Below are 60,948 nucleotides of genomic sequence, written 5' to 3'. Positions count from 1 at the left end.
TTACCCGAACCAGAAACCACTTCCTTTTTACCTTCAGTGACTATGATCTGTTGCTCCTCTACCTGCGGCTTCTTAAGAATCACCACCTCCCGTTCAACATGGCAATCCTTTTCGTTATGACCCCACTTAGAGAAGACGTTGCAGCAAGGAGGAAGCCAAGGAAATTTAACCCCCACAGTTACTTCATTCCCATCCTTCCCTTTAAAACAAATCTTTTGTGGCAGAGGCTTCCCTAAGTCAACTTCAACCAGAACCCTTGCTACATCTAATCTGACACAACGCTCTGTAGTCGGGTGCAGCTTCACAAACTTCCCCGCTGTGTGAGATAGGAAAGTTAGACCCTTCTTAGAGTAGAGATAACCGGGGACATTTTCCAGATCAACCCATAGCGGCATGGCTGATAGATCTGGTGGGGCTTTAGCTTACTCCGACGTCCACTCATTTAGCACTAGAGGAACTTCTGAGATGTGCCAGAACTTCTTCTTAACAATACAACTTCGCACATGTGCATCCTCCACTCTAAACAAGACAGTTCTCCTTCCAATGAATTGGACATCGATTTTTGATACCTTCCCCGGGGATGCCCAAATCCTATTCACAGTAGAGTGAATAGATCCAATGTGAAGAGCATCATTCATGAAGTAGCCCACTACAAAGCACTTCCACAGAGGATCTACATCCACCATCAAATCCTCAGGAATAGAGACATCCGCAACCCCATCTCTAACCACAAACACCGGCTTTACTGCTTCATCCAAATCATCACAGACATCATTAGAGTAAGAGACCTTCCTCGCTGAACTCTCCCTTACTGATTCTATTCTTATCCCTTCATTCAATGTTGTACCTTCCGCTTGAGCCAAACAACCCCCCACAGCTACACTGGGAAACTCCTCACGAGCACCCAGTTCAATCACCTTCTCTCCAGATCCCTTCGAAAACCCTAATTCTTTGTCGCCACCCGACCCGTCGAAACCTCCGACAGCCCCCGTACCAACATCAATCGCTTCCCCCTCCTGAATCCTTCCTCTTGTTTCCCTCCGCCTGTGGTGGCGGCGGCCCCATCGCAAGAGCACGTATCTTCAGATCGCCTTTTGTCGCCTTTTGCCAAGTTTACGATTCGTGTTAGCTTTTTTCGAAAGCATTCTTTAGGTGATATTATATATTTATTCTACTAAAATAGAAGTCACAACCTCATTTCATGTGTAATTTTTTCAGTTGAACCATCTTTTAGAAAATTACTTAAATGAATTTTTGTATCAATGCTTGAATTATTTTAACTATTCTAAAAAATCAAATAGATATTCCCATTTTTTCTATGAATTACATCTGAATAAAATATTTTCATATCTTTTTATGTACAATATAAACATATACTTTTATTTTTCATTAAAGCAAACATTTTAAAATATTTAATTACATCTGTTTTTATTTAAAATATAAATTTATATTTCGTTTTTTACTTTAAAAAAACTTTTAAATATTTAATTAATTTCCTAATTATTAAAATATAAATCTATATTTCATTTTTTTACTAAAATAAACATTTTAAGAATCTAATTAACTTTATAGTTATATTAAACTCATGTACAATTTATATTAAATTTGTGATATTAATTTAACATAATATATTTCAATTAAATCTTTCATCTCTAACAGTTAAGATTTGTTAATTTAGAATTTTTCACCACGCTGTTGAAAAAATGATATCAAGATGAATGATCGGTCTACAAATGCTATTTTGAAAGTGCATTCAGTTTCTGTTGTTAAATATAGTTACCGGTTTAGTTTTATTTTTCAATAATATAAGTATATGAATGCTTTGTTTACAAAAATATAACCAAACTTATTTTTATATAGACCATATTCATATACTATTCATTAATTTAATTGTTATTGTTTCTTTTATCTTGTGTAATTTGAATGTGCAATAGATATTGTACCAATTTATGTCATTTGCATAAATAACAGATGATTGATTGAAAAAAAATATTTCATGTGTATATTTTTATTTTCAGTGTGGTTATTGTCAAATGTAGTTGTAGGTTTAAGTGTTAATTATATACCATGATGTATGATAGATGAAGAATTGTAAATACAAGTTTAACATTGAAAGATTCATTGTAAATAATCCAAGAGTTCTAGGCTAGAAAAGTCTAAATCACCAATAGACAACATAAGAAACCTCAAAAACATAGATAATAAAGAGAAAATTCAGGTTTAAAATGACAAAAACAAACACAATGCATTACAATTTCCATTCTAATAATTTAAATGAAGGAAATTTTATAATTACATTTAATATAGATTATTCAGTCATAGATTTAATTCATACAAATAATTCGATTAACATATATGTATGACCTAAACCTAAAATACAAGTATAATCGTAAGGAAATTAATATCTAAGTTAATATTAAATCGAACAGAATTTATCGTAAATATCACATAATGTAAAGTTTTTGTTAATGTTCATGTGTTTAATACGAGATATATCGCTAATAATTTGAAATAATAAATTAAATTACTGCATGTAAACAATAAAATTGTTTTGCTTGAAAATATTATATTAAACTATTAGTAATATGATAATGTAAAAAAAATATTTATGTATAAAATAAAAATAATCACCCGCACGGTTGTGTGAGACAAGATCTAGTTATTCTTAAATTCTGATTTTTATTTTGGTTTGGTTTTACAGGAAAGTGAATTGGTATTCATTTGTACCAAACAAACTTTTATATAAACCGATTGGGATTTTCAAATTTTGAAAGTAGAAATAGACAAAACCAAACTAATAATTTGAGAGGGTATAGAGTATTAAGTGAACTGAAAAGATGAAACATAGAGTAAGAAAATGGATTTTGAGAAAAATGAAGAAATATGAAAATAATGTTAAAGTGAAAGAAACTGAGTAAAATATTCAAAAAAAAAAAAAATTGAGTGTGAAAGGTAGAGAAAACGAATATTAATTAAAAGGTTAAATAATAAAACATAGTAATTTAGGGTGTATGCACAAACACCAAACCTGTAAGAAAGTATTTGCCAAAAGTCAGTTTGATTAATGTTACCTTGGCTAAAACTAGTGAAAGCCAAGTATGTGCTGACTGCTAAGTGGAATAATTGCAGTGTATATAACTTTATGTAAGTTAGTCTTTGTGAATAATTGATCCATAATGCGAATGTACAATCATTCAATTGATTGTCTCACGAGCGAGGGCGCTAAAATAAATGTGAATTCAGTAAATTTCAAATAATATTTTCTTCCCTTCTTATATATGTCTACTCGAAAACATGGTATGGTCGGACCATTCCTAACCCATATTATACATGTAAAATAAATACAAAAGAACGTACATGTCCGTGTTTGTGTGCCTTACATAATTGCGTGGACCAAAATAACAAATAATTATACCGATCTCGTGATTAATGAAAAACTTTACCCCTTTGCATATATGCAACCTTTATCTCTCTAATATAAAGTATACGATCAAATTGTACCCTATATATATGTATATTTATATCTAAAACATAAATGACACACACCAAAAAACCTAGATTCTCCCCAAACTTCATCCAACGGCACAAACCGCATAAATAAATAATAGCCCTATCAAAGTATAATAATAAATATTGAAACTGGATAGCTATGGTTTAGTCCTCGATGAATGCGAATCCCTGATATTTACTCCTTTTAGCATACACTCTTTCTATTTCTCTCTCTCTCAACTTGATATGTCTCTCTGCGTCTCTTTCTTTCTCTAAATCTTACTTTTACTTTACCTTTTTGTATACAACCATATGACAAAACAACAAACGAGGAAGAGATAGATAGAGGGAGCGATATTTCTAGTCACGATGCAGGAGACAATACTGGATTTTCTTGAAGAATGTGAATTCGTGGACACTTCACTAGCCGGAGATGATCTGTTTGCTATCTTAGAGAGTCTTGAAGGCGCCGGAGAGATATCTCCCACGGCTGCATCTACACCTAAAGATGGAACCACAAGTTCCAAAGAGTTAGTAAAGAATCAAAACTATGAAGCTTCATCTGCTAAAAAGAAGAGGAAAAGACTAGAAACTGGGAAAGAAGAAGAAGACGACGACGATGGAGAAGGAGAGGAAGAAGAAGAAGAAGATAATAAGCAAGATGGGCAACAAAAGATGTCTCATGTAAACGTGGAACGTAATAGGAGAAAGCAAATGAACGAGCATTTGACCGTTTTACGTTCTCTTATGCCTTGTTTCTACGTCAAGCGGGTATATATTCAATAAATCCAAATATTTTCTTAGTCAGTACTTTGCTATATGAGTTGCCATATATATAGCATAGCCTAACTACTATTATAAAATGTTTTGCCTTTCAGTGTTATTGGTATACCTAAAACATCAATTACAACAAATTCATCATATCTATGCAGATGCACCATATCGATGCATTCTTAATATTCATGATAATTATTTAGTCCCACTAGTCATCTCCTTTTATTTTATTTCTTTCATGTCGCAATGTGAGATAATGTTCATATTGACTTATTATACTCTTTTCCTTGTATCACAACAAAAGGGGGACCAAGCATCGATTATAGGTGGAGTTGTGGAATACATTAGCGAGCTACAGCAAGTTCTTCAATCTTTAGAAGCCAAGAAAGAACGTAAGACCTACGCGGAAGTCCTAAGCCCGAGACTAGTCCCAAGCCCTCGTCCTTCACCGCCTGTTCTAAGCCCGCGAAAACCGCCTATTAGCCCTCGTATCAGCCACCAACATCTCCTTCTCCATCCCATAAGCCCTCGAACCCCTCTGCCCACAAGCCCATACGGGGGCCATCCTCCGCAACTACCACTCATCCCACAACCTCCTCGTTCTTACAGCTTAGGGGACCCACCTCCATACTCCCCAGCTTCATCTTCTTCTTCTCCTTCAGTCAGTAGTAACCATGAGAGTAGTTTGATAAATGAGCTTGTTGCAAACTCAAAGTCAGCTTTGGCTGACGTGGAAGTGAAGTTCTCAGGAGCTAATGTGCTGCTCAAAACGGTGTCGCATAAGATCCCAGGACAGGTTATGAAGATAATCGCTGCTCTTGAGGATTTGTCTCTCGAGATTCTTCAGGTTAACATTAACACCGTCGAAGAAACCATGCTTTACTCTTTCACCATCAAGGTACGTACGAATAATCATCCTAACTAACTTTCACTGATTTTGTTGTTCTTTTTGTAATGACTCTAATATATGGTGCGGGTGAAATGGTAGGGTATTGTTATAAATAATAATTCATTCAGTCACATAAATTCATACGCAGTTTATAGAAATATAAGAAAATCAGTGTAAGATCTTACCTACATTGTGTTACACATAAATGCACACAAACATAGGGCCGGGTATGTCAGATTGCTTACAAGCATACAAAATCGCTAGACCATTCTTTGTTTTATACCGAGAAAGTAAGATTTTTTAGAGTATCCATACTTATTAAGAATTTAATAAATGTTTATAATTTAATTTATTTTTTACTTTATTATATACTTTTCAATAATTTTTCACCAATAAAATTTAATCAATTCAAATATTCTCAATTAATGTTCTTCAAAAGTATAAAAAAATAACTTAACAATATAGAAAATCTAGGCCTGGGCATTCGGGGCCCAATCGGGTTTTAGTTTAGACCAATCGGGTTTGTGTTTTTCGGATTTATCAAAATCAATTTCATTCGGGTTATATGAAAATTTGGTTTGGGACCGGTTCGGGTTCTATCGGTTCGGGTTGGGGTTAGTAAATCTTCAAAGAACCGGCACAACCCGATGTACTTTCGGATTCGGGTCCCAATCGGTTCTTCGGTTTAAATGTACCTGATTTATATCTACTTTGTAACCAAAAAGTAAGTAAAATTGATTCTTCGGTTTTAAAATACTTGATTTGTATCTATTTGTAACCAAAACATAAATAAAATCGATTCAAAAAAAAAGGAACATCAAATGTGATCATTCAAAATCAAGTAAAAGGTAAACATAGTTATTGATCGAAAGAAAACCAAATAGATGAAAGCATAAAACGAAAATCAAGTTCTCATGAAATGAAAAACATTATTCAACGAAAACAAAACCAAAATCTAAAAACTTCAACCGTCAACCGTCACCTTCAACCATCAATCTTCATATAAGAGATAATTATTTTAGATGTTTAATATATTTTGAATACATATTAGGAATTGAGATCATGTTTGGTACAAGTTCTTTTTGGAAATTTTGAATGTTTCGGGTTCTATCGGGTATCCATTTAGGTTCGGGTTCGGTTCGGATAATATCCATAACTCGAAATACCATTAAACAAGATCCATTCGGTATTTATGCCGGGTTCAGATCGGTTCGGATTCATTTTTATCGGATCGGGTTTGGTTCGGATTTTCGGGTTCGGTTTATTTGCCCATCCCTAAGAAAATCTATCTTTGTGGAACAAGAAAAATATCTAAAAAATCTTACTTTCGGGGGAGGGAGTATATTTTTACTTTCAATCTTAGTAATATTTTTTTTTTACTTTTATTTTCTAAAGTATAATTACACTTGTTCCCATAGTTTGTTAACAAAATCGTTCCTTATTACATTCTATGTTAACGTAAAATAATGTCATATTTCAAGCTGATATTACTGGTTTTGCTATTGGTTAGTTTATACATTAGGGAAGAGAGAATATATAGTTAAAATCGATTTTAGATAAATGTTATGATATTGAATGACAATGATCTATATGTATCTCACTGTTTTTCTTGTGATAGATTGGAATTGAGTGCCAACTAAGTGCAGAAGAATTGGCTCAACAAATTCAGCAAACATTCTGCTAATAAAAGAAGGATTAGATACATCTTCAAATAAACTCTAACGAGAGATCAGTACGTACTCACTTTCTCTCCTCACCATCCTTTTAATTATCTCCAAATCTTTCTACAAATATATGGATTCATTTTGAATAGTATTGTTATTTAAAGTTTGAACAAATAGTATTAAGTATAACCAATATAAATGAGGTTAAACAAGTTATCAGCTTAATATTTAACACCTTCATCACATGTTTATCTCTCTGTAAGCTTAGAGTTAGGTGACAGTACTCCTACCATGTAACTTTATGCTTTATTATATCGAGCATTGTAGCTGTAATTGCTTGTGAATGAACAACAGTGTATGAGTTTCTCGTGGATTTTCCTTGATGTTTTTCTTCTTCGTTAGTATCGGGTATTCCTAAACGAACCAAACGAATTTGACAGATTCAATGTAACTCAAAATTAGAGATCAACATAATATAATTTTGGAGCAAACACAAGTTATATCTTAACGTCTTAATTATTATGGATTATCGTTGCACGAACTTAAATGATGGAAATGCATACTATGCCGTACATATAAATGTCTGGTTTCACCTCAGGGGCCCCCAAAAATCTCTCTCAAGCGACAACCCTAGAAAACTTCGATTGCTCATCCTTGGTGGCTCCACCTCTTACAGAGCCGTCCCTGCTCCACCGTTCTCTACTCCTAGGCGAGAACCTTCAGTGTCTTCCCCCTGGAAACAGAACCGCCGATTCCACCTCCTACTAAAGATAAAGGTTACAAATGTGACCCGTCTCTTACCCTTCCACCTCTCTTAGGTTGTTGGGATAAGCCTCTGAAGATAGTCTCAGATGTCGGACTCAATAACCAACCGCTTATTCTTCCTCAAGAGAAACCAAACAAAGGAATCCTCCCTCCTGCTCTTAAGGAAAATGGAGAGCTCCGGTTCCCATGGGCTGCGAAGATGAATCCGCAATCTCCACCGTGCCACTTCCCCGACTTACCTAGAGGAGGATGGTACACCAATGATTGAAATTCCTAACCATGTACTCTTGAAGGGACTCGAAAACCAAAAGGAGTATGTGATTGGGAAGCTTTCCCGTTGCAAAACACCTCCGGAAGGTCTCGTTAATGCTGCTACTGCTACTTCAGCTGATGATTCAGTTGAAACCACCCCTGAAACCAATGTCACTAACACGATTGTGTCTTCAAGCTCGCAAGATACCATCCCTGTTCATGATTCTGTCGAGTTTGCTTCTGCCAACTCTGAAAACCCTTCTCACGCTACTAAGGCAGCTCAACATGTTGAAGCTGCTGATACACATACTTCTCTATCTGTTATTGCAGATGAATCCTCTCTTCCAAGTACTATGGGTGACCAAACTGAGTCTCATTCACCCGCCACTATCCCGAGCTGTATGGCACCTGTTACCACTGATCCATTTATCTTTGGAGCGGTTACTCTTCCTCCTTTGGATGATGACAATCACGATTTCTCAGAAACTCAAGAAGATGAAGACCAAGTGTCTGCATCGTCTCAGAGAACTTTGAGAGAAAGACCTGTCAAACAGTCCTAGAAGGGTCATTGGTTAAGAGTCGAGGAAACGTGGGCGAGGCCTTGGCTGAAATCGTGTAATCTCCAGCGCACCAACTTCTTAATTTCCATAATTAAGACTATCTTTATCTACTCGTATGTTTGTTTCAAATGTATGTTCTCTCAATTGTAAGCTTCGGTTTAACAATTGTAAACTCTGTTACTTTTCTATTTAATGCAACAAATTTAGTCAAAAAAGTATACAACCACGGTAGAAAAGAAATATATACACCCACAGTTTTTTTTAAAAATTATTAATCAGTGTAATAAAACTAAAGTTGATGAAAAAGAATTTATATTATAATAGTAGAGTTTTGATTTTTTCTAAAAGGTGTCCACTTAAGCACCTTTCACTTTTGTAGGTCTCACAAAATTAAAAAAAAAAATATTATTATTTGTATAGCAAGATTTATAAATGTTATAATCTAAAATAAAAAAGCCATCGAAGATCAACTGTACTATGTCCAATCTATATTATAATAGTAGAGTTTTGTTCTCTCTAAAGTATCAAGAAGGATAAGCATCAAGGTTGATCCATTATCCTTACCTCAATAGTTTGATTCCTGCAGGATAAAGAAAGGACCACAATTCAAGCGTTTCTCATGTATGTTACACGGATAATTTACCAAAGACAATTGAGTTCCAAGTGTGACATAAGCAGAAGCTGTAGCATGAGATGCTCATGTGTTCTTGCTACTCATTTTTGTCTTTCTCTCTTATTACAAGAAGTCTCTTATGCCTCTCCCGGTATCTATGTACTTTCAAGTGTATTAAGAGCTTCTTTGGGGACAAATTTGATAAATACATAGGATTATGATGTCTCAGAAAGTGGCTAAAATTTACATGTTAGACTGAAGATATGATAACTTACAACAATGTTTACTTTACTCCCGAATACTTTTAACACATTATGCTCTTGTTCGAAAAATCATTACACTTTGCACAGCAATGTTTGTTTGTTTGCAAGCTAAAAGTAATCTGTATCCCGGTGAGCTACTCTTATTTCGGAATGTTCATTTATCTCTCATCTTCAAGAGTAAATCCGGCTGGTCTTTCTCAGTATCCATATCCTGCAACAAGACAAAGTAAAAGAGATTCAGAGATGAACCACGAGTTCTGATGTTATTGTCCAAGCTTCCATCCAGTGGAATCAGAGTATTAGGAATAACCTGAATTGTTCATTGGGTTGCCAGTAGGAACTGGTGTTGGCTCCTTTCTCAACAACCACACAGTTAGACATAAAGAACGTTTTTGCAACCGAGTCCGCATGTCCCAAGCAACATCTCACAACCTGAAAAAGGCATAAACTCACTCATGTTCATGGAGATCTTTATCATTGCTAGCACCTGGAATGAACATAAACACGTTTAACCAAGAAACTTACTTAGATCAAGAGTTGTACATGAGTGGAGCTTTAACGTTACCTTCTCGCTGACAACGCTTCCGTTGACACCAGCATTCTTTGCTGTCAATTTCAGTGGGTAACTCAGTGCTCTTTTAACGATCTCTGCTCCAACCTAAATAATCAAGAATAGTTAAATTTTGAGTGAGAGAAAGCAAAGTTCACAAACCAGAGATTAAAGACGAAACTAGTGGATAAACACCGATGAAGAACAACGATTTTCCAAGAACCCTAACTCGCCATTGATAGAGTCAAGAGCTTTGGCGAAGAAGACAAGTAAATCCTAACTCCACTTGCTAATAGTCTTCATCTGCATTTATATATATGAGTGCACCGTCGTGTATAACATAACAGATTATCTTCTTGTAGTTTGATCTTTTTCTTTTTTTCCCTTTATTTTATCAGACTGGGGACTAAAACACGGTAGATCAATTGTAGTATCCCATTACACTGTTGTGACATCAATTGTAACAGGTGTGGTTGCAGGAATGTTTGCTTTGGGTGAGAAACTGCCCACTTCACCAACGAGGGAGAGACTGATTCATCATTCACCGGATGTGACAAGTCAAACACATAAACCAAACCATATCAAGGTCTAAATTAAATATTATATAAATGAAAAAAAAAACCAAGAAAAGTTCATAACTCATGAATTTGCAGCAACACAAGGGACCTTTCAATAATCTAGACATAAAACGTGAAACAAGGGTTGGGTCATAAAGAAACCCAAATACTGATCACATTATGCTCTAGTATCAACCATATAACTAATTTCAGTTAAAAAGAGATAACAATTTGTTTCTCAACAAAAATCTAGGGTTCTAAGAATCTAGAGAATTAATTGCATACCGAGTGTAAAGGAACGTTAGTTTTTGATGAAATTGATGATACCGAGTGTGAAGGAACCGTCTGACGAAATCTGTAGAGGAAGAACAAATCAATTTTGTTGATTTGTGTCTGAAAACAAAGAGGAGAAAGATGAAAAAGAGATTAGAGACAAAGGAAAGTGGAAGAACGCCGATGAAAAAGTAAGAATTCTCCAAAACTCTAAATTGCCATTGATGGGTTGAGAAGCTTTAGGTGGAGAAGACGATAAAACTGAAAAAATTAGGGTAAAGTTTAAGTTTTACCTCTCTCTGTTTTTTTCTGTTTTTTATAATTTTTATTTTCTAGTGTAAAAAAAATCAATTACGAAAATTAATATTTAATTCAGATTAATTAATTAGTTATTTAAAGGATATTATGGTATTAACAATAATCTAAATCCTATTTCCCTAAATAATCTTCTAAACGTCCTATTGAGACAAATCTAAATTTTTTTTGTTTTTTCCTTCTAAAATTTCCTATAATAAGCCAAATGTTCGAATACAGACACTCCTACAAACCTTAGACATCAAGACATCAAAATAACTACAAAACAGGATAAACCCCTGATCACAAACCAAAACCCACATAAACTCCTCCCTTCTCTCCGGTCATTGGGGGCAGAAACAGAGCATTACCACGGCAGACAGATTAGAGGAAGCGGCTTTCATTCACGAAGAATTCAAATAACCAAGAAGGAGATCCCGTCGCAACATACGACTGAACCAAACCCTTCTGATTAACGCTATCAGCGATGAAAGACGCCCCTCTGTTTGTCTCACTTCTAACTACCATTACCCGCTACTTTTCCATACAACTAGGCTCCTTATGAATTCCTCTCGTTGAAACAAGAAAGATGGCCAAGCTTGTGGTCTCAACACAGCTCCAAACAAAACTTCAAACACACCGGCGAAAATTAGTTTGTTGAAATGGAGACTATTCATACTTTCCGCAGCCCATATTGTCTGCAACTTAGCTTGATCCTTCGAAGCTATCTCTGCAAACGCTCTCCTACTATGGCAAATCACAACCCCTCGGTGATTACGAACGACCCACGCCACTCCTAACGATTTACTCCTTTTGTCCCAGTCGTAAGCTATATTGCACATGAGCCATTCTTCAGGGGGAGGTTTCCATCTTTGCTTCACAAGCTTCAAGTCCTTTGGTTGTTTTTGATGAATCTCTTTTTCCACAACCTGAGCTAGAAACCACTCGTCAGCCTCTTTTTTCGCCTTTTCAACTATTTCCTCAGCTAACCATTTTCTTCCTTCAAACAAGAACTTATTCCTACTTTTCCATAGGTTCAACACAACCCATGGCCAAGCTCTCCGTTTGTCTGCAGACCCAGACCTCAACTTCTTCACACCAAGAAGGAAGTTCAAATTTTCAAAAACAGAGGTTTCATTAAAACCTAAGCGAGGAGATGGGATTTCCGCTACAGCCCAGACTTGTCTCGCAATGTGACATGTGAAGAGCACATGGTTAATGTCTTCCTCAACGTCACCATACAGTTGGCATCTATCATCGACTTTCATCCCTCTCTTCAAGATTGAGAGCGCCACAGGAAGAGCGTCATTAAGAGTTTTCCACAGGAAGATCTTGATTTTGGGCACTGTCAGAACCTTCCAAACTTCTTCTTTCAATGGGTTTACAGAAGGTAACATATGAGCTTCAGGTTGTTTCTTTTTTGTTTTCACATCACAAGCCAACCAGTAAGCTGATTTAACAGTGAAGTTCCCACTTCTGTTGAATTTCCAAGAATAAAAGTCCCCCCTATTGATCACTGGTTGTCTCCTCAAGATAAGTTCAATATCTCCTAGAACAAAAATCTCCTGTAACGCTTGGGTGTTCCATCTTCGTGTATCTCGATCAATTAGCGACGCAGCCATCAGGTTTGCATCGAAACTGGTATTCCGTATCCAAGGTGCTATCAGTCCCTCAATAGGATCGTCCACCCATCTGTCAATCCACACTTTTGTGGTTTCTCCATTTCCCACTTCAAGCCTTAAACCTTTCAGCAGTAGCTCTCTTCCAAACAGGAGACGTCGCCATGCAAAGGATGGTCTCGTCCCTAAGCCAGCAGATAAAAATTCCCCATGTGGATAGTATCTACTTCTTAGGAATCTAGCCAAGAGGGACTCAGGTTGCTGCACTATTCTCCATCCTTGTTTTGCCAACATTTCTTGATTGAAGCACTCTAAATCTCTGAAGCCCATACCCCCCCCCCCCCAGCTCTTTTGGCAGACACATACGATCCCACGCAACCCAATGGGTTTTCCGAAGGCCTGTATCTGATCCCCACCAGAAATTTGCCATCATACTTGTAAGCTGAGAGAGAAGAGTATTTGGCAATCTGAAGCATGACATCGCATAAACCGGGAGTGCTGAAACTTTTGATTTTAGGAGTACCTCTTTGCCTCCCTGTGAGAGTTTGCGAAGATACCATCCATCTAACCATCCTTGAGTTCTCGCTTTTAAATACGTCAACAACTCTATCTTGGACCCAGAGAAACACTCAGGCAACCCTAAGTATTTGCTTGTGCCACCAATATTGTAAATCTTGAGAATGTCTTGAATGTATTTGCTTGTGCCACCAATATTTTAAATTTTGAGAATGTCTTCAATGGCACTTTTCTCTTGTTCTGGTATCTGGTCACCAAAAGATATCGCTGATTTTTGAAAGTTTATTGTTTGGCATGTAGCTTCCCCATAGAACTGAAGGATACGATTCAGATTGTGACATTGTACCGTTGACGCTTTGATGAGGAATAAGCTGTCGTCGGCGAAAAACAGATGGTGAATCGACGGTCCTGCAACATCGAAGTTCATGCCCTCTACAAGTCCATTTCTTTCAGCCACGTCCAGTAGATGTGATAAACCTTTGGTACATAGCACAAACAGAAACTGTGACAGGGTATCCCTTGGCGAATACCTCTCTGCGGTTTGATTAAGCCGAAGGGTTGATCATTTATCAGAACCGAAAATGAGACCAAAGTCACACACATCATAATCCAATGCACCCACTTTTGATTGAAACCCAGAGCTGCCAGTAAGGACCTTAAGTAACTCCACTCTACTTTGTCATATGCTTTTGACATATTCGTTTTCACTGCGATGTACTCAGCATAAACCGAAGGATGAACCTTGAGCGCGTGCACTGCTTCGTGGGCAATGATGATGTTGTCAGATATCATTCTTTCACTTACAAACGTTGACTGGTTTACGGACACAATCTATGGGAGGATGGTTGCAACCTGTGAACCAGAATCTTTGATACAACTTTGCATAAGACAGAGCAAAGGCTGATTGGTCTTAGATCTGTCATGTCTAAAGGTTCTGGTATCTTGGGCAGGAGGCAGAGGTAGGTATAATTCCAATCTTCAGGGAGATTTCCAGCTTCAAAGATACCTTGAATCTCCTTAGTGATGTCATCTCCCACCACCTCCCAATACTTTTGGAAGAACAAAGCCGACATACCATCAGGCCCAGACGCACTCTCAGGTTTAATTGAGAACATGGCTTACCTTGTGAGACTTTCATTCATGTCTACTGAAACCTTTGGTACCAAGCTCTGAAAAACCGGGTCATATGATCTTGGATTAGAGGAAGTGAAAAGCTTTGAGAAGTATGCTGATGCTACCTCCCCCTTCGCAGGATCAGACCAATGCAAGCCCCCATTTTCATCTTTCAGTTTGGAGATAAATTTTCGGGATCTGTGATGTTAGGAGTTTTCAAGGCTCCTAAGAAAAATGTTGTAGTATAAATGATTGTCGAACCAATTCCAAGGGATTTCAAGCACTGAGAATGCAAGTACTTACTTAATCTAAGTGCAACCGATGATTTAAAAGGTTTTCTAAACTAATGATTAATACTAATGAAGTTTCAGAATAATAAAAACGGTAAATGAGTTGACTTTCATAACTAAGGAAAATGAGAACTCATGGGCATAGGAATTAGACCATGGGTGATCAAGTTTCGAACTAAGGATGGCAGACGAAAAATCACACTATCAACCTTAAGCTTAGACACGATCCTAAACAAACTCTATGTCTAGATGAATGTTCATTTACTAACACATTTCAAACAACAAATGTCTTTGGTTGAATAATATGGAAGCAATCATTACTAACAGGTCTAAGGCTATCTTAGCACTTCTAACAACAAATATCTTTGGCAAAATATGCTAAAAGCTTAGAAGAGTTGTTTCAGGCATTTCATCGAACACCTTTTGGGTGAGAAGTGCATAAAGATCAACTTTTGAGAAGCTAACTCAGAAGATGCATTATGATTACTCTACTAGCAAGGTTTTGGAATGATCTACTCTAAAACATCCTAGCTCTAACCTAATCACTCTTAATCTTCCTAACCCATGAATTCAAATGGTGATTACTCACTACTCTTCATGATTCCTCTTAAACCCATTTTGGATTTCAGATTAATCATACAAAGGGATACAACAATGAATTGGAAAGACAGAATTGCAAAAACTAGATGAACAATGATGATTCAAGAGATGAAACTTTCCAAAGGTTTTTCTTAGAACCAAAAGATAATCTGTCTGGTGGCTGCTAAAGGTACTTAAAACATAGGTTTTCAGAAGTAAAAACGTGCATAATGAAATGACCAAAAGGCCCTTGAGTAGAAATGAATTCGAGTAAACAGAAGGCGCGCAGCGACCTCCAGTAGTCGCTCTGAGAGGTCGCTCCAGGCTTCGGGAGCGACCTGGAGGGGTCGTTGCGAGACGTCACTCCGGGTTGTTCTTCGCAAGCGACCTTGCTGTGTCGCTCCGGTCACGTCGCTCCCAGCTGGAGTCGCTCCCAGCTGGAGCGACCTTATGGTGTCGCTCCGGAACGTCGCTGTAAGGTCGCTCTCGTGCCTCCGAGCGATGGAGACGCGAGCGACATCGAGGTGTCGCTCTGGCCAAGTCGCTCTGAAAGGGTGTCACAGCGACTTCATGGTGTCGCTCCGGTGAGGTCGCTCCCATGCGCTGCTCGTCCAATGATCACCTTTATCACCTCTTTTGAGCTCCAAATGCACCCAAATATCTCCGGGAACTCCATGTGGTACTCCAATACCTGATAAGGACTCATGTATGCAAAATGCAACCTAAACATGGCTAAATCCTAGTCTATATGATCAAAATGCACATGGGTGAACGGATAAGACAATGGAAATATACAAGATATCAACTCCCCCAAACTTGTTCTTTTACTTGTCCACAAGTGAATTTTCTAGAACTCATAGGGAGAGAGGTTTGAAGGTGGGAGCTCATAGCCAAAAGAAACACAACTAGCACTCGATTCAACATCTAATCCAACATGAGCACACTCTCTTATTACACTTTAGCTTCTCTAGGCCTATCTCATCTCCTTTTGCCCTTATACTCATCATCAAGCATCCACACATTCAAATCAACCAACTCTCACATTCATTAAGCATAAAACATCAAGTGAATTCTTGCAAATGGTCAATTGGTCCAAATCATTTGGTTGAGTAAGGGAAGCTTTTATTCAAGTGGGTCAAGAGGTTCAAAATCCATGATCTTTTAAAGTGGTTTACTCTCAAAACGAGTAGCCTTAACATTGCACATAATATATCTAAGAAATGGACCAACTCATGCATACAATGCTCAATCTCCATTGTTCTACCCTTTTCCCAAACATACAAGTTACACAATCACTTCATAATGTCAAACCCAACTCCCATCTCTCACCAAAAGATCCCAATAACACTTTGCCCATAAAACTCTTTTTCTTTGAAATCTATAAAGGATTTTCTCAACTTTTAAACAAATCTTAGCTCTAAACAACTTTGCTAGCCCCATTTTCTCTCTTTTTTTATATATATATATATATATATATATTATTTTTTTTTTTTTTTTTTAGGGGCCAAGACTTTTCACAAATTGAGCTAGAAGTTTCTCTACTTATCCCATAAAGACTAGTCAATTAAACACAAGAGTTCACTCTTTTCCTTCAACTTTCTCATACTCTCAAATCAAACTTTACAACACTCACCCCCATCCTATGGCTAGACAATAATGTGTCTAATCTAGCAAGAATGAAGATCAAGCATTGTCGTTCCCGATACTCTCAACATTATGTGCATGTAAGACTTTCCGAAAAAGGCCTCACTCATCAATCAATGAAGGCTTAAACGGAGGAAGGGATTTTGGGGAGAGGTCTACCACTAGAGGTTGTCAAAAAGATTGGCATAAAGGATGTGACAACTCAAGTGTGTATATCCATGATTCAGTACACAAGGGACCATGAGCAAGATGTATTAAGTTCGTCAAATAAGGTTGTAGTTGGCTTCAAAGACTGAGTTTCAGCAATCAACAAGTTTCAGGAAGAGATTTCAAGGCTCGAAGCATACAAGTCTTTTTGAGAGGTGCATAAACTACTCAGGTGCAAAGTAGTGTTCTTTACAAGGCATTTAAAATCATTGCTCCCAATGCAAGTGAATTCAACCTATATGCTCTAGACTCTCCTAGAAATGCAAATGATGCAAACTAAATGATTTTTTTTTTTATGCAAATAGGTATGCAATGCATGACTCAATGAAACAACATCAAAGCAAACATGATCAAATACTTGGTACCTCCCCCAAACTTAAATGACACAGTCTCTGTGTTGTCAAGGAGAGAGAGATACCCAAAAAGAGAAAACTAATATTCAAAAACGAAATGGTATATACAAGGGAAAGTAGAGAAGTACCTTCAAGGATAGTACCAGCATCATCGTCGTCCGGTGGGAATGTGGTGTAGTAACCTCCATGCCCTGAGCTGTAGTCTCCATACCATTGTTGGCTCTGAACTTCTTCAATCTCAGCTTCACTTTTTGAAGAGGCTAGGGATGGAGACTTGTTTCCAGAGGCGGAAGGCTGAGTGGGTGGGTTCCTCCATTGTCGTTGGAGCTTTCTATCAGTGAGTGGGAAACCAAGATCAGTGGGCTGAGGTGGGGGCTGGGGGACTGATGTGTTCGCGAAGGCGAAGTCCGCTGAGCTACATCCCGTTATTACTCCTCTGGTCAAGACATCGGCCACCTTCTTCATGAACTTGGCTGAAGTCTTTGCTTGCTTCTTCACCGTCTTGCTCAGCGCCTTGCACTTGTCCTTCAGCTTTTCAATTGTTCTGTCTTGTGCCTTGTTCCATCGCTAAAGTCGCCTAATGTGGTCATGAGCATCATGAAGCGCACCAGGGGGAAGGACTCCATCATGTGGCTTGAAGTAGTAGCGTGGAGGTCCATAGATGGGTACATATTCTTCCCTAGGAGGTTCCGTGAAGTCGTGTCTCGTCGGAACACTCCTTTTCCTTGGTGCAGCAATGGGACCGAGAGACCCGTGTTCTCCAAGAAAGTCTTCTTCAGATAAGTTGAAGCTGATAGCTCCAGGTCTCTCTAAGCTCATCAGTATCTGGTTTGGAAGAACCACTTCGACCGGCTTGCCCTGCAAGTAGTAGTGGTAGACGTAGTCCTTCCCATACATCCCCCTGAAATAGGTTGCAATCCTCAAGTAAGTGCCATCGATGAACTTAGGCCCTACTGCGTCCTTTCCCAAGGGAACATTCAGAAATTGGAGCAGTGGTGTGATCATCCCGCCTATCCCAATCTTTGGTTGCGAATCAGTTGTGTACCATGCTCAGTCTCTGTAGTGCTCGAGACGATTCACGAAGAAACTGACCATCCCAAAGGAAGCATAAATGTCGTTGCTTGGAAGGGGCAATGTTCCAGGTGGGGCGTAGGGGCGGATAGCCGGGCAGACCAGTCGCATGTCTTCTTCGGTGACATTACCAGCTTGCTTCCGTGGGTAGAATGCATGGACGAGCATCCTATGGAGGTAGCGTACAGACGGGTGCCGGATATGTGAGTTTTTGTCAGCCCCGGTAGAGTGCTTGTTTCCAGTGATTAACTTCCAAAGCTGAGCGGGGAGGTTTTCACACTTGGGAAGGGAGTTGTCTGCCAAGTCTTGGAAACCCATGACTCTCCCAATGCCTTTGAAGTTCATGTTGTACTCTCTCCCATTGACCTTGAACTTTATTTTGCCCCATCCTTGCCTCACGTGCGGAGCGTCATGGTAAGTGACCTCAAGGGAAGACAAGAACAGACAGGAGACATCCAGGTAGGCAGGGTAGGCCATGGTGAGGAGTTTGGGCATCTTCAGGTGCCCCAGCATTGCCTCAATATCAGAATCGAGGCCCACCTCCTTCAGCAAATCGAGGTCAACGAATCTGGTTGGAGTCCAAGTTACCCCATTCAGCAAATTTATGATACAGCTCTTCCTCAGATGGAGTTTTCGCCCTGTCTCTATCCTCAGCAACCTAACTTCCCCTTGGACATCTTGGCCCTCTTTGTAGGAGCCTGCTCATCTGCACTTTCATCGCCACTCTCCTCATCTGTGGCAACAGCTATACTCTTTCATGCCCTCTTCTCTTGCTGCTTTGCCTTCTTTGCAGCTACGGTTTGCTGTCGAGAAGTCCTTTGTGTCCAAGAACCAGCTCGTTCCGAGGCTAAAGCCTTTCCTCTCAACGAAGACTCTTGACTTTCAGGTTCTTGCCTCACAGCATCCGACTTTCTCTTAGTTTTCCTAACCATTGTACCTGAGAAATACAAAACTTGGAAAGGGATAAGTCGATTGACTTTGCAAATGTGAACTTCAAGAAGCAACATAAAGAATCACAATTCTCAATCTTTTCATCATGTGAAAATTACAAGACAAGTAAAAATCAATAATCAAAGCAATTCTAGAATGAGAGGGTTCTCTAATCAAACCTTTCAACACCTTAACATACTAAACTCACCCACTAACACACTCAATTAGGATCAATTTCGAAAAGCCCCAAATCCATGAACCATAATTTTGCCAAAGTTCAAATTAAGCTCAATTCCACCATCAATTCAACAACCCAAGTTGATATATAAGCTTTCCCTAGTCTATTTTACCACAATCAAGCAAGAAAATGACCAAATTTCGATTTTCAAACTCTAGGGTTCATGGACCTACGAATTTGAATTTAAAAACACAATACCTTGCTTTGGATGAAAGGAAATGGGGAATGGGTGGTGAGGAATAGACTGTTGGGGCGAAAGCTTGGATTTAGAAACAAGAACTAGGAGATTTGGGTGAGAATTGAGAAAGTTAGGAGATTTTTGGTGTGGGTTTATTTGGGAGAGTATGGGTGTTTGTGAGAGGAAAGGAGAGTGAAAGAGATGAAGGTCGTGGGTAATGGGTAGGTCTAGGGTCGTCCGGTTAGGTTTAGGGCTGGTTAACTCGAATTAAACCAGACAAAATCGAAGAGGTACTTACCTGGACCGGCTCGAGAGCGACCTCACGTGGTCGCTGCGAGACGTCGCTCTGATCGACAGAAAACGCGAGCGACCTCACGTGGTCGCTGCGAGACGTCGCTCCGAGAGCGATTCTCGAGCCCCGGATACCAAAATGCGAGCGACTTAGCCGAGTCGCTCTGATCACGTCGCTCCCAGTCACAGAAAACGCGAGTGACCTCACGTGATCGCTGCGAGACGTCCCTCCGAGAGCGACTCTCGAGCTCCGGACACCGAAAATGTGAGCGACTTGGACCAGTCGCTCTGATCACGTCGCTCCCAGCTGGAGCGGCCTCGTGGCGTCGCTGCGGAACCTCGCTCCCACGCTCGATTCTTTGCCTTGACCAGATCGATGAACCACCTGAACACTACTTCAACACCCTTTTTTTTTTAATGAAATATGATGAAAATGAAAATGCCAATGCAATATGTACAAGGATACGCATGGGACTTCCTCCCAAGTGAGCTTGTTTTAAGTCTCTAGCTTGACTTTGCCTCCTTTTGGATTAGGCTGGGGTATGATCAGACAGTGGAGTTGAAACTCCATCTTCCTCAGGTGCATCTGCCATGTAGAGCTTAACCCTTTGCCCATTGACTGTGAAGTCTCTTCCATCAGTACTTCACAAAACTATTGCTCCATATGGCTTAACCTCTTTGACCTTGAAAGGGCCGGACCACTTTGACTTAAGCTTTCCTGGAAACAAATTCAGTCTTGAGTTGTAGAGAAGAACTTGATCTCCTTCTTTAAACTCTCTCTTTAGGATATTCTTGTCATGGAAAGATTTAGTCTTCTCCTTGTAGATCCTTGAGTTTTCGAAGACATCCATTCTTATCTTATCAAGCTCATGTAGCTGAAAAAGCCTTTTCTCCTTGGCACTCTTGATGTCAAGGTTCAGCAACTTTACTGCCCAAAGTGCCTTGTACTCAAGCTCCACTGGTAGATGGCAAGCTTTCCCGTACACTAGGTTGAAAGGTGTGGTCCCCAGAGGTGTCTTGTAAGCTGTCCTATAAGCCCAAAGCGCATCATCAAGCTTAACTGACCAATCCTTCCTTGTAATCCCCACAATCTTCTCCAGAATGGACTTGATCTCTCTGTTAGAAATCTCAACTTGACCACTTGTTTGAGGATGGTAAGGAGTTGCAACCTTGTGCTTAACACCGTTCTTCCTGAGAAGTCCCTCAAGCAGTTTGTTGATGAAATGAGACCCTCCATCACTGATTACAACTCTTGGAACTCCGAACCTTGGAAAGATGGTGCTCTTGAACATCTTGATTACCACTCTTGCATCATTGGTGGGACTTGCAATAGCTTCCACCCATTTTGAGACATAATCAACAGCTACCAGGATGTACTTGTTGCCATGTGATGATGGAAATGGCCCCATGAAGTCAATACCCCACACATCAAACACTTCAACTTCAAGGATTGGATTCTGAGGCATCTCATTCCTCTTGGTGATGTTTCCCCTCCTTTGGCATGAATCACACCTTGAAACAAAGTCTTGTGTGTCCTTGAACATGTGTGGCCACCAGAATCCAGCTTGTAACACCTTAGCAACAGTCTTGAAGGTAGCAAAGTGGCCTCCATAAGATGATCCATGACACTGTGTAAGGATCCCATCAATCTCCTCATTAGCAACCACTCTCCTATAAAGTTGATCTTTGCAGAGAATGTAGAGGTAGGGCTCATCCCAGTAGTATCTCTTCACATCCTTGTAGAACTTCTTCTTGGCATAACCCACAAGATTCAAAGGCTCTTTTCCTGTGGCTAGGTAATTCACCAAATCAGCATACCAAGGTTCTTTCTCTTCTGTTGCCTTGACTTCTTCAAGCTTCCTTCCAGTCTCACAAACTGCTATCACTGCTCCAATAGCCATGATCTGTTCCTCAGGGAGTCCTTCATCAATGGAATGCCACACTCCACTCTCAGCCTGGACAAGTGATCAGCTACACCATTCTCAACTCCTGGCTTGTCCTTGATCTCTAAATCAAACTCTTGCAGCAAAAGAATCCATCTCAAGAGCCTGGGCTTTGCATCCTTCTTCGCCAAAAGGTGTCTCAACGCAGCATGATCTGTGTAGACAATGACTTTAGATCCCACCAAGTAGCTTCTGAACTTCTCAAAGGCAAAGACAATGGCTAGCATCTCCTTCTCTGTTGTGGCATATCTCATCTGAGCATCATTCAGGGTTTGGCTCGCGTAGTAGATCACATGGGTCTTGCCATCTTTCTTCTGCCCCAAAACAGCTCCCACAGCATAATCACTAGCATCACACATGATCTCAAAGGGGAGATCCCAATTAGGTGGCTGGACAATTGGAGCACTGATGAGTTCACCTTTCAGCTTCTTGAAGGCTTCTAGACACTCCACATCAAAGCTGAAGGTGGCTTCTTTGCACAGCAGCCTGGTCAATGGTCTAGTGATCATGGAGAAGTCCTTTATGAATCTCCTGTAAAACCCAGCATGACCAAGAAAACTTCGGATGTCTTTCACTGTCTTTGGTGGGGGCAAACCAACCATAACATCGATTTTGGCCTTATCCACCTCAATCCCCTTCTCTGAAATCTTGTGCCCCAGCACAATCCCTTCTTTGACCATGAAGTGACACTTCTCCCAGTTCAGCACAAGGTTGGTGTCTTCACATCTCTGTAGGACCCTGCACAAATTTGACAAACAAGCAGAAAATGAAGATCCATAGACAGAGAAATCATCCATGAACACCTCCACAACATCCTCAATCAGATCAGAAAAGATCGACATCATGCACCTTTGAAAGGTGGCTGGAGCATTACATAGACCAAATGGCATTCTTCGATATGCGAAGGTACCATAAGGACATGTGAATGTTGTTTTCTCCTGATCATTGGGATGTATGGGGATCTGGAAGAATCCTGAATATCCATCAAGGAAACAATAGAATGGATGATTTGCAAGTCTCTCAAGCATCTGATCAATAAATGGAAGTGGAAAATGATCCTTTTTAGATGCAGAGTTCAGTTTGCGGTAATCAATACACATCCTATGCCCAGTGACTATTCTTGTTGGTATCAATTCATCCTTGTCATTTTTAATCACAGTTGTACCACCCTTTTTTGGCACAACATGCACAGGAGATACCCATTTAGAATCTGAGATATGGTAGGTAACACAAGCATCTAAGAGTTTAAGAATCTCTTTCTTTACAACATCTTTCAGGTTAGGATTTAACCTTCTTTGATGCTCGATAGAAGTCATTGATTCATCCTCAAGATGTATCCTATGCATACACAAAGAGGGTGATATTCCCTTGATGTCATCAAGTGAGTAACCTATTGCTTTTCTAAATCTTTTAAGTGTTTTCAAAAGTTCAGATAGCTCAGTTTCAGTAAGTTCACTACTCACAATGACTGGATAAGTTCCATTGGGACCAAGAAATGCATACCTTACACCATTGGGGAGAGGTTTAAGCTCCACCTTAGGCGCCTTAAGCTCGCTCCAGTCGTCTTGCTGGGTGTCTCCTTGTTGAATAACCGAGGCTTCCCGATGGACAATTTGAGGGAGCTCCTCATACTGATCCTTACTACCAAATCCTCTGTGTGAATCCAACATCATCCCATAGGCAGCACTCTCCAGGTTCTGAATCACTTCAGCTGGCCTCTCTATCGTCAAAGCATGCTGTAGAGGGTCTTCTAGTGACAATTCTTCAAGGAGCTCATCAGCAAGGGCATCCATCTCTTCAATGTAGAAAACTTGCCCTTGAACTGTTGGTTTCTTCATTACCTCCTTGATGTCAAAGTGAAGAACATGCCATTTACCCAAGTGGAGATCAATCTTCTTTCACATTAACAATTTCTCCTGCCGTAGCAAAGAAAGGCCTTCCAAGGATTAAAGGATCTGCAGCTTCCTCACCCATCTCAAGCACCACAAAGTCTGTAAGGATCTCATATTTTCCAACCATAACGGGGAGGTCCTCCAAGATACCCACATGGTACTTCACTGAACGATCAGCCAATACCAGAGACCGTCTACACTTCTTGTACTGAGTGAAACCAAGCTTCTTAGCAACAGATAAAGACATCAACCTGACACTAGCTCCCAAATCGCAGAGACATCTATCAAATACCATAGGTCCAAGAGCACAAGGTAATGTGAAGCATCCTGGATCTTCTAGCTTCTTTGGAACAACAAGCCTCTGGATGATGGCACTGCACTCATGAGTGAGAATCATCATGCCCTCCATCTCCTTCTTCTTTGCAGCTACAACATCTTTCAGGAACTTGCTATATTGAGGAATTAGCATGAAAGCATCAATGATGGGCATTGTGACTTGAACTTCACTCATTTGCTTCTCAAATAGAGCTTTGTACTTCTCTAGCAGCTGCCTCTTGAATCTACCAGGGAATGGTAGTTTGGGTTCATAGGGAGGAGGAACAAAAGAATTCTCACTTGCTGGAGCAACAACTTCACCATCTTTCACTGTTTTCTTCTCTTCCCCAACCTTTCCTTTACCTTTTGCTTCCACAATCTTCTCCAAGATTTCATCATTGATTTTCTCATCAACAATCACCACTTCATCATCTATGTTGATGGCAACCCCCTCACCTTGTTTCTCAGCATCCTTGGTGAGAGCTTTCTGAGGTAACTCCTTACCACTCCTGAGGGTGATAGCTTTCATGGTCTCCTTGGGGTTTTGCTCAGATTTTCCAGGTAAAGAACCTTGTTGGCGATTTTGTTGAGTGTTCATGGCAGCAAACTGGTTCTCCAAGGTTCTGAACTTGTTGTTGAGCTCATTGTAGCTTCCATCAATCTTTGCGTGAAGGTTTTTCAACTCATAGCCAACATGCTTCTCACTTCTTGTCTGAGACTCCAAGATTTGTTTTAGTAGGGCATCAGTGCTGCTGACTGGAGGAGTAGAGGTAGAAGTAGTAGGTTGTTGTTGGGCAGGTTGTTGTCCTTTGTTGTTGAAACCGGGAGGAGGGTTTTGTTGAGGCTGATAGCTGCCTTGCTGGTTGTTCCGAGGGTGATAACCACTCTGTTGGTTGTTGGGATAAGATCTCTGTTGGTAGTTGTTGTGCTGAAAGTTTGGCTCTTTCTTGTACCAGCTACCATTGTTGTTGATGAAGCACCGCTCTTCTTGCCCTTCCAAACCATCAACTTCCTGGACAACAGGTGTGGCTTCTTTGTTTGGGTTACCAACAAAGTGCAGCTGCCCCTGGGTGGCCTTATCAGCAATGAGAATATCAATCTTATCCTGGAGAGCCTTTAACTCCCTCCTCGTCTGCTTGTCATCTGTTCGACTGCCTCTGTCGTGGTCTCCACTGTAGACTGCATCACTCTTTACCATGATGTCAACTAGCTCTTCTGCATCTTCCTTAGTTCTCCCCAAAAAGAACCCATTGCTAGTTGTATCCAGTCTGGCCCTGTACTTAGGAAGAGCACCACGGTGGAATGTGCTCAGCAAGCTCTCCTTAGAGAAACCATGGTGTGGGCATTGAGCTTGGTAGCCCTTGAATCTCTCCCAGGCTTCACTGAAGCCTTCCAAGCCTTTCTGTTGAAAGCTGGAGATCTCATTTCTCAGCTTAGCAGTTCTTGAAGTAGAGAAGAACTTCTCCAAGAAAGCTTTCTTGCAGTCATCCCAAGTGGTGATTGAGTCACTTGGTAGATACTTCTCCCACTGTCGTGCCTTATCCCCCAGAGAGAAAGGGAATAACTTCAGCTTTTAAGGCATCCTCAGACACACCATTGGTTATTGACAACCCACAGTAGCTGTCGAACATGTCCAAGTGATCAAATGGGTCCTCTAGAGCCAAGCCATGATACTTGTTGTTCTCGATCACCTTGAGGAGTCCTGATTTGATCTCAAAGTTGTTGGTTGCTACAGCTGGTGCTCGGATTCCCAATCTATGACCATGAATGTTGGGGCGGTCATAAGTGCCAATGGGTCGAGCTGCTCGTTGTTGGTTTTGTGGAACGTTGTTGGCATCATTTTGAGGTATGTCTCCCATATCAGTATCCAATCTCTGCAAGTGAGACTGTTGCTCTTCTTCTCTTCTCTTTCTAGCAAACTCTCTCTCTAAAGCTCTGATGTATGCGGCTCTTGGAACTAGGTTTGATGGACCCCTACTCCTCAAGTTCATACACCTGTAAATTAAAGGGAGGTGAAGAAGGAGAATCAGTGACTAAAGAAAATAAAAATGACTTAGTCTCAAGCAAATGACTAAATCTCAATGTTCAAATCTACTTAGAATTTGGCAACGGCGCCAATTTGATGTTAGGAGTTTTCAAGGCTCCTAAGACAAATGTTGTAGTATAAATGATTGTCGAACCAATTCCAAGGGATTTCAAGCACTGAGAATGCAAGTACTTACTTAAACTAAGTGCAACCGATGATTTAAAGGGTTTTCTAAACTAATGATTAATACTAATGCAGTTTCAGAATAATAAAAGGGTAAATGAGTTGACTTTCTTAACTAAGGAAAATAAGAACTCATGGGCATAGGAATTAGACCTTGGGTGATCAAGTTTCGAATTAAGGATGGCAGACGAACAATCACACTATCAACCTTAAGCTTAGACACGATCCTAAACAAACTCTATGTCTAGATGAATGTTCATTTACTAACACATTTCAAATAACAAATGTCTTTGGTTGAATAATATGGAAGCAATCATTACTAACAGGTCTAAGGCTATCTTAGCACTTCTAACAACAAATGTCTTTGGCAAAATATGCTAAAAGCTTAGAAGAGTTGTTTCAGGCATTTCATCGAACACCTTTTGGGTGGGAAGTGCCTAAAGATCAACTTTTGAGAAGCTAACTCAGAAGATGCATTATGATTACTCTACTAGCAAGGTTTTGGAATGATCTACTCTAAAACATCCTAGCTCTAACCTAATCACCTTTAATCTTCCTAACCCATGAATTCAAATGGTGATTACTCACTGCTCTTCATGATTCCTCTTAAACCCATTTTGGATTTCAGATTAATCATACAAAGGGATACAACAATGAATTGGAAAGACAGAATTGCAATAACTAGATGAACAAAGATGATTCAAGAGATGAAACTTTCCAAAGGTTTTTCTTAGAACCAAAAGATAATCTGTCTGGTGGCTGCTAAATGTACTTAAAACATAGGTTTTCAGAAGTAAAAACGTGCATAATGAAATGACCAAAAGGCCCTTGAGTAGAAATGAATTCGAGTATACAGAAGGCGCGCAGCGACCTTCAGTAGTCGCTCCGAGAGGTCGCTCCAGGCTTCGGGAGCGACATGGAGGGGTCGCTGCGAGACGTCGCTCCGGGTCGCTCTTCGCGAGCGACCTCGCTGTGTCGCTCCGGTCACGTTGCTCCGGGTCGCTCTTCGCGAGCGACCTCGCTGTGTCGCTCCGGTCACGTTGCTCCCAGCTGGAGCGACCTTATGGTGTCGCTCCGGAACGTCGCTGTAAGGTCGCTCTCGTGCCTCCGAGCGATGGAGACGCGAGCGACATCGAGGTGTCGCTCTGGCCAAGTCGCTCTGAAAGGGTGTCACAGCGACTTCACGGTGTCGCTCCGGTGAGGTCGCTCCCATGCACTGCTCGTCCAATGATCACCTTTATCACCTCTTTTGAGCTCCAAATGCACCCAAATGTCTCCAAGAACTTCATGTGGTACTCCAATACCTGATAAGGACTCATGTATGCAAAATGCAACCTAAACATGGCTAAATCCTAGTCTATATGATCAAAATGCACATGGGTGAACGGATAAGACAATGAAAATATGCAAGATATCAATCTGCTAGCTTTCACCGAAGACTGGAAGAATTTGGAGTTTCTATCTCCCAGTACAAGCCATTTGTCTCTATTTTTCTAACTCCAGTGCATTTCTTCTTCTCTATACGCCTGCAAGATCTCCTTCTTAATGTTGTTGATTGCAAAGATACGGTCTCGTCTGCAGCCATTCCAACCTCTCGTGCAATATGTGGATTTTGACTTTTGCATTAAAAACCCTTTTCTTCTTCCACTGGCTCATGGCTCTACGACACCTCCTGATTTTCTCAGAGATTGAGTTGTTGTGTTGCCTTTCTTTCCACGCACCATGAATCTCATGTTTAACTTCAGCGTGTAGGAGGAGACGTTCGACAAAGCAGAAACGTCCCCTGAAGGATTCAGCTGAAGCTCTGAGGCTGACAAAAACCGGGCGATGATCAGAACCTCTGTTCTCTAAAAATCTTTGATTGGACCCCGAGAAGAGATTCGACCAAGCCTTGTTCGTAAAGAATCTATCAAGGCAACACTGTATTCATTTCTTCCATCTACGACCACCCCACGTGAACCTGTCACCTCTGCTCGAGAGTTCTTCCATTCCACAGCAGTTTATCATGTCTGAAAATGGCTTGAAAGAGCTTTCTGGCCTTACAGGGCCTCCAGATTTTTCCTGATTGTTTAAGATCTCGTTGAAGTCCCCTACCATACCCCATGGCTCTTTTCGAGAACACCCAATACGACTTAACCTTTCCCAAACTACACTTCGACCATCAGTTGCTGGCTCCCCATATATACAAGATAAAAAGAATGAGATATCACCCAACTGAACCGAGCAGTCAATCATATTCTTACTAGCCGTTAAAACATCCACCCTTACATTTTTCTTACTAAACCAACACTGAAACCAACAGGGTTTATAGTAAAAACATGCTCATACCCCAACCAAACTTTAAGATCAACTAAAACATTTCGAGAATTTTTTATTTCAATTAAAAAGAGTAGGTCTGGAAAATGGTATTGACGCATTTTCGTAGACGTTGAATTGTCAAGCCTTGAGACCGCCCCAAGCCTTGGCAATTCCAACTCAAAATGCTCATTAGACTTTGGGCAATCCCTCATGTGGGATCGCCTTAAGGCAGCACGCCTTAGGTGTTGATCTTCCTTCTTCCTCTTTTTCTTCACACTTTCTCTTCTTTGCTCCTGACACTTGCTTCCCCTCTCTGTGAACGATCATCTCACGGAACTCATCCTTTGCAGCACCATCTACTCTTTGTTTTCTTGCAGCTTTGGAAGGTCTCCTATGCGGGTTGTTTCTCTTTCTGATCATCCCAGATGAGCCAGGTTTCCATGCCTCTGACTTGAACACCGTTGGATATACAGAAAGAGTGGACTTGATACTGTAAACACTTCCTTCAGAGTTGCAATTTCCCCCCCCCCCCTACCAGGAACGCTGCGAGCTTCATACGCCTTAAACGATGCCGCCATATGCTTTTCAGGTTTTTTCACCACCATTTGCTTCTCTTGATCCTCTATTTGCTTCCCATAGTCAAAAACCAAACCTTTTCCTCTGTTAAGGTCCTTGGTTATCTCGGGAGGAGCCTCCAGTCTGAGACACGATCTCTACACTTCTGGGTCCTTCTCTGCTTCTTTGACAGACTTGATAACTTTATGAATTTTGATACCAAAGTCTTCCCCCGTGTTAGCAATGAGGTACCTTCACATTTCTTGAAGTACTTCTTCAGCTATGCGAGGTCTCCCTGTGGCTGGGTTGATGCCCACCTGAGAATCAGAGAGCACTCCATAGAAAAGGTCTTGTTCCTGGAGACAGTGCTTCTTCAAGGCTAACTCTTCCTGCACCTTCATCCTTCTACTTCTAGACTCTTCTTGTCTCCTTTTCACAGATAGAGGGCATATGGCCTTCTCATGATTGAGACGGTAGCAGGTGAAGCACCTTTTCTGAACGTTTTCATAATTGAAATGGACCACCGTTGATTTCCCCTCCCCTAAATCGATGACTCTCGCCATTTTCAGGGGGTTGGCTACATTGAACTTCACCTAAACCCTTACAAAAGGCTGGGTGATGGGTTTAGTCGGGTCATAAGCCACCACGATGGTTTTACCCACTAGATCCCCCAAAGCCGTGAGCGCCACCTTCGTGTAATGGTTCACCGGAATTTTACTTATCTGAACCCACAAGGTAACATATTGTAGATAGTCCACTAGTAAAAATCTACCGCATAGCCACGGTACTACCACTGTAAAACTGTGGCTATAAACAAATAGCCACGACTCAGTCACGAATTAGCCACGGTTAACAATTAGCCACGATTAATCCAAAAAGAAGCCACAGAATAGCCACGAAGCAAGAAAGTGGCTACATTAGCCACGATTTAGCTACAAAGTTTCCGTGAGAAGAGACATAGCCACGGTTATAGCCAGTATTGTTTCAGTAGCTATATTACTAGCCACTGTATAACCACATTTTTGTCATGGCAGTGTACAAACCCTAATTCTATACCCTAAACCCCAAACTTAAACATACATATAAAACTATATATCTAATTTTTTCAATCTTATAATTTAAATCACAAACTCTAATATATTTAAACTACAAATATATTTCAATGTTAAACTCTAAATTTTAATCATAAACTCAACTACAAATACATTATATCCAAATCCTATATCATACATTAAACCATTAACCGTTGAATCTAAACCCAAACTTTATATACTATAAACTCCAAAACATTTATACTTTCCATTATATAACTTTAACATTGTAAATTAGATATAATTTTCCATAGTCCAACTCTTAAATATAACCATATATCTTTTAAACTCTAAACCTAAAACATTATACATTCCAAATTTCCTAACACATATATACTTTCAATTATGTAACTTTGACATTTATAAATGTAATCATATTCTTCAAATTCCAAACTTTAAACTTAATCATATATTATTTAATTAACTCTAAACTCCGAGTTTTTTTTTATATATTTTCCAAATTTTATATTTTCCAAATTTTATACCCAAAATTAAAAAAAGATTTAAACTTCAATTTTTATTATAAACTAAATCACCAACTATTAATTATTATATAATCCTTAAACTTTTAATCCTTAACACTTAAAACTTTAATCCTTCAACTTTAATCTTTAACACTTCATAACACTATATAAAATTAAAACAAAAACAAACGTAAATAACAACCGTTTCTTATTGGTTAAAAAACAAGAGCGTTCGGATAGCTAATCTAACCATTGGTTACAATTAATCAATGGTCTAGATTGATTCTTTTTGTGTTTCTTTGTCATAGGCCAGACAGATCTAGCACCACACAATTCAATACTCTCTTTCACGCCTCCCTCTTCTGTCACGTTTCTTCCCCTCCTCTTCCACACAAATTAACTTGCGGTTAAGGGTGATTATGATGATGATGAAGGTCGCAGAAGAAGAGAGTCTCCGTGGAGGGTGATGACGATGGTCGCAGAAGAACTGACTCGATGTGAAGGGTTACTCGCCGTGAGGGTAACTCTGGTCTTAAGCTCTTCGTCGTAGACGATTTCATCAATAAATCAACACGAATGAAGGTACACAAATCCCTTCTCGCAAACCCAAATTTCTAACCTGTAATATCTCTAGGGTTTCTTCTGTTTTTCAAAAGATTTAATTTTTTTCTTGTTTACACAGACGAACGCCACGAATGGAGAAGGGTGAGAAAGATAGACGGCGACGGAGGACACGAGACGGCGACAGAGTGCGGTGAAGGAGGCAGAAGATCTCCTGGTGGTTTGGTTGGTGGTGGAGTGGCACGGCTATCCGGAGACGCGGGGAGATGGGCTATCACCGGAGGAATTGTGTGGTAGTGCATGCTGTCGTGGTCCAGTGGTGCTGAGCAAGAAAAAGAAGAGAAAGGCGGAGAAGGAGAGAAGACAAGAAGCCGGTGACACCATCGGAGGTGGTCAGACGAGGACGTCGGAATTTGCCGGATTTATTTGTATTTTATATATATTGTTTGTATTTTATTATATATTATTAAAATGTCCATTTTGCTTTTTATTTTTTAAAAAAAAACTTATTCTAAATAGCCACGATAAAACTGTGACAAAACAGTAGCTATACATTTCCACGATTAATCTGTGGCAAAATCGTAGCTAGAATAGTCACGAAAGTATTGTGGTAAAATGTGTTAGCCACGCTACGGTTATTTTTAGCCACGAAGCTATAGCCTCGGTAAATTTTTGATCCAGAAGCGTGGTTTTTTTCTTCATAGCCACGGTTTTCTCTTCTATAGCCACGGTGTTATAGTGGCTATACGTTAGATTTCTACTAGTTGTCTTCGAGAGGATTCTTTACCCGCCGTTCCAGCACAATAACCCATTCATTGAAAATTTGGACCCCTTTCTCCAAAACATCCATTAGGTCGTGCTCATTTTGAAAGATGAACTGGAATCGTTCTTTAGGCAGTGCAATTTCACGGACCCTTCCCTCTTTTTCCCACTTTCTCGGCATCTTGTAAATCAAAGTTGACATCTTTTGACACTCTGGGTTCAGAATACGACCCATCAAACTCAGCTTGTTCTCCTCAGCAGAGCTAAAGCCAGGAAGAGTCGGCATCTTGAAAGGGACTTCTTCTTCCTCCAGGTTCAGTGCCATCATCGCTCTATCCATTGCTACAGACATCCTTTTCATACAGTATATAGACTTCTTTACTCGCTTGCTACTAACCCCCACCCACTTTCTTCTTAAATGCTTGAAGCAAAAGATGAACAAACAAATAAGATTTTCGGATTTGAAGGCAGATTATATCCTAAAACCAATTTTTTCCTTGACTTTTGAGTTAAAAATCGTGTTTTAACCACTTTTATGCAAACCCCATATAAACTTTACTTAACCTCTTGGATAAACAGCTAAAGCCCACTAGGGGTCACTCAGAGAGAAAAAACCTCCCACCTCTCACTAAAACTGCATGGGAGTAACACTAGTTTAAACGTAAGACACTTTACCTAAGGCATTTTTTACAAATCTAAGTTCTAGGTGTCTATTTTTTCCAATTTTCTCAAAAAGAAATGAAGGAGAACAAAATATTAAGAGTGTTTGTTCCTTATTATTCCTTCTCAGATTTAATAAAGAATATTTGTGTTCTATGATTCTCTAGATTAAAAGGAAAGAACAAAAATCTGAGAAAAAATATGTGATAACCGAAGGTGGTGGCGTGGAGAATCGGTGGTCTCCTCTTCGCCACCACCACAATAAATAATAATAAAAAAAATTCTATGTTTTTATAATAGATTTTAATTTAGAAATTTTATTTACATAATATTAAATTTTAATTTTTTTTTTTGAAAGATCCATTGTTAGCTACGGTTTATTTCGTAGCTAAAATTATCCATGAATATTTCATGAACAAAACGTGGTTATTTTTGTGGCAAAATCGTAGGTTTTTGCCACAATCATTTTTTTGCTGCGAGTTTACATCCACGTTTTATTTTCTTGTAAATCTTACATATAACCACGAAATTTTGGTCATAGCCACACAAAAATGTGGCTATATCCATTTTTTTTTACTACTGGTTGTATGATAAAGAAAAGTTGTAAAGTTTAAAAAATAAGAATATATTACTTCTTCATGGTTTCTATGAGATTTACATGATATCTGAATCATGGATGATACCTCAGACCCTCTTTATACTCCTTCTGTGAGTATTTCACGGTGTGTTATCGTAAAGTTGCCGTCTTTTAATTACCTCACATGTCGGCTTTTCCTAGTCTCACCTTACATTGTGTACCATATTGGACAAGGATATAACAATAGAGGTAGGGTGTACTACAACAACAGAGGTGGTAGTAGTCGTGGAACCTACTCAGCATGTGGCCATGGTTTTATTAACATTTCATTGGAGGCTCAAACCCTGGATCAAAGTCCATCTGTTAGATTTGCGGAAAATATGGGCATTCATCTTCTCGGTGCTACAGTCACTTTGATCATGACTATCAATCACCAAACACGCTTCATAACGCATTGACAACAGAAAAGCTGTCTGATCAAGTTAAGTACAATGTATAAGAATGATATCATGACGCTGCAGCAACTGCTCACATCACAAATAATGGATCTCAACTTTAATCCTCAAAACCGTAATTAGGAAATGGTGAGGTGATAGTCGGAAATGGAAATTACCTTCCTACCGCACATATTGGATCCATTTCTATGCAACTAACTCAAGGTACCTTACCCTTTAAAGATTTTCTTGTATGTCATGTTATAACAAAGTCTCTATTGTCTATATCCAAACTGACTTCCGGCTACCCGTGCGAAATCACATTTGACTCTGAGTCTGTGTTTGTTACGAACAAAGTGACAAAACAGGTGATAATACAAGGAAGAAGACATAAGGATCTTTATATGCTGAAGGATATCTAATTCAAGCTTTCCACTCAACTAGACAGTAGCCTACGTGTGAGAGGATTTGGCATTGGAGGCTAGGCCATCACCACATGGATGTTCATTAACAGCTTTTCAGGAATAAAGCCATAGTTTTCAATAAGTCAAGCTTCAAGACTATTTGTGATGCTTGTCAAATAGGGAATAGCTGTCAATTTCAATTTTTAGCTTCTGATTTTGTATCAAGTCAACCTTTAGAGGATACATTGTAAGTTTTGGGGTCCTAGTCCTATTGTATCATCACAAGGGTTTAAATATTATGTCATCTTTATTGATAGCTATTCAAGATACAGTTGGTTTACCCATTAAAGCTCAAATTAGACTTCTATTATGTGTTCATCCGGTTTAAAAGATGATTGAAAATCAACTACAGTGTGACGATGGAGGCGAATTTGTCACTAAACCCTTTTTAACACCTTTGGATGCTTCTAGTATTCAACAACTAGTCTTGTGTCCACATACGCTACAACAAGACGGGCTAGCAGAAAGGAAACACATGCGCACTTGACAGAATTAGCACTCACAATGTTGTTTCATAGTAAGATACCTCATCAGTTATGGGTGGAAGCATTCTTCACCTTAATTTTTTTCGGAAATCTTCTTTTTTTCTTCAGTTTTGGAAGATCATAAGAGTCCTTTTGAACCCTTGAATGAAATACCTCTTGTCTACACTGCCCTTTGAGTTTTTGGTTGTAAATGCTTCATGTATCTGATTGATTAATGTAAATAATCAAATGCATAGTTAAAGTTTATTTATTCTTTATAGTTTATTGATTATTAAAATTTTCTAGAATCGTTATATATGTGATTGATTAATGTAAATAATCAAATATTTCATATAAACTAATTAACTTTTGGGTTCCGGTATCACACCTTTTGTTTGGTGGATGACTGGCTTTGTCTCTGGGGCCGTGTCGTCTTCTTCAGCGGTGGTCGCCGGCTTTTAATTCCGGGAGTGAAGGCTTCTAAAACTTCGCGTCATCAGTGGCTCTGTTTCTCCCAAGTCGATTTGAAGCTCTCTGATGGACGGAGATCTGTTAGCAAAAGCGTGGTGGGGGTGTTGGTGTTTCCCGGATGAGATCTCGATTGGTCGATGGAAGCTCTCCGTGGAAGGGTGATTTGGTGTTGAAGGGATGCGCGATGTGATTCCATCTCCGGTGATTTGCGGTGAAACGTCGGTGAGTGTATCCTTCTGGCGGTGGTTTCTCGAAGCGGCGGACGTGTGAAGGGTAGGGTAATGTGTGTTCCCTTGCAGTTGTGGTTTCAACACGTGGTCAAGTCATGCTCTTATTTCAACAAGTGGATCGCGAAGCGTCTCGTGGGTTTGGGTATTAGACTTTTGGGCTTCTGGGTGTAGTAATTTGTGGTCCATGTCGGGTGGACTGATGGGTTTGAATCCTAAGTGTTTATGTCTTTGCTTGCCCTTCTTTGGGCCTTAGTTTGTTTTTGGAATTTAGTCCCTTTAATAATAACATTAGTAGATGAAAAAAAAAACTAAATTTTCCTACTATGATTTGTTAAAAATTAGAAAATAATGACTCTATTTTTTAATAGAATAGATAGATATCAAAATGATCTCTTAAATTATTTGAGAATTTAAAAACAAAATGACTCTTTCAATGTACGTAAGCATGGTCCTAGTCACTATCCAAACCCACGTTGTTGACAAAGACAAATTTGTCAAACTAAACATCCTAGCTAATCACTCACTATGAATTGAAATTTGATTATTTTTTGAAGCTTTTTTTAAATGATTATTTTTTGAAGTTATTAAAGTGTATATAAGAAAACTTAGGGTTTCAGCTGACACTTTGAAGGATTTTTTTTTTTTTTTTTTTGGTAAAAATGTTAAGACTTTGAAGGATTTTTGTTAAAGGTAATCATAACAACACACCAAAAATCTTTTACGATTTCATCAGAGCTCAAATCATTCCAATTGTTAATACTGAATACAAATCCCTTATTTGTGTTACTATTTATATTTTTCATTCTTCAATTCTGATCTACAGTTGTTTACTAATTGGAACCTATATTATTAAAATATAAAGCACAACACAAAACATAACAATTTCGTTATGCTAAATGAAACTACAGATATACATAAATCTTTTTTCTTTTTCCTTTTTTTTTTGTGGTGGGGAAGAAAACAGAATAAAATATAATGACAACAAAAACTAAGAAGGATAAATAGAAAAACGTGGACGATGAGGTTTGGTACTTTTGTGAGAAGAGGAGTGATGAAGTTGGCGTCGTTTCTCAGCAAAGCCATCACTGTTTCTCATTATCCAGTATCTCTCTATCTCTTCTGGTTGTCTTCCTGGCACTCGTCCTGCTATTAAATCCCACCTAAATTTAAAAAATATACACACAAATTACACTTTTATATTTTTATTTTGTCAATTCGGGTTCTATTTAGAGCCATACAAGCATTTATTCATAAGTACTTACTAGGTTCTCGACTTTATATATGAATATATGTATATAATTTAATGAACGTGATAGCTTTAACTAAATGTTTTTAAGAAAATTAGTGGACGCCATGTGCTTCCCTCTACAACATGGTACACTGCACAACTACAAATGTAAGTACATGCCTAAATTAACTTATGTTTCTTTAAAACTAGTTAACGTATGTTAACCTGGAAATATTTTATAGAATATCCTTTCTCTTTGGGCCGAGATAAATTGATATAAAAAGAGGAAGAAGAAATTGTCACCTATCACCTACAAGTCTATGCATTCGAAAGATGAGATCTTCTTCTTGTTCTGTCATATTGATAAACTCCCATTCAATACTGCTCACTTCTGCACACAGTTATATTCAAAACAAAGATTATATTAACAAAAAAAAAATACTTTTTGTTTTTGGTTAAAACTGGAAACTTAATCTTGCTACGTTTTTTCAGTTACTTAGCACGGCGTGTTCATTTGCGTTGTTTTCTACAAGTGCTCTCAAAGGTAAAATTTGAGGTCGATGGCAAATACTGCTTCCAAGATGTGCAACCCATGAACAATTATGCAAACAAGTAAAATACCATGTAAGAATAATATATGGAATAGAGAGGGGACCTTCAGAGTCATGGAGAGTGGCTTTGTGTTGCTTACGACGGCGACGACGGTCAGTGTTATCCATTAATATTGGAGACAGTAAGAAAAAGCCGAGCTAATGAAATTGAGATTTGAGGTTTAGTTGGAGAATGCAAGAAAAGATATATGTGAGAGATGAGAGTTTATAAAGAGAATATAAGAGAGGAGGAGAGAGGGGGAGAGGAGGAAGTATCCAACGAACAGCCTTTGCAAACTAATAGTAAGAAGTGTTGTGTGGTCTTGTTGACTCTTAGCCTTTGTGTAGACTTGTCGTTGCCACTCGTATACACATTGAGATGAATTCTCTTAATTCAAAACTTTAAACCTTCTTTCTTTTTTTATATTCAAAACTTATAAGTTTTAACCTTCTTTCTTTTTATATATTTTATAAAATATAATATTTGGTTCAAATTTGGCAGAGCAAGCTCCTGGATTTTATGGTAGTTGGGTTTATAGTTGTTTTTCATTGAACAATGATTTTCCTAAGAAATTAAGCTATGAATTACTAGTTTCTGTAGCGAAAAGAAAAGAAAAACACATCACTAGTTTTAAACGATTTTTCTTTTGCACATAAACCAAATCTGAACTAGTTAAACCAAACTAAATTAAATTTTCTTAAATCAAAACCAAATTAAAATCCATTTTTATCGGAATCGTTAGAATTTTTTTACGGAATATACCAAACTGAACCTGAATTTTGAGCTAAGCGAACAAAAGTACATTTCAATGTATTAAAAACATATAAAACAACATCATATACAAAATTACATCTGTTATCTTTATAAAATGTTTGAATAGAAAAAAATAATAAACAAAATAAGAACCAGATTTAATCATTAAAAATGTTTCCATTCAAATATTTAGAATATGCTTATTAATTTAATCATTTAAAAATTTTACATATTTTAATTGTATTATTCATCCCCTATACAAGAAGTCTCGTTTTCACATAAATGTGGATCATAGATATTTCGTTTAGGGATTATCAAAGAAGTCTACGGTGACCAAGGCCTGACTGGTTCAAACGCAGCGGTTGCGGTTGCAGTTGCGAGAGTTTGCGGATGCGGATGGTTGCGGTTTCTAGCGGTTTTAAGAGATTTGTATGACTGGTTATGCGGTTAGAAATTGGTGCGTTTGCGGGATATTTATGACTGGTTAACTACCAAATACAACAGCGGTTAAATAATAAATTAACAATATTTACTTTTTATATAATTATAAAAATATCAAAAATCATAATATTATAATAAATATAAATCATATTTAGAAAGTTATAGTTTTAAAATTTTAAAAATTATAGAAAATATTTTTATTTTAAAATTTTATAATATTAATTAAAACATAATAGATATATTTTAGTATTTTTATAATTCCAATTTAAAATTTTTATTGAATATTTTTATTTTTGTATTTATATGGTTTTTGAAAAGAAAAAAAATTGTCCTCCCGCAACCGCCCGCAACCGTAAACACTAGCTGGAACCAGCTTTTGGTTTTAAGAGATTCGGAGCGGTTTGAAACGATTTATACCGGTTTGTATGATTCTTTCGAAACGCTGTCAACCGCTACCAACCGCAAAAGCTGCGTTTGCGGGTGGTTGCGGAAAAACCAGTGAAGCCCTAAGACATTACATTTTCCCCAGACTGGCAGCTCCTTTTGCTGGCGGAGTACTCAAATCCGATTTAAAGTGAATCTAGAGAAATTTAATCCTTTCTTACATGATACAACTAAAAGCCCTTGAGTTTTGTATTCTTGTTGAAATTTTCAAAATCTACCATAAATTTGAACTGGCCATTAAAATAACGTATTAAATTCGAGTGCGAGACATCAAATACAAAGTACGCCTTTCAATAAATGTTGCTATAAGGAAATGCATGAGTACTATCATAGGCTTGATAGCATTCATGAGGAATTGAGGATCCTCGGTAAAAGTTATCAATAAGTTTTGTGAATTTGTTTGGGAACTTTACATGCGGTATTATGGGACCCTGCTCCATTTTCTACTAGGAACATCATTTTGGAGTTAAATATATTCAAACTTCATTCTACTTTTTTAACTCCATTTAGGAGTTGAACTTTTTTTACTTATAAAATAGTTTTTTAAATTTAAATATTTTTATTTCATATTTTTTCCTCCTTTTTAATACAATAACATGAAAAATATGATTTTCATAAGAGAATATTTAATAATTTTAAATAAAGATGCATAAACTAATAAAAATACCAAAACTAAACATAAAAATATAAAATAAACAAAATAAATGATTTAATAATCTGGTATATCATTTCTGGAACCACCAAGATCAGTGAAATATTGTTCAAACGATAAAAATGACCGATTTTAAAATTTTATTGCTCGATTTAGGAAATTCAAAGATGAAAAAACATATTATTCATTATAAATTGCATTAGTTGATCATGTGTGGAAAATATATTATATTGTTCATTATTAAACCAAAAATGATATCTTATATATATTTATGATTATTTTGCTTTTAATAATAAATGTTTAATTTTACTAAATTATATTTTTATGGAATTTCTGTAAACATAAAATAGTCGGGGTTAATTGGTAATTTTTTATAAATAGAATGTATTACTAACAATTATTCATTAAATAAAAGTGGAATTATTTTGGAATATTCATTTTTGGAATAAAAAATGGAATAATACATTGGAGTAAAACCCAACTCTATTTGGTGTTGCATCATTTTAAATAAAAAATAGAATAATACATTAGAGATGTTCTTAGTATTATTAGTATTATTTACTGTCAATCCAATTTATTCTTACACAAAGATGAAAATATTTTAATTTTTTTTACTATATTTGGACAAATTTGATTTTGAAAGAAATTTGAAGTTATTGGGAATTTATTACCGTATATTAATTTTTATTTATATTTTTGTAATCGAAAAATATTTTTATTATACGAAATTAACTCAAACATATAATACATATAGCTGAAAATAGTTAATATAATTTGCTTACTTTATTTTGGACAAATTTGATTTTGAAAGAGATATGAAGTTTTTGGGGTCTTGTTACTGTATATGAATTCCCATTTATAATTTTTATATTAAGAATAGTTTTTTATTATTATATGAACTCACACATATTATATGTATAAATGTTGACCATTCAGATTATATGTATTTGATAGGTACAATTAATTACGTGATTGCATACATCTAATCTGAATGTATACAAAATTTATGCTATTTATATTTATACAACTTTATTATGCCACTCATGATATTTTTCTTATAGTACCACACAACTTTACAACCAAATTTGAGCTCACGTCACATCAAGACAAATCTTTAACCAACCGATTTTACTCAAATATTATCCTAGTCCCTCTATTACCCTATGTTAAGACATTTTAGAACTTTTTCTTCTTTTGAGTTGTTTTTGAAGTTTTCATGAATAATAATTTAATTTGATAATTATGATAATCTTTATGATGGGTTCATAGATATTGTTAAGAAGTGATGGATTGAATTTTCATTTTATTAAGTAAACCAACAATTGGTATAATATCTTATGATCGAGTTCACAGAAGACCATTACACTACAAGAAAACAGCGGTATTCTGACGGACATTCCGACGGAAAATGAAATCCTCGGATTATACCGAGGAATTTCCGAGGAAATTCCGAGGAAACACAAAATTGGGATTCCTCGGAATTTCCTCGGAATATACCGACGGAATTCCGAGGAAACCTCAGTCCGTCGGAATATTCCGAGGAAATTCCGAGGAACAATGTGTTCCTCGGAAAAAACCGATGAATTCCGAGGAAATATTATAGCCGTTGGAGAGCCGTTGGGGGATTTTACAAAATTCCGAGGAAATTCCGACGAACTAGCCTTTTCCGTCGGAATTCCGTCGGAATTTCCTCGGTATGTCGGCAGGATTTAATCTATATAAACAAGCACTCCTCTTCCTCTTCATTCACTCCATATCTTCATCCTCCCTCTTACTCTATTTACACACGAATTTGATTCATAAAAAATATGTCTTCTTCAAATTATTTTCGTTCTTGGATCGATCGACCTCATTTGGATCCGAACACGAGATTGCTTACGGAAGAATACCAACGAGGTATAACCGAATTCATGGGGTTAGTTCACCGACAACCGGAAGCAAAAACAGGTATGTTAAGATGTCCTTGCTCTAATTGTAAAAATAGAAAGGTTATTAAAGAGTGGGATGTTTGGACTCATCTATATTTGAGTGGGTTTACACGAAGTTACAAAATTTGGTATCATCATGGGGAAACTGATTATGAACATGGTAGTACTAGCGAACCTCAGCCAGCGGTTAGATTAGAAGAACCAATTAGAACGGATGTAGATTATGGTGTAGGTACTGAGCAGATGGTAAATGATCATTTTAGAGGGGAAGATTTACCCAATGCAGAAGCTAGGAGATTTTATGATATGTTGGATGCTGGAAAGCAACCATTGTACGAAGGTTGCAGAGATGGTCATTCAGCTTTATCATCTGCTACAAGATTGATGGGCATTAAAACAGATTATAATTTGGCTGAAGACTGTGTGGATGCGATTGCTGATTTTGTAAAAGGTATTCTACCCGAGGATAATGTAGCTCCTGGTTCATACTACGAGGTTCAGAAACTCGTAGCTGGTCTTGGTTTATCGTATCAGGTAATAGATGTATGCAGCGACAACTGCATGATTTATTGGAGGGCGGATGAACAGCGGGTTACATGCAAATTTTGTGGAAAGCCTCGTTATAAAGATACGAGTGGAAGAGTTCCAGTGCCATATAAAAGGATGTGGTATTTACCTTTGACGGAAAGGTTGCAGAGGTTGTATCTGTCTGAACGCACAGCGCAACCAATGAGATGGCATGCGGAGCACTCAACAGATGGTGAGATCAGACATCCTTCAGATGCAAAAGCGTGGAAGCATTTCCAATCAAAGTATCCCGACTTTGCGTATGAGAGAAGAAATGTCTACCTTGGATTATGTACTGATGGTTTCAGTCCGTTTGGCAAGAGTGGAAGACAGTATTCTCTATGGCCCGTCATTCTTACACCATACAACCTCCCCCCAAACTTGTGCTTGCGACGAGAGTTTTTGTTTCTCTCGATTCTCGTTCCCGGACCAGAGCATCCTAAGAGATCACTTGATGTGTTTCTTCAGCCACTAATATATGAGTTGCAACAACTATGGGCTCAAGGTGCTGAAACATACGATGTTTCGTGTAAAGAAAACTTTCAAATGCGGGCAGTACTAATGTGGACAATAAGTGATTTTCCAGCATATGGTATGTTGTCTGGATGGACAACGCATGGAAGGCTATCATGTCCATATTGTCAAGATAACACTGATGCTTTCCAACTAAAACACGGAAGGAAAACGTGTTGGTTTGACTGTCACAGGAGATTCCTACCACCTGATCATCCATATCGTAGGAGTAGGAATTTGTTTACGAAGAACAAGAGGGTGTTTGACAGTCCACCTCCGGAAATTTGTGGGAAAGATTTGAAGATACAACTAAGAGATTTTGGTGCAGAAAGGACGCCAGAAGTCGGTGGACATGAGCGTTTTCCGGTAGATGCTGTTGGAGAACTACATAACTGGCACAAAAAAAGTATTTTCTGGGATCTGCCATACTGGGAGGATCATCTGCTAAGGCATAATTTAGATGTCATGCATATTGAGAAGAACTTTTTTGACAATCTCATGAACACGATCCTTAATGTTCAAGGTAAAACAAAGGATAATTTGAAGTCAAGACTGGATTTAGTCGATATATGTGCTCGTTCAGAACTTCATGTTGATGAAAATGGTAGGGCTCCTTTTCCCATATACCGACTTGATGCAGCGGGAAAAGATGCGTTCTTTGATTGGATTTCAAACGATGTGGAATTTCCAGACGGTTACGCATCAAATTTGCGTAACTGTATCGACAGAAAGGAAGGAAAGTTTACTGGCTTGAAAAGCCACGATTGCCATGTAATGATGCAGCGCCTCCTTCCGTTCGCCTTCAAGGAACTATTACCACGAAATGTTCATGAAGCAATTGCAGGGATAAGTGGTTTCTTCCGCGATTTATGCACGAGATCAGTGACTCTTGAAGGTATTGAAAATTTGAAGACTAACATAGCCGTGATTCAGTGCAACCTTGAGAAGATATTTCCTCCCTCATTTTTTGATGTTATGGAGCATCTTGTTATTCACCTGGCAAGAGAATTGGAACTTGGTGGTCCTGTGCAGTATAGATGGATGTATCTGTATGAGCGGTATATGTTCCATTTGAAGAAGATGGTGAAAAATTTAAGTAGGGTGGAAGGTTCTATAGTCGCACAGATGATCAATGAAGAAACTTCAAACTTTGCCGAGTACTACTTTCCAGCAGAAGTTCAGACCAAAAACAGAAGACCTGCTCGGCATGATGATAGAGGCGAACGGGCAGCATATCATGTTACGGTTCCAGACATTTTCACAGATGTTGGACGACTTAGCGGAAAACCAAAGGACCGTCGACTTACTGAGCAGGAGCGCAGTCATTTGCAAACATATTTGCTCACCAACTGCGAAGACGTTCTTCAATATGAGAGGTAAATAAATGAGCTTACAAATTTTTATTTTAACAAGTTGAAATTTAAATCTTAATTAATTACATTATTGTCATCATATACAGGATTTTCATGGCAGAAAAGCGGTTCGAGTATAGATACGCCACAGAGGACGAACTAGAAGAAATGAAGCAGAGAGAATTTAGTGGATGGATGTTTACTTATGTGAGTGCTTTAAACAAATTAAAATATATTTTATCACATATTTATACTAATTCACATTTATTGATATAATATATATATATGTGCTATTAATAGGTGTCTGCTGGTTTGGCCAGAGGTGAAACATTTGACGATTGGATACGTGAGATGGTCGTTGGACCAAACTTTGTTGTGAAGTCATATCCGAGATTTTGTACTCGAGGATATGCATTCACAACTCAGAAGAGGAGACGTTCGAGTACGACTTATGATGCTGGCGTTTGTTCTGCATCAGGAGATGATGTATACTACGGACACATACATGAGATTTTGGAAATTAAGTATTTGGGCATGGTTGGATTGCGCTGTACTGTTTTCTATTGTGATTGGCACGACAACACCCCAGATCGAGGTGTGAGAACAGATGCATTTGGTGTTACATCAGTAAATTCGAGGCGAAAGCTGCAATATTATGATCCTTTCATTCTTGCTTCTCAGGCCGATCAGGTAATTAAATGTTAATTATTCAGAATGATTCATCATCATGTGTATTAATTTATAATTTTTCTAAATGTTACAGGTTTGTTATATCAAGTACCCCCGGGTAAGGAACAGAGATGATCCATGGGTTACTGTTACAAGACTCAACCCGAGAGGCCGAGTTCAGGGAAGTTCTGAGCTGGAAGACCCACTACAACCAAGCACATCCGGCAACTTAAGTGCAGCAGAAGATTTAGCTGGAGTTGGCCTTGTAGTCGATTTAACCGACTTTGGAGAGGAAGCCGTCGTTCACGTAGAGGATGAACCAGTGATTGGAGAGTTTCACCAAGATCCAGATTCAGATTCATCTGGTGATGATGACTCGGAAACAGACTACCATTGAACTTATTTATTTTTTTTTTAAAGAAATACCGAGGAAATTCCGAGGAACACTTGATATAACCTCTTTCCTCGGATAATAGTTATTTGGTTTATCTAGCAAGGCAAAGCTGAATACGAATTAAAAACTACTCAGAACACAACCAAATAAAACGAAGAAACCATGTAAAAGAAATACGAACTCATAATTAAGAAACCCAAAAAAAAACTCAGTTCAAAATTAACAGAAAATAAGACCATAAAACGTTAGAATAGAAAAGAAAATAAAATAGCCGGTGATAGCTCCTACTCCTCGTCTCCTGCTCCAGATGTTCCTGCATCGTTGGGTCTCTTGGACCTCTTTCTTACCCTGTGTGTACCACTCGAACCCGAACCAGAGGTGGATGGAGAGTTGTCCCGATGAACTACATCATCCTTTTGGCAACGACACGGCCTGATACGTGAAATGGCAGCCCAGATCTTGTGTAGCATGTCGTTGTTTGTCTTTATGCTCTGATCTCTCCAATGTTGTTGCTGGCGCGAAGTGGCGTTCGGTGGAAGCTCTTGCAGCTTGTACTGGCTGGAGTCTGATGGGAGTAGCTGATGGGGTTGTGAATCATCTGGAATGGCTTGTGCAGCCTCATCTTCTCCTTCTTCATCAACCACGCCCTTGCCTTTGGTCTGATATTTTGGCGTGAAGAAGGATGGCTTGTCTACTAGTGCGGTAGCAGGGGGTAGGAACTCAACTGCAGCCTCTGAAAGTAGAGAAGTGAGACCGATCTGAGGTAGGTGGCAGTAGAGTGTTTTCTTCGCTCGGTCCTGGAATACGTAGACGTAAGGACCATCCCGATGGATCCTCGAGTGGGGACCAGCTATGAACTCCTTACTTACTAGAGAAATGACATCCAGGTAGTTCCAAGCAATGTTGTTCGATCTGTCCAGTGCTACCTCCTGGTTCTTGCAGTCTACACCCACATGTCTAAGGATCCGAGTAATCACTGCACCAAATCCACATGCATTGCTCTTTTTTTTGGTTACTTTCCCCTTGTATCCTGCTAAGTTTGCGGCCAGCACCGCTCCCATGTTGAAGGCAGTAGCAGGTGGGAATGTAGAGTTTCCAAATGCCGGTAGCAAATGCCTCACACCTTGGTACAGGAGGCACAACTCCCATTGCGTGACTGATGCGGCTGTGGTTGTCCCGTATAGCAATGAGCCAATGAGGCGTGTGGCATATCTCAGTACTGGGCTCCGGATAAGTGACTCCTTTGCCTGAGAAGATCTATAAACCCCTGTGCCAATCGTTTCCCAGAAGTTCAACAGCTCTGAAGTCCAATAAAGACCAGATGTCCTCTCCCCTGCACTCAATCCAAATAGTCTGCAGAGGTCTGTGAAAGATACCTCATAGTATACTTTCTGCACTACGAATGCCAGAAAACCTTCCTGATGGCTATCATCGGGACGGGTGACGTATGCGGATGCTATGAACTGGCGTACCAACTCCGGATAAGTGGGTTCGTTGAGGTTGCATAGTTGGCCTAGACCCATGTTCTGGAACAGTCCTTCAATGTCTGCTTGGATTCCCAATATTGTCATCGTCTCAGGACATGCTAGTTGTGTAGCCGGAACGGCTACCTTCTTCATGTTGTTGTAGTGGGTGGTATCAGACTTATCCCACTTCTTTGGCCTTTGCTTCTCTCGCTGAGACGAACCCTCTTCTTGTGTGTTCTTCTTTGCTGACATTTTCGTGCGCTTCATTCTCTACAAAATAGAATCATTGCTCTCAACATGGTTATAATCAATTAAGAACTCAAAGCAACATGAAAATGAAAAGCGAAATCGAGTTGTGATAAAAAAAAAACCAAATTGAAAAAAATTCTCAATCCCTAAATCATCTCAAATCCTGTTTCAAACTCGTTGATCACAGACAATTGTGTTCTATTCCATGTTTAAACATCTGTTTCATGCATATTTGATCAAGGAATCAACACGGAAATAAGAAATTCACAAAACCCAAAAAATTGCTCAAGAACAGGATTTCAGAATGTGGAGATTCGCGGAGTATACCTGTCTTAGGGTGAAGACGAGTGTAGGAATCAGGTAGAGCTCGAAAAATCAAGTGGAATGGAGCCCAAAATTGTTCAAATCGGATGATTATAGAGAGAGAAAGGGGGGGGCGAATTATAGGGGAAATCGGAGGGGATGAGAGTTCTAAGGTTTAGATCCAGAAAAGGTCGGGTTTTGCCTTATAATTCTGTTTTCCGAACACGCATCGATCGATTTTTTGTTCTATAACGCATCGATCGATCACAATCTTACGGCCCGGTCCATCTTTGTAATCGATCGATTTGTTTTTGTTCAGAAACGCATCGATCGATGCGTTTTTAAAAAAACATACAAGATTTTCCGAGGACATTCCGAGGAAAAATTGAGATTCTCGATCGATCGATGGGATACTCTCATCGATCGATCACAATCTTACGGCCCGGTCCATCTTTGTAATCGATCGATTTGTTTTTGTTCAGAAACGCATCGATCAATGCGTTTTTAAAAAAACATACAAGATTTTCCGAGGACATTCCGAGGAACAATAGAGATTCTCGATCGATCGATGGGATACTCTCATCGATCGATCACAATCTTACGGCCCGGTCCATCTTTGTAATCGATCGATTTGTTTTTGTTCAAAAACGCATCGATCGATGCGTTTTTAAAAAAACATACAAGATTTTCCGAGGACATTCCGAGGAACAATTGAGATTCTCGATCGATCGATGGGATTCTCTCATCGATCGATCACAATCTTACGGCCCGGTCCATCTTTGTAATCGATCGATTTGTTTTTGTTCAAAAACGCATCGATCGATGCGTTTATTTAAAAAAATTACGTTTTGAAACCCCAAACACTAGTTCCTCGGAATTTCCTCGGAATATTCCGAGGATATTCCGAGGAAGAAGAGGGTTTCCTCGGAGTTCCCTCGGAATAATCCGAGGAAATTCCGAGGAAATAGGGTTTTTAAACTGAAAACAACGTTTTGCCGTTTGAATAACACCTATATAACCCTTATTAAGTGTCTTACGTTCATTATGAAGTCAAAAATTTGTTCCTTACCGTATAATTAACACTTTTCCGATTGTATGAACGAAATCTCGCAACATAAGACAAACACTTATACCTTTTAATGAACGGTAAAGGGAATACTTTCAATTAGTTTTGAAATTTTTTATTTCATGGTTTATGCTCATCTATACAAAGAATCCTCAATGGTATGCATTACAATTGTATAAGAAATGAAATACGGCAAAAAAAATTGATGTTTTGAAACCCCAAACACTAGTTCCTCGGTATTTCCTCGGAATATTCCGAGGAAATTCCGACGGATATTTTACTATCCGTCGGAATTTCCTCGGAATATTTTCATTTTACCGGGCAAATATTTCGCGAAAATTGAAATTAGAATTCCGACGGAATTCCGACGGATAATATCCGTCGGACCCTAGGTTTTATAACCACGAGCCACTTCTTCTTCCCCATTTCTTTCTTTTTCCTCTGCGCGACTCCTCTCTTTTTCTCCGGCGATTTCCCCCTGAAATCCGACGATATCTCCGGCGATCTCCCCCTTTTCTTACACAAATCATGTAAGGACCCTATCCCACTCTCTTAGGTTCTATTTGTTAGGTTTTTGTGTAGTTTTGATAGATTTTTGTTAGGGTGATTGGTTAGGATTGTGATTTTTGTATAATAGGTTTAGAATTGTGATTTGGTTGAATGATTTGTTTTGTTGAATTGATTTAGAATTTTTGTATAATTTTTTTTTCTATTTATAAAATCGATTTTTGTATTTTAAAAAACGATTTTTCTATATAAATTCGATTTTTTGGACTTTACAAAAAAAAAATTTTTATATAAATTCAATTTTTTGGATTTTACAAAACATTTTAAATATCTATAAAACTTTTTTTGTGATTAAAAACTATTATTTGGGATTTAAAAATATTTTTAATATATATATATTATTAAAACTATTTTTTTGTAATTATTAAACTATTTTTATTTATTACAACTATTTTTTGTTTATTAGAACTATTTTTATATATTTATTAAAAATTTTAAATATATATAAATCTTTTTTTGTGATTAAATTATTTGGGAATTTTTTTTTAAAAAAAAATTAATTTATATATTTCTGTATTTATTAAATATATTTTTTAAATTTACAGGTCTCATGATGATCAGACCCGGCCTCGACAGCGTCGTGGTCGTGGTGGTACGGGGAGCCAGTCTCGGGATTCCAGCCATTTTCAGGATTCCCCTTCGCCCCACAGCTCCAACCATACATCTCCCTCTGCTGCACCCGCTCCTGCTCCTCTCGCTCCCGCTGCTGCATCCGCTCCTGTTCATCCGGGTCCTCCGGGAGTGATGCGTGTTGCGGAGTTGGTTCAACAGCCCGGTCGTGACCATCTTCCGTATCTCACTCCGTATCCACATGGACGGGGTCAAACATGGTAATTAAACATTTTTTTTTCTTTAAATTTGGATTCATTATTAACCGTTTGTTCTTTTACTAAGGTTCAACCGATCCGGGAACGGGATCAGCGCATGGATCAACCGTATGATGTACTCGGCCCTCGACAGTGGACATCCGACTTTCACTCACTTCCCAACCGACAAGCAGGTTCTGTGGTTTCGTCAGTTTGCGGTAAGTATTCTAATTTTTTACTTATATTTTTAATCTTTAATATAAATTTTCTACTAATTGTGTTTTTTTCAGCAAGAGTTCAACTGGAATTCCGATGAGACGCTCTTTATCTATCACCACTTCGTCCATAAAGTAATGGACAACTATGGGAAGCAGATCCACGAGTGGAAGAAGAAGTGGGAAATCAATAAGGTTCGATTTAATTTATTAAACCATTTTTTAATTTATTAAACTATTTTTTAATTTATTAAATTTTTCTTTTTTTTTTATTAAAAGGTCCCAAAGTCGATGAACGACACGGTCTGGAAGGAGTTGTGTGCGCATTGGGATAAGGAAGAGACGAAAGAAACTTCTTCCACCAACTCCACCAACCGCAAGAGCGACCGTAAAGGGAAGGGCATCTACAAGCATAACTTGGGTGCTCAATCTATTGCCACTCTCGGAGATCGCATGGTAAGTTCAACCGTTTTTTCTTCAATTATTTGAGTTTCAGAATTTAAATTTATTGTGCATTTCTTCTAATTTCTAATGTTTCTTTAATTTATGTTTTTTTTCAAGGCGGAAGAAAATGATGGCGAGCCGGTTGATGATCTCGCCCTAATGAGGAGGGCGTATACCAACAAGAAGACCGGCCAGATTGATGACGGTCTTGTGAGGGACGTGGTCGACCTGGTCCAAACTCAGGTGGTAGACGAAGTGTCTCAGCTTCAAACCGAGGATGACGCTTCGACGGCTTCGACCAACTTGTCCCGGTTTCGAATCAACGAAATCGTTGAATCCGTAAGTTCTTTGTTTTTAAAAGTTCAATTCATTTATTTCTTGGTTTAAATTTCTAAATTTGGCTTTTTTCTATTCAGTCGGTTCCAAAGAAGAAGGGACGTTTGGTCGGTTTGGGTCGTCGCACCCGGTCGGTTCCCCCTTCTTCTGCACCACCGCCCTTCGTTGATCCAGAAGTACTTACGGCCCAGTTGAAGGACAAAGATGATCGTATATCTTTGTTAGAGACCCAGATGGCGGCTCAACAGGCGGGCTATGAGGCACAGAGGAGGCTGAACCAGCAAATGATGGAGATGATGCAGAGGATGTACCCGAACGAGGTGTTCCCGGACGTGCCAGACCCGTAGTTTTTTTTTTTCCACAAACTCGGAATGTTTTATTTTTATTTGTGAAACTTTGAATATTAATTAATATGATTTCAATTTTACTTTTAATTTCATATTTTCGAATTTAAATTTCAGAAATTTTATCTTTTTAAAAAAATTAATATTTTTTACATTCCGAGGAAATTAATTATATTTTTCACTTGATCGATCGATGCGTTTTTGTTCAAAAACGCATTGATCGATGCGTTTTTTAAAAAACGTTCGGGCTATACCGATGGACAGGTTCCTCTGTTTATTCTGAGGAACTTTTCCCTCGGTATATTCCGAGGGACATCTCCCTCGGAAAATTCCAAGGGACATCTCCCTCGGAAAATTCCGAGGAACTGGTCCCTCGGCATATACCGAGGGAAAAGTTCCTCGGAATAAACCGAGGAAAATGTCCGTCGGTATACTCCTATCGATCGATGTATATATGTCCAAAAACGCATCGATCGATGAACTTCCGAGGAATTATACCGACGAAGTTCTCCCTCGGTATATTCCGAGGACATTTCCGACAAACTAGTGATCCTCGGAATTTCCTCGGAATTCCGACGGAAAATTCCGAGGGATTTCCGAGGAAAAAATAAATTCCGAGGAATTATTTCCGACGACGTGTTTCGTCGGTATGTCGTCGGAATAACGATATTCCGACGAAATTCCGACGATTTTTTCCCTCAGAATCCTTGATGTTTTCTTGTAGTGTTATAATTAAAATTATGGGTAAGATTAAATATGGTTTTGTAGTTTTGATGCAATTTTGTTTTGATAATAAAAATGTTGAATATTCATAAAATCTTTAAAAGTTTATGATTTAAAGTATTCAAATTCTGAATGTAAGAGATAAACTATATTTCCATATCTAAAATTTCATATTACAAATAGATATTCATAAAATCTTTAAGGATTTATGATTTAAAGATTTTTTTATCAATGATTTTAAGTATTCCGATTTTGAATAAAAGAGATAAACAATATTTTCTTTCTAAATATTTTCTTCAGGGTTACTACAATTTTTGAACCGACCCTACCGATGGAGAAAGATGCGACTATCTTAGTATTTCATTTTACCATCTTAATACGATCGGGGGTTGCCCAGTTATATGAATAAATGTTTTGGAGTTGCCCAGTAGTGTTTTCTCCTGGATGGATACAGGATACTGATGATAGAGCAGTCTCTCTATCTATTCCCATTTCCACTTTAGAATTAAAAGTTTACCGATGTTGAAAAAATAAATCTTTTAACACAACAAAAAAAGATAAATAGATTAATTATAAAAGAGTACCTACTAAGCAATAGTTTTTGAGCTAACAAAGTTATAAGAGGAGAAATAATTAACCAAATTGAAATACGGTTGCAGCCGATGGTAAATTGCTTCAACTAACATTCTTAGTCCTAAATGAACAAATCTTTATCCGTAACGTATTGTATGAGTCCACATGTATATCTTCGAGTTTCCATATATGTATATATGGTCTATCGTTTAATCTGGTCATTAAAATATCATCAAAACACCATTGGGTAAAAGGTTTAATTAAGTATTAATAAATTGTTCAACTGTAAATGTTTGATTGGTTGACAACATCGCTGACAACAGTCAAGGTGGTCAAATGAATGTTCTGATGTTTACGGTCGGGAAATGTTTTTTGGTTTAAATGAAATTTTATAGATCGGCCCGAAAACCGGAATAAAGATTTTGATTGGTTGATCAAAAAAAAAAGATTTTGATTAGAAGCTTTGACTCAAACAAAATTTATCAAATCAAATTACTCATGACTACCTTCGTTTGAGGCATATTTCCGGCGCGTTCTGCTAGTTCGGATACAAATCCTTGAGTACCGAAGCCGTTTTAGACATCAAGGAAAACCACAAGAAGGAAAGATTCACCTCGTTACCTCGGATGCCAGGATCTTCATGTATCGTCTCATAGTATCTGGTTCCCAGTAATCTTATCTAAGCTCATAATCTAACTGTACTGTGAAGTTCTAACAACATAAAGTGAGAGGTTCGAAAAGACCTTACCCAAAAGGGATCCCGAACCGAGACTATACACCCTTCAATACGTAACCGTACAAAAAGTGGGTTGCTTTCACCGCTGCTACCTAAGATGTAACCTCTAAACCTTCAGAGAGAAGTCAAATGCACCAACGTATACCATCAAGTGAACCAATGCAATGCTGGGATGTGCACGTTGACCAAGTGCGACACCATGACGATCAACGACTTCCAAGAACCGCAGAACCACTTGAAACCTTCAAAAACCGAAGGTATTACTCTGCCTGAAACGATCCGTCTCCGGCGTCGATGTAAATAGATCAGACAATTAAACCGGAAGCTAATTTCCAAGATGAAAGCCGCCACTTTACGGCAGAAGACAAGAGAAGGAACCGTGCAGAGGATTCCAGAAGTGAATAACTGCTGCGAGAAGCCACCGAAAGGCCATAGACAACCTCTTGTCGAAACTTCTCACAGCACCTACACGAGCTGGAACTGAGCCTTGTGACAACGAGGAGAGGGGGCCGTCCCATAACCACCGCTATGAGAAGAGACTAGTCCCTCAAAAATCACCTGACCAACTACTCTAAACTAGTAAAGACATCAACCAACTCAGAGTGAGACCAAGCCAATCCTCCCCCACAAGAGCAATGAAAACTGGAAGCCACCAAAAGGATAAAACCGGTCAAGTTCCTTAACCCAGAAAACCGACCATCAACATGAGTGTCGTTTCTACGCCTCGCCGTAAAGCCAGAGAGACAGAGGAGTAACCGCTGGAACTAAACCGCCTCACAAGCAGCGTGAATCCCCACGTGGAAACCCTAAACCAAATATGCGAGCATAACAGAGAGGAGCTGAAGTAGCAACAAATAGGAAGATGGAGGCAAGGAGATGGGGGCATCCGCACGCGACGCCGGACGTCGAAGGTAACTCAATTGATTTTTGAAAGTTGAGAAAAAACTGAGAGGAGAGAGAGAGTCTAATGCTTGTCACGAATAGGTCTTTGTTAGTTGAATAAGTTCCTAAGTTTTAGGGATACTCTAGCTAGTAGTTGTTATTTGAAATAGTCTTTTAGTTGTTCCACTTTGTTAGGAACTTTCAGTTTGCACGTTTTCACGTTTGCTTGTAATCGGCTATATATGAGCCTTAGTTTCCTTTCAATAAAGACACAGCAATTCTCAGAGCTTTGATCACTTTTACATTTGGTATCAGAGCAAAATCACAAAAAAAAAAGAGAAAACACTATGGCTGCAGAGAGAGAGATGACGCTTAGCATCCCAAAGTTTGATGGAGATTACGAACATTGGGCTATGCTAATGGAGAACCTATTGAGATCAAAAGAGTGGTGGAGTCTCATTGAAGAAGGGTTCGCAGAACCAGCAAGAGGGGCAGTACTCAACGGGCAACAACGTTCAGAGTTGGCGGAGCTGAAGCTCAAGGATCTCAAGGTCAAAAACTATCTGTTTGCAGCCATTGACAAGACGATCCTAAAGCAGATCTTGCAGAAGAACAGTTCCAAGGAGTTATGGGACTCGATGAAGGCAAAGTTCCAAGGGAATGAGCGTGTGCAGAGTGCACAGCTCCAGAGGATGCGTAGAGAATTTGAGATTCTCGAAATGAAGAATGGAGAAAGTGTAACCGAGTACTTCTCAAGAGTCATGACGGTGGCCAATGACATGAGAAACCTTGGGGAAGAAATGCCAGAATCAAAGGTGGTGGAAAAGGTGCTAAGAACCTTATCAGATCGCTTCACATACATAGTGTGTGCGATTGAAGAATCCAAAGACATACGGAGCCTCTCAATTGACGAACTTCAAAGCTCTTTGCTGGTGCATGAGCAGAAGTTTAAGAAGAAAGAAAACGAGGAGCATGTTCTAAAGGTTACCGAAGAACAAGGAGATCAACAGAGAGGAGGAAGGTGGAATCGGGGCAGAGGAGGATACCGAGGAGCCTACAGAGGCAGAGGAGGGAGATCAGGAAGAGGATCACCCAATAAGGCTCTGGTTGAATGCTACAAGTGTCACAAGCTAGGACATTATCAGTATGAATGTCCTAACTGGGAGAATGGGGCTAACTATGCTGAGTTTGATGAAGCTGAAGAGATGGTGTTGATGGCGTATGCTGAGACCAAGAAGGAAGAGCAGGTGTGGTTTCTCGATTCTGGATGTAGCAATCACATGAGTGGAGAAAAGCAATGGTTCAGCGACTTGGATGAGGAGTACAAACACCATGTTAAGCTTGGTAACAACTCGAAGATGGATGTCATGGGGAGAGGAAATGTCAGAATGCTCATCAAAGGTGATCCACACATTATAACAAATGTGTACTACATTCCTGAGTTGAAGAACAATCTGATTAGCATTGGACAGCTAGCAGAGAAAGGGATCTCATTTGTTATACAAGATGGAGCATGTCGACTCTATCATCCAGCCAAAGGGTTAATCATGGAAACTCATATGACTGCCAACAAGATGTTTGTAGTCACGGCCAAGATGATGTCTCAAGAACCCAGATGCTTCAAAACTGCTACAGAGGACACATCGTACTTGTGGCATTGTCGATATGGTCATCTGAGCTACAAAGGATTGAAGACACTAAAGTCTGGGAGCATGGTACGTGGCTTACCTGAGATAAAGGCACCAAGCAAGCTGTGTGACAACTGCATCACTGGAAAGCAACAGAGAGAAGTCATTCCCAAGAAGAGTAACTGGAGAGCTTCTCAAAAGCTTCAACTGATCCACTCTGATCTGTGTGGACCAATCACTCCTGAGTCCAACAGCCAAAAGAGGTATATCATCACGTTCATTGACGATTTCTCGAGAAAATGTTGGGTTGAGTTTCTCTCTGTTAAATCTGAGGCTATTGATGCATTTAAGAAGTTTAAGGCTCGTGTAGAAAGAGAAACCAGCTTGCAGATTCAGTGCTTGATGACAGACAGAGGTGGTGAGTACAATTCAAATGAGTTCAAGGAGCTATGTGAGAGCAGTGGCATTCGGAAACAACTCACCACAGCTTATACGCCACAGCAAAACGGCGTTGTTGAGAGAAAGAATAGGACCATTCTCAACATGGTTCGCAGTGTGTTGGTTGGGAAGAAAGTTCCAAAACGGTTCTGGCCAGAAGCAACAAACTGGAGCGTGCACATCTTGAATAGAAGCCCCACCTCTGCCGTACAAGGTATGACACCAGAGGAAGCTTGGAGTGATCAATCACCATCATTAGAACACTTCAAGCTCTTTGGATGTATTTCTCATGCGCACATTCCTAAGGAGAAGCGCAAGAAGCTTGATGATAAGAGTGTGAAGTGTGTCCTGTTTGGCACAAGTGAGGAATCCAAAGCCTACTGGCTGTATGATCCAGTGGAGAAGAAGATCATAACTAGCAGAGATGTTCTGTTTGAAGAAGATGCTGAATGGGATTGGAAAGAGGAGGAAAAGAATGGATCAAATGAGCTTGAAGTATATGAAGAAGCTGCTGTTGAAGCAGAACCAGAAAGAATGCCACGATGTGAAACTAGTGACTGCAGTCGCACCAATGCTGAAGCTTCTGAAGTCACTCAAAAAAGGAGATCAAAAACCACTCCAACATGGATGACAGACTATGTAACTAGGGAAGGACTATCGGAAGGAGAAGAGGAGCTGGAAGATCTGGTCATGTCCACCGAGACAACTGATCCTGTCCTGTTTGAAGATGCCGTGAGAGAAAAGAAATGGAGAGAAGCTATGAATCGTGAGATCGAGTCTATTGAAGCCAATGAAACATGGGAGCTATGTGAGCTACCTCACGGTTTCAAGACTATTGGAGTCAAGTGGGTTTACAAGAAAAAGTTGAATGAAAATGGAGAGATCGACAAATGCAAAGCCAGGTTAGTTGCAAAAGGCTATGCTCAAATATATGGTATAGATTACACTGAAGTGTTTGCTCCAGTAGCAAGATGGGATACCATTAGAGCTATCCTAGCTATGGCTGCCGAAAAGAGTTGGAAGATCCATCAACTTGATGTCAAGAGCGCCTTTCTGCATGGAGAACTAACCGAGACAGTCTATGCTGATCAGCCACAAGGGTATGAGAAGAAAGAGGAAGCAGCTAAAGTATACAAGCTCAAGAAGGCATTATATGGGCTCAAACAAGCCCCTAGAGCTTGGTACAGTCGCATTGAAGGTTACTTTACAGAGAAAGGATTGGAGAAGTGTCCCTATGAGCCAACACTATTCGGCAAGGTTGATGATGAAGGTAACACTCTGCTTGTTTCTCTGTAACACTCTGCTTGTTTCTCTGTATGTGGACGATATGATTGTTACAGGAAACAAAGCAAGTGCTATTGAAGAGTTCAAAGAAGCCATGAAGAGTGAATTCGAGATGACTAACTTGGGGCTGATGAGATATTTTCTTGGAGTGGAGATAATTCAAGATGACTCAGGCATCTACATGAGTCAAAGAAAATATGCAAGAGATATTTTGGAGAGGTTCAAGTTGGAAGAATGCAACTCGGTGAGAAATCCCATTATTCCAGGAACAAAACTGGTGAAAGAAGACGGAAGTGGGAAAGCAGATAGAGTTGTATACAGACAAATTGTGGGATGTCTGATGTACTTGGCTGCCTCAAGACCGGATTTGATGTATGCAATCAGCCTGATCAGTAGATACATGGAGAATCCATCTCAAACTCACATGGGAGACGTGAAAAGAATTCTCAGGTATGTTAAAGGTACTATCAATCTCGGTGTTCACTATAAGAAGAATGGAGGCAACGTTCTTGAAGCTTATTCAGACAGTGATTATGCGGGAGACTTGGATACCAGAAGAAGCACTTCGGGTTACGTATGTTTTCTAAGTGGTGCTGCCATCTCGTGGTCTTCTAAGAGACAACCAGTGGTCACTCTATCCACAACCGAAGCGGAGTTTGTGGCAGCCGCAAGTTGCGCATGTCAAGTGATTTGGCTGAGAAGGATCTTGGAAAGCATTGGAATCGCACAAAGGGAAGAAGAAAGCACAGTGATGTACTGCGATAACATGTCTACCATCAAGTTGTCAAGGAATCCGGTTATGCACAAGAGAAGTAAGCATATTGACGTGAGGTTTCATTTTCTTAGGGATCTGACTAATGATGGAGTCGTAGAGCTAGTTCTTTGCAGCACTCATGTGCAGATTGCAGACATTCTGACAAAGCTTTTGAAGATGGACATTTATGAGAAGATGCGAGGCATGTTGGGAGTATGTGATGTTCCTGGAGTAAACTAGAACTGGATGTTTTAGTTTAGGAGAGGCTGTGTCACGAATAGGTCTTTGTTAGTTGAATAAGTTCCTAAGTTTTAGGGATACTCTAGCTAGTAGTTGTTATTTGAAATAGTCTTTTAGTTGTTCCACTTTGTTAGGAACTTTCAGTTTGCACGTTTTCACGTTTGCTTGTAATCGGTTATATATGAGCCTTAGTTTCCTTTCAATAAAGACACAACAATTCTCAGAGGTTTGATCACTTTTACAATGCCGTCCACTACCAGGGAAATGTTATACTATAGGAACAAATAGATTCTGTTATTCACTGTTTTTTTTTTTGCCAGATATTGTGATTCACTTAACTGTCAATACAGTTAACAATGTATGAGTGAGTAGATTGACTTTCATGTTTCGGAGATTGTCTGCTTTGCTCTCTACACATGTTTGATTTTTATTTTTATTTTACTAAATACATGTTTGATTTTGGTGTAAGGGATTTTAGTCGGAAGTTGATGATTGTTTGTGTTTCTACTGTAAAAAAAACTTCAACTTAGACTCATCCATTACACAAACACATGAGTTAATTTAGAGCTAGTTGACTTATAAGCTCTCATTAAATGGGTCATAGAGTTATACCTATAAAGGTTGAGTGACGAGGAAACTATATGTAGTTGAATTAATTAGGGTTGGACGTGGAGAGATACCTTATAGTTCCACATTTTTAAGACTCTGAATTTGAAGAGATTTAAAGATAAATTGAGAATCATTAAATTTTAATCATACGTACGTGCATCATTTTTTTACATTAAACAATTTGAGAATCATTAAATTCGAGTTTATCTGTCAATAATCTTTGAAGTTACATTTTATTAGCATATATGTATTACATAGAGAAGCTAAAAATCAAATCTCTATGGATAAAATAAAAATCTAAACAACTTTCATGGAATCAGTGGTAATTTTGTTGTTGTTTATATGGTCTTTGAACAAATCTAGATGTTTCTAATATTTATTCAATCTGGCATCAGCATCCACTGCAAGATAACAGCGATATACTGAGGGAAAAAATCGTCGTTATTCCGACGACATACCGACGAAACAAGTCCTCGGAAATAACTCTTCGGAAATTCATTTTTCCTCGGAAATCCCTCGGAATTTTCCGACGGAATTCCGAGGAAACAAATTTCCGAGGAAATTCCGAGGACAACCTGTTCGTCGGAAAGCTCCTCGGAATATACCGAGGGAGAGCTTCCTCGGGATATTTCGATGGATTTTCCGATGGTCCAATCCTCAGAAGTTCAGACGAAATGTTCCTCGGAATTTTCATCGGAAAATTCTGAGGGACAGGTCCCTCGGAAAATTCCGAGGAACGGTGTCCCTCGGAATATTTCGAGGAACATTTCCCTCGGAATATTCCAAAGAACGGGGTCCCTCGGAATATTCCGAGGAACGGGGTCCCTCGGTATATTCCGAGGAACATATCCCTCGGTATATTCCGAGGGACCCCGTTCCTCGGAATTTAAAAAAAATTATTTTTTTTAAAAAATAAAATTTTTGAAATTTAAATTCAAAAATATAAAAATAAAATTAAAATTGAAATCATTAAAATTAAAATTAAAATTAAAATTAAAATTCAAAAATATTCAAAGTTTCACAAATCAAATAAAACATTCCGAGTTTTTGGAAAAAAAAACTACGGGTCTGGCACGTTCGGGAACACCTCGTTCGGGTACATCCTCTGCATCATCTCCATCATTTGCTGGTTCAGCCTCTTTTGTGCCTCATAGCCCGCCTGTTGAGCCGCCATCTGGGTCTCCAACAAAGATATGCGATCATCCTTGTCCTTCAACTGATCCGTAAGTACTTCTGGATCAACAAATGGCGGTGGTGCAGAAGAAGGAGGAACCGACCGGGTGCGACGACCCAAACCTACCAAATGTCCCTTCTTCTTTGGAACCGACTGAAATAGAAAATAGCCAAATTTAAATCAAGAAATAAATGAATTAAACTTTAAAAAAAAGAACTTACAGATTCAACGATTTCGTTGATTCAAAACCGGGACAAGTTGGTCGAAGTCGTCAAAGCGTCATCCTCGGTTTGAAGCTGAGACACTTCGTCCTGCACATGAGTTTGGACCAGGGTGACCACTTCCCTCACAAGACCGTCATCAATCTGGCCGGTCTTCTTGTTGGTAGACGCCCTCTTCATTAGGGCGAGATCATCAACCGGCTCGCCATCATTTTCTTCCGCCTTGAAAAAAACATAAATTAAAAAAACATTAGAAATTAGAAGAAATGCACAAAAAAATAAAATTTCAAAATTTAAATTATTGAAGAAAAAACGAATGAACTTACCATGCGATCTCCCAGAGAGGCAATAGATTGAGCACCCAAGTTATGCTTGAAGACGTTCTTCCCTTTACGGTCGCTCCTGCGGTTGGTGGAGTTGGTGGAAGAAGTTTCTTTCGTCTCTTCCTTATCCCAATGCGCACACAACTCCGTCCAGACCGTGTTGTTTATCGACTTTGGGACCTTTTAATAAAAAAAAAAAAATAGTTAAATAAATTAAAAAATCGTTTAATAAATTTAAAAAATTGTTTAATAAATTAAAAACAAACCTTGTTGATTTTCCACTTCTTCTTCCACTCGTGGATCTGCTTCCCATAGTTGTCCATAATTTTATGGACGAAGTGGTGATAGATAAAGAGCGTCTCATCGGAATTCCAGTTGAACTCTTGCTGAAAAAAAACACAATTAGTAGAAAATTTATATTAAAGATTAAAAATATAAGTAAAAAATTAGAATACTTACCGCAAACTGACGAAACCACAGATGCTGCTTGTCGATAGGGAAGTGAGTGAAAGTCGGATGTCCCCTATCGAGGGCCGAGTACATCATACGTTTGATCCATGCGCTGATCCCGTTCCCGGATCGGTTGAACCTAATAAAAAGAACAAACGGTTAATAATGAATCAAATTTTAAAGAAAAAAAATATATGTTTAATTACCATGTTTGACTCCGTCC

The 60,948-nt window shown here is 38.9% G+C and overlaps 2 protein-coding genes, 2 long non-coding RNA genes and 1 other non-coding gene across 6 annotated transcripts; 4 read left to right on the top strand and 1 right to left on the bottom strand.

Moving 5' to 3' along the window:
- Nucleotides 1–1,527: 1,527 nt before the first annotated feature.
- LOC111209870 (transcription factor SPEECHLESS-like) lies at nucleotides 1,528–7,219 on the top strand. Its single transcript, XM_022709889.2, has 3 exons — nucleotides 1,528–4,260; nucleotides 4,568–5,161; nucleotides 6,771–7,219. The coding sequence occupies exons 1-3, from the start codon at nucleotides 3,859–3,861 to the stop codon at nucleotides 6,834–6,836; spliced, it is 1,062 nt and encodes a 353-aa protein (XP_022565610.1). The 5' UTR covers nucleotides 1,528–3,858; the 3' UTR covers nucleotides 6,837–7,219.
- An 18,231-nt stretch (nucleotides 7,220–25,450) lies between these two features.
- Nucleotides 25,451–25,557, top strand: LOC125593519. The gene has a single exon (XR_007329423.1). It is a non-coding gene; the product is annotated as a small nucleolar RNA R71 (small nucleolar RNA).
- Nucleotides 25,558–30,877: 5,320 nt separating this feature from the next.
- LOC111209303 lies at nucleotides 30,878–31,863 on the top strand. The gene is made up of 2 exons (XR_002660940.2): nucleotides 30,878–31,321; nucleotides 31,422–31,863. It is a non-coding gene; the product is annotated as an uncharacterized LOC111209303 (long non-coding RNA).
- A 4,325-nt stretch (nucleotides 31,864–36,188) lies between these two features.
- Nucleotides 36,189–37,483, bottom strand: LOC106418227 (transcription factor TRY). 2 transcript variants are annotated; one of them, XM_013858891.3, is made up of 3 exons: nucleotides 37,246–37,483; nucleotides 36,894–36,981; nucleotides 36,189–36,522 (listed from the first exon to the last, which is right to left on the bottom strand). In XM_013858891.3, the coding sequence occupies exons 1-3, from the start codon at nucleotides 37,307–37,309 to the stop codon at nucleotides 36,351–36,353; spliced, it is 324 nt and encodes a 107-aa protein (XP_013714345.1). In that variant the 5' UTR covers nucleotides 37,310–37,483; the 3' UTR covers nucleotides 36,189–36,350. The 2 variants fall into 2 exon arrangements, with proteins under 2 accessions (XP_013714345.1, XP_048624643.1); XM_048768686.1 differs by having other exon boundaries at nucleotides 36,905–36,981.
- LOC125592958 lies at nucleotides 36,521–37,632 on the top strand. Its single transcript, XR_007328781.1, has 2 exons — nucleotides 36,521–36,758; nucleotides 37,083–37,632. It is a non-coding gene; the product is annotated as an uncharacterized LOC125592958 (long non-coding RNA).
- Nucleotides 37,633–60,948: the final 23,316 nt, after the last annotated feature.

The sequence above is a fragment of the Brassica napus genome, chromosome C9 (assembly GCF_020379485.1).
Source record: "Brassica napus cultivar Da-Ae chromosome C9, Da-Ae, whole genome shotgun sequence".
Lineage (NCBI taxonomy): Eukaryota > Viridiplantae > Streptophyta > Magnoliopsida > Brassicales > Brassicaceae > Brassica > Brassica napus.
Note: the sequence above shows the minus strand (reverse complement) of the source record. Positions and strands in the feature narration are given on the sequence as shown.

Excerpts from the sequence above, each read along its gene's own strand:
- LOC111209870 (XM_022709889.2), top strand. The coding sequence starts at position 3,859 with ATGCAGGAGACAATACTGGATTTTCTTGAAGAATGTGAATTCGTGGAC. Across the intron at positions 4,261-4,567 it reads CTTGTTTCTACGTCAAGCGG|GGGGACCAAGCATCGATTAT; the intron begins GTATATATTCAA and ends TCACAACAAAAG. Across the intron at positions 5,162-6,770 it reads TTTACTCTTTCACCATCAAG|ATTGGAATTGAGTGCCAACT; the intron begins GTACGTACGAAT and ends TTCTTGTGATAG.
- LOC106418227 (XM_013858891.3), bottom strand. The coding sequence starts at position 37,309 with ATGGATAACACTGACCGTCGTCGCCGTCGTAAGCAACACAAAGCCACT. Across the intron at positions 36,982-37,245 it reads CACTCTCCATGACTCTGAAG|AAGTGAGCAGTATTGAATGG; the intron begins GTCCCCTCTCTA and ends AACTGTGTGCAG. Across the intron at positions 36,523-36,893 it reads CATAGACTTGTAGGTGATAG|GTGGGATTTAATAGCAGGAC; the intron begins GTGACAATTTCT and ends TTTTAAATTTAG.